This window comes from Haliaeetus leucocephalus, unplaced genomic scaffold (genome assembly GCF_000737465.1).
Source record: "Haliaeetus leucocephalus isolate CR32 unplaced genomic scaffold, Haliaeetus_leucocephalus-4.0 Scaffold656, whole genome shotgun sequence".
Taxonomy (NCBI): Eukaryota; Metazoa; Chordata; class Aves; order Accipitriformes; family Accipitridae; genus Haliaeetus; species Haliaeetus leucocephalus.
In genome coordinates this window covers 5960604-6032692 of record NW_010973092.1, presented here as the reverse complement: position 1 = coordinate 6032692, position 72089 = coordinate 5960604, and the positions used below count along the sequence as shown (strand labels likewise).

At 42.1% G+C, this 72089-nt stretch overlaps 2 protein-coding genes across 3 annotated transcripts in view; one reads left to right on the top strand and one right to left on the bottom strand.

Moving 5' to 3' along the window:
- Nucleotides 1–8511, top strand: part of ADAMTS2 (ADAM metallopeptidase with thrombospondin type 1 motif, 2) — a 184417-nt gene extending 175906 nt beyond the window's left edge. The window contains exons 19-22 of the mRNA XM_010579205.1: nucleotides 1393–1600; nucleotides 2445–2574; nucleotides 3613–3702; nucleotides 8048–8511. Coding sequence (XP_010577507.1) covers nucleotides 1393–1600; nucleotides 2445–2574; nucleotides 3613–3702; nucleotides 8048–8511 — 892 coding nt within the window. The remainder of the gene's footprint in view (nucleotides 1–1392; nucleotides 1601–2444; nucleotides 2575–3612; nucleotides 3703–8047) is intronic.
- Nucleotides 8512–42958: 34447 nt separating this feature from the next.
- CNOT6 (CCR4-NOT transcription complex, subunit 6) lies at nucleotides 42959–71587 on the bottom strand. Of its 2 annotated transcripts, none has more exons than XM_010578899.1 (12): nucleotides 71282–71587; nucleotides 58260–58373; nucleotides 55578–55764; nucleotides 52123–52208; nucleotides 51017–51121; nucleotides 50857–50925; nucleotides 49239–49396; nucleotides 48573–48727; nucleotides 47444–47598; nucleotides 46214–46444; nucleotides 44653–44855; nucleotides 42959–43965 (listed from the first exon to the last, which is right to left on the bottom strand). In XM_010578899.1, exons 2-12 carry the CDS (start codon nucleotides 58369–58371, stop codon nucleotides 43753–43755), a joined length of 1674 nt encoding a protein of 557 aa, XP_010577201.1. In that variant the 5' UTR covers nucleotides 58372–58373; nucleotides 71282–71587; the 3' UTR covers nucleotides 42959–43752. The 2 variants fall into 2 exon arrangements, with proteins under 2 accessions (XP_010577201.1, XP_010577202.1); XM_010578900.1 differs by having other exon boundaries at nucleotides 51032–51121.
- Between the last annotated feature and the right edge of the window lie 502 nt (nucleotides 71588–72089).

Here is a 72089-nt window from a genome sequence, read left to right as displayed (position 1 = left end):
TTGGACCCAGGTACCACAAAAACTCAATAGGATCCTAAATTGTACTTGGATTCCTGAATGTTTCAGTCACCTCTGTTTCCATAGAGTGGTGTCGGAGCATTTTGCACTTGTATATAGGAGAGGCAATTATTTAAAGATTTTATGAAGCTCTGTGACACCCACTACACTAATATGCTGCTGCTTCACTGCTGGGAAAAAATCATCTTTGTCTCAGAAATCACCTTAGGATTCATGGCTGTGTGCTCCACAGCGCTCGCCTTCCTCCACAGCTGTGTAATTTCAATAGGCTACAAAGAGAAGTTGGGTGAAATTACCACTTTACTTTTTAACTCAAGTGTTTTCTTGACTATTTCTAAACCCAGGATTTTATGAGTACTTTAGGACAATTGCTTCAAACTCGGGATATTTCTTCAAACTATATATATTTTTTGGTTAAGTTTGTCCCATGAATACTGTTTACATTGAAAAATACTTCCTTCTTGCAGATCTCTGCATTCTGTAAATATTTATAGACTGCTGTATTATCTTCACTTACTTGATTATAACTGAGCTTTCAGTAGTTTACATAAATTTCCTCTGGTCCTGTCTGTCCTTGTCGCTCTTCTCTAAGTTCCTTACAATTTGTAGCTGTAATTCTAGAGCCAGTTTGGCTGATCAGCAAAGTTTTCAACTACGCCACATTACAAACCGTAGGTTTCATTTTTCAGTGGCCAAACTGATTTATGCATTATGAACTCAGACCTTCTGATTTTCAGTGGAGTGTTGCCTTCCCCAAAACCAAACATTTATGATGCTGAGGACCCCAATTTGCCCAAGCTTAGCACACACAGCACTGACGGTGTAGGTGGGTTTTCTGGTGCTTCAGCAGATGGTGTCTAGCACGGCCAGGGATGTGGTCCATGGAGTATCCAGATATGGGCTGCATTTCTAACCCAGATGTTTTGGATTCACTCCTGTGGGAACCAGCTGTGGGGACGGCTGGTGCATGCTACATGATGAGACAAGGCACAGCTCATGCACCAAGACCTGGGAAGCTCAGCAGCACCCTTGAGTGACTGCTTTTGACATAAAAACAACCATATTTTTATGTGCAGTCTTGGAATGGCCAGCTTAAAAGCAAATGAAGCAAAGTAAGAATAACGCTTATCTCAGAGATAATGAGAAAGAGTAATTTTAAAGATCTGGGTCTTATTACTGATTTTTCAGGGGCATTTCAAATTACCCTTGCCGTAGCTGCTTATGGTTTTTCATATCTTCTTTTTCTGTATCAGAGCTAGTGTTAACATCCTGTTAAACCTATGTTTAAGAGTTACAGTTCAACAGACAGTTTGAACTCACCTAATTTAGGAGAGAGACAATTTTACTCAACTTACTCTCTTTTCACTAACCCAGATGGGTTACAGGACAATGGGAGCCTTGCAGCAAAAGTTGTGGGAAAACAGGATATCAAGTACGATCTGTCCGATGTATCCAACCCCTACACGATAATACAAATCGGTCTGTTCATACCAAGTACTGCAACAACGACCGTCCAGAAGGCAGGAGGCCTTGCAACCGGGAGCTTTGCCCAGCGCAGTGGAGAATAGGACCCTGGTCACAGGTCAGTCTCGTTCTGGAGGTCTCAAGCAACTAATTTCTTATAATGCAGGGGAGAAAAAATCTTGGCATTTGTTCCATGCTGTCTATTCGAATGCATTGACACAATAAACTAATACCTACACAGAGGGTGTATTGCTTCCACTGCTACTAATGCCACAGAAAGTGAGTTAGATGGAGAGGTGATGGTAGTGAAACATGGATGATCCAGACCCCATGAGCCACCCATATAAGATGGCAGCATTAGGAAAGCTGACTTCTACCTGCTCTTTATTCTGCTCGCAGTCATTTACCTGTTGACTTAAGCTGAGAGAAGGGCAATTAGTTCTTTTATCACTGCTTTATTTTCTTTCAAGTAAAGAAGACTAAAGTCATCAGACACTGTGAAGGAAGTTAGGTACCAACACTCATGGAGATGCAAAGGTGCGAGCATCTTCAACGTAAAGGCCTTCAGCAGATTTAGCTGCTCAGTCTCGTAAGGTTCTGTCACCAAGCTAAAGGACAGAGTTTTTCACCTAGTTTCCTAAGGAAACTTAGTGCACCTATTCATGGAGCAACTTCTATTCTACCTTTTCTGTTTGCCATTGCTATGGGCAAAATAGGATTCGGTGACTCCCATAAGAAGTGTCAAGAGCTCAGACCATAAGCTCTTTCTTGGAGCGTTTCACAGTTGCGGGTATACCATAAAAAGCAGCGGTTCTCCCTCTTGCTTAGTTACTGTAGGTACTGCGGTGGTTCAAATAATGTACTCTGTCGGCTCAAATCAAGGGCAGTGGTTTAAAATTTAAAAAACTAATCCATTGTTTCCAAAGGGTGACTTGGCGTCTAACTGGTGCATCTCCTTTCAGTGCTCTGTCAGCTGTGGCAACGGCACACAGGATCGCCCGGTCCTGTGCCGGACCAGGGACAACGCTATCGGCCTTTGTAAAGAAAATAAACCAGAGACTGTAAGGATTTGCAGACTACCTCCATGTCCAAGTAAGTGCTTGTCTTCTCTAGCATATATTACTTGCTGAAAAAATTATATTGATTGCATTTATTTGAAAAGCCTTCATCAAATTTATACTTGTGTGCTATGTCTGCCTGGGGTGGCAGTTCTCCATAGCCCTGCTTTTGAGCAGACTTGCCAAATGCAGAGCTGTTGTGTGGCCGATGGCCTTCTTGGGCACATGGCTATTCTCTTCTCACCGTGGGGACCGCCACTTGCCCCAGTACAGCATGAGAGGCTGGGGCAGACCTCAGCACGGTGGTGATGGCTGGATCCGGCCAGCGGACAGCAGCTGCCCTGGGTGAGAAGCACTGCCCGAGGCCGGCTCTGCGCCCCTGAGACGTGCTGGGCTTGGCAGGGGGCTGCTGGGTTGTGGCTAATCAAGGGCAGCATGTACAAATGCCTCTTTGCTTTCCCCATCTCCAGCGACAGTTCCAGGCTTCTTTTCCATTCTGTCAAGCACAAGTTATATTCAGGGGTTATCTAACTCAATTTTATTAAGCTATAATGAATTTACTCCTACTTAATCCACGACACTAATGCCTTTATCCATGTTAGCTTTTCAGCCGTTTGCAAATGATATTTGTGAGATCACTTTACATATTCCTATTATTAAGTAATTCATATTTTTCTTTTATTCCTGATGTATTTCTCAGGGTAGCTTTTGATTCCTAATTAATTAGAACCAAGCTGTCAATTATGGTCTCCAATACAAAGATTTTAAAGAGGCAGTATAACTAAACTAGACTGGATGAATCCTAGGACATACTTATTGCTGCTGTGAGAAGTACTGCTAGAGAACTGGCCTTCAGGCTGTCTTCAGTGTTGGTTGTCAAGTGCTGGGCACAAGTTGTAGCAAAGTGGCAAAACAGGACCCTCTGCCCAAAACTAGACAGCCTGGTCATAATCCTTCCCCAGGCTCCATCACCATCGGAGCCCACTCACTCTCTTAGTTTACCCACTTCTGACAGGTCAACTATTTAATGCTAACATATGTTGTGTTACATCTTTTTTCTCCTCTATTCAAGGAAACGTTTCTGATCCTTCAAAGAAAACCTACATGATACAATGGCTGTCAAGACCTGATCCAGACTACCCCATCCAGAAAATATCTTCAAGTAAAAGACCCATTTATAACTCTGCCTTTGCCCTTAAATGCATGCCACATCGAATGTGGACTTTGCCTTTTGCTCTCTTCTTCTCTCTATGCGGAAAGTTCCCTTGACTTTGCCAAGTTTAAATCTTGGGCTGAATCTTTTTTTCACACCAGGCACTTGGTGCTCGGTGTCTTTCTTCTCTGGAGCTTGCGTAGCACTGGTGGTGGAGGTCTTGAAGTGTTGGATGTGTGAAGTTGGATCTCCACAGTATGTTGCAGTCCTCTGAAAGGGAGCTGGGATCGGTTTGCTTGTTGCTTGGTGATGGTGAAAAAAGGCTCTTACTGGTTCATGATGTTCAGTTTGATAGCAAAACTGAGAACTTATTGTGAATGTGATCACATCACAATAATGACACCTTGTAGTGCTGAAGTTCTCCTTTATCTAAAAACCCTAAATCTCATTACTCTCTAGTTTCAGTTCGCTGACAGGGTAGTCTGATGAGTGAAAGAATTTTTTCATTCCATTTTCCTTTGCGGTGCCATTGCTTTACTCACCCTTGCTGCTCATTTTTTATTCCTGACCCTCACATTCATGTTTGTAACCCGTGGAGGGCTCACTGGGAAGCAGAAGCTCAGTTTCTGTCGGTATTTTCAATGCTGCTATGATGCTGTCTGCTCTTGCCAAACTCCTGGTGGTGGTTTGAAATATTTTTCCTTGAGAAAAGCTGCATTCATTTTTCCCGTCGCACAATTTTTGCCAGTTTTGCGTACTTTCACTTTAGAAACAAAACCGAAGCAGAACAGGCATGGTCCATGTTGAAGGTTGCGTGGTGGTGTTTTTCTTAACCTGGCGGAGGCAATATGATGTTTTCATTGACTACGATGTCTCCAGCTGCTCAGCACGGAGCTGTTTATAGTCATTACATCTTTGGTCTTTTTTCACCATGTGCATGTCTGACTTGACTGGTACGGTTGTATGTGTGCGTGTGTGTGTGTGCTCTATAGATGTGTCAACTGGCAAACATAACAGTGTGAACTACTACAGAATTACCTCAATTTTTATTGCTTTTTTTGCTTAGAAGAAGAATTTTAGAAAAATGCCTTAATGTTGAAATGTAAATGGCATTAATTTACCAGATCCAGCTTTAAATATAAACAGTACACTGGTACCTTGAGTTAATCTTCATATGGAGTGTTTTTACTTGAATGATAACTATTAGAAGGCAGTAAATTTAATCCGAGGTTAATTTGCACAGTGCATATCCATATCTTCATCAAGACAGGATTGTGACCTGATTTACTGAAATTTAACTGGCATTCTTGCTTCACCTTCCGTGTTTGTGTGGAAGATTTGGAATTCACAAGTCATAAACCTGTTTGTGACAGTCAGTACCAATAGTAGAAGCTTATCAACTTTAAAACCGCAGTCTTGGAGCAAATTACTACCTTATTGCATTGATCATATTCTTTGGAAAAGTGGCATTTTTGAATCTTTGGGTCGTCAACAGTGTAGCACTTCAAACTTGTCATTATCATGTGATCACATATTTAAATTTTGCTGTTAATATGATAATTTCCTGAAACATGTTAACAATTTACATGACAAGGTGAAAAAGCAAAGACACGTATCTGGCACTGAATACTGTTATGTAAAATAATTGGTGTTTAACTGTATAAATATATTCATGACTGTTACCTTTAAATAGACAATGTTTAGTGATGTTTCAAGAGATGGGTGGCTATAGAGAATGGTGCAATAAGGTATCTGGGCATTGTGCACTATGTCTATATGCACTTTGGTTTATCAGGGATATTTTATTAGTGTTTTGTATGTATTTAACATAATATTAAAGATGTGCCAATTCAGTTTGCTTTTCAATATTTTTTTATGAGACTAATGTGTACCAAAGTGACTGTGAAACTGATTTATTTTTTTCTTACTGATGTTTTGAAGATATACTTCCAGTCTGTCATGCATACTGCAAGTAAAAATAAATAAAAGTTCAGCAAATCTGGATATTTTGGTTTGGATAGAGGATAAAAATTTCATTCTGACATTCATAAGTTACAGAGTTTATTTATATAACTTATCAGATGTCACGAAATATACTACATAATGCGTTTTTATTTTCATGTATTTTTAAGCTTGACATTACATATTTTTGATAGGAAAAAAAGGCATTTTTCTAAAGGTGCTTTTAGTGATTCTTACAAAGCCAAGGACCAGATCCGCCTTGTTGAAACTACATTTAAATGTTCTATCTGTTGGCTTTTATTTTGCAAGCCATTTGGAGAAGCTTGCTTTAAGGTCATGCAACACAAGGCAAAATGTTCAAAGGGGACTCTACGTGGTATGTAAAAATACATATAAAGCTGTATGGGCACATGCAGTCCTTTGTATAGAGTTATGCATGCAGATATGAACAGGTCCAGCTCTTAAAGACTGGTTTGAAAATGTCTCCAAAACCAAGGTACTATTCTTAGGTTCCTAAGGAAGGAGTTGTTCTTTATTTCCAGCAGTATCTCAGTTTAGCATTTGAAAAATATGAAAATGAATTGACACATTTGAAAATAGGAACAAGAATTTTGCTTTTCTGCAACAAATGCAACAGTCGGGGCATAAATACAACGCAAGGAAGGTGTTTCCACTTCCTCAGCCAGTACTAGCATTTTAAAGCAGCAGCAAAAGTTATTAGTTTATTTTAGACTGATATGTTTGCCAATTAAACACCTATAATGCCCTATTTTGTTAACTGAGGATGAGTGAAGAGGCGACACCTACACTTTCTGAGTTCACTTGATATCTCTGAATCTGCTCTGGTTCTCTACTTTGCTGTAAGGCTGCTGACAGAGTAAGTCAGTGTTCATAGCAGGATGGTGAAATAGGAGCTCCAGTAACACGCTGACTTGAGCACGCTGTCTGCTATCGGGTACGCTCTAAATAAAGGCGAGTAATTGGCGTTACTCATCCTTTACTGTAAGAGTAGGTGGAAATGTAGTAAGAGCAGGGAGAGAGGCAGAAGTGATTTCATCTCTGTCTCGGCACGCTGGTCACAGAAAATGTTTTGTTACCGATTATGCCAAGTATTGGTCAGTCTGCCTTTCTCCTCAGCCCTCGCTTTTCTTACAAGCCCTCTGACTCCTCTTTCTTTCAGCATGGGCTGCGTGTTGGGATTTTTCCTGGTAGTTCCTGGCTCCATCACTTCAGCCTGGAGGCACAGGAGCTGTAGAGCGTGTATGTAGGACAGAGGACAGGTAGCTTTCTCTCCAAGGAGCCTGCTAACTCCTCACCAGCCATCTGCCGCCAATTCATACGGTCCTCTACCTCCTCTGAGCAGAAATCACAAGGGCCTGAGTAATCTCTGAGTAGCCTTCTGTTTATGTTTCTCAGACAGTAATACCATTTGACTAGTTCACCTTTAATGCCTTAGCCTGCATTTTTCCACCTGTATTTCAGCAAGATCAGGATCTGCTGTAACACCTTTGTTATAGTGCAGAGTGTCACAACAGCTATCATCGGCAGCTTGAAACCTACCAATTATCGTTCTTTCTCTTCCGTTGCAGTTTTCCAGTCAGTGACACAAAAATCAGGACTTGTTACTGAGACTCCCAGTCATTAATGGACTGGCTTGACTCCATCACACTGGAGTTTGTCGTTCTGAAAATATCAGCTCCCTTCTAGGAGGAGGAGAAAAGCCTTATGCTAAATGCACCACTTCTCTCTCAAGCAAGGGACATGCTCAGGCAGTGCTGGTGTTTTCAGACTAGAGGTACCTGGCAAAAATACCATTCCAACGGGTGGACTCAGATTAATTCTGAGAGTTACACGGTACACATCGAAATCAGAGTTGACTTTCTTGAGACAGTCCAGATAAATATAAATTACTCCTGACTGTGGTTAGTCACTGTTGGATTGCAGAAAAGCATTAAAAGGAGTGAAGAGGGGAGAAAGAGATTTCTCAGTATAAACCTTGATGACTTTCTGGGGGTTTAATGTAGCTTTAGCAACAACACAGTACTATCAGCGTGGTTTGAACTCTAAGCCAAGGCAGGAATGCAATTCATCGTGGCTGCGTGGTCCTCAGGGTAGCACTTCCAGAATGTGAAGCCAAAAATTAGAGTGTTATGGTCTATAGCGTGGATGGGGCTGGTACAAACGGTTCAGATCAGCTTTTGCATCCCTTGAAGTGAGTTGAATTTTAGGTTTAATATTAAGCCTGCTTCTGCTTATAGAAGGCTCATTTGCCAGTTTTCCATCCCACTTTAAATACCAAACCCTCTGCCCACTGCCAAAGCTTCAGCTGCGTTTCTTTTTCTGATTAATGTGAAGATGCTCTTTATTTATCTGTTCCCTTTTTCTCTTTCAGAAGATCATTGTCAAGGAGACAAGTCAATGTTTTGTCGCATGGAAGTTCTCTCTCGTTACTGCTCGATTCCCGGTTACAATAAGCTGTGTTGCAAGTCCTGTAATATGTACAGCAACATAACAGAGGACGACAATGTAACTGATTCTAACGTAAATAAGAATAATGTCATTGAGGAGGAGCTCCTGACAACCCTCAGCCCTCCCGTAGGAGCGTCCACCACACAGTCTGCCACCAGCCCTCCTCTTGTTTCCAAAACACGTGCACCTCCTTCCAATGCAACTGAGGAGCACCCAGAAATCAATGCAGTGGATGTTCCCTATAAAATCGATGGGCTGGATAATGAAGTATCACAGCACAACATCATTACGCGGAGGAGGATACCTTATGAAAGGACAAGGAATCAAAGAATTCAGGAGCTGATTGCTGAGAAAAGGAAAAAAGAGACTCTTAGGAAAATAAACTAAAATGGAAATATGGCACAAACAACATTTTTCTCTTATAGAGATGTTACCAACACCATAGTATTGCCCATATCGTAGAGACTAAAAATGGGGAAAAAATCAAAGTGGTGCTATGGCAGAGATGCCAAATTCTAAAGCCTACTATAAATGGAAATGACAGATTGTTTCATAAGTGCTAATCTGAACACTTTGACGGCTAGGTTTACAGGGTATGGTAGAGTATTAGTGCAATATCATTACAGCATTTCACGGAATCCAAACAAACTGTAATACCTAGGCCAGGTTAGCAGGTTTCTTGTTTATGGGCTCGTTTAACTCTTCTATGCCTGTGTAAAACTGCTTGGGAATAGTAATGGGAGTTACACTTGGGATGGAGGAAAACAGTCATGAGACATAACAAATCCCTTTAACACTGACAAGCAGGTGGTCAGGAATCCTGTGATGCTTCTGTGCATTGCATAAACCCGGGCACTAACTCAGCCCCCGGTTCAGGAAGGTACTTAGGGACATGCCAGGCGAAGCTCAGCTGACTTTGGTAGAGCTGCTCCTGTGGTTACAGCTAGGCATGTGCTTACATAGCTTTCTTAACCGGGACTGCATAAGAAAATATATAGAAAATTCTCTAGCCATGTATTTATGTGTAAATTAAAAACTGGCAAACAGTAGCTTACATATTTCCATAAGTGATTTCAAAGGATTCTCCTAAATTTTTGAATACGTGCAAGACATTTAGTAGGGTAGATCCGGCCAGCTTGGACTGACAACATCCTAGTCTTTCTGTTTACAATTATCCATGGTTTTGGTAGTCTTAAAGTTCCTATAATGCAACAGCCTCAGTGATCTTTTTTTGGTTGGTGCTTTTTTTATTGGTCTGATTTTTTTTCTACCCACATATTGTTTAACTTAAAGAGGACTGGATTCTTGTTGCCTTTTCTTTGGTGCTTTGTTAAGAAAACATTTTTTTTTCTCCCATAGGCTGAGGTTATTTTGGAGGAAATAATTTTGTATTATCTTCCTTTCCTTAGGACAGCTTTATTGGTGCAGAAGTGAACAAGTGAATTGTTTGCTGTGCCCTTACATATACACGTACATACACACACACACGTGTACTCACAGTACCAGGTCTGCTAGAAACTTTAAGATGTGTAACCTGACAACCCTTTGAGTACTTCCTTTCCCCTCAGGGTCATCATGGTTTTCATAGGTCATTTTGAATTCCTGGTTGGAGAGCAGAAGATGAATCCAGCTTGGCTCTAACACCGCAGGGACGGGGAATGTGCACTGGCTCCTGCTGCGGGTGGCATCTGAGCAGTTTTTCTCCTGTCTCCTGGCTTGGACTCTTCCATTTGTTTCCTCTTTGCTGGTAAACCCCCTGCAGAGCCCAGGACTTCCCTGAAATCCTCCTTTTACCACTAGGTAGGTCTGATGGCTCCTAGCTCAGATTTTCCAGTCTGAGAGTAAGACCTCATCGTCCAGCCTGAACTGGTCTTAGTTTGAAGCAGTGCCGGTAATACGCCTGTCTATACAGCCACATAGTTATTGGAAATGTGCTGAGTTTCCAGCAATGTGTAAGCTCTTCTGTGGCCCAGCTGCTGGCAAAGAGCTTCAGAAGCACTGCAAGGTGAACAACATGTGGCTTCCTGCAACCCTGCCTTCTGCCCCGACCACCACGGCTGGATGAGCTGCCCAGTCTCCTCTTCCAAACAAGCCAGTCCTCCTGGAAAGGATCCGAGAGCCCGCAGGAACAGCAGTCCTTGCAGCACCGAGATGTTGAACTGTTCTCGCCTGAACTGTGTCCAGAAAACTGTGAAGGACAGGACCTGGTTTAAGAAAAATACTTCCTGGAGATACTAGCGAAGGCACAGGAGGAATGTTTTCAGCTGATGGCATCAAGCGTCCCTTCTTACAGAGGACTGGGGTGATACACTTGGGTGAGTGTTTAGGAGCAGCTCAGTACAGGGACAGGAGTTACACTGAAGACCCTGAAGCCCAGGGAGCAGAACGGGCCTGGTAAAAGTCCAGAGCACTAGGGAACATCTGGGCCAAGCAGATGTGGCTGCAGATGTGAAAGCAGCAGCCAGCGCAAGCAACAAAATAATCTGTTCTGGTTTTGAAAAGTAAAGCCAAAGCTCCACAGTTTGGCAGCATTGAGCAGTGGTTGGCTGGGGCAGTGGCAGGAGTCTCACCTCAGACTTAAACTCGTGAGACGCTAAGCACTTTCCTGCAGTTGAAGGTTGCTTATCTTTAGTTGCCTGCGTGGTAGCCTTCGCTCGTCCCAGCCCTGCTCCATGGTCTACCTGCCATTACAGAGCAACGATGCACGGACAAGCCCGGCACTGGCCCCAGGAGCCTTGTGCCAAGGGATTTGTGGTTGCCTACAGACAGGACAAGTTTTAGTAACAGCGTAGGGTCAGGTCACATCTGTGCAGAACAGAGCAATGTAGTAATGGGCACTGAAAGGAAAAAAAAAAACCACCATGCTATTTATAAGCAAGGAAGACGTGTCTACAACATCATTCCAGCTGCTGTGCCATGCGAGAGACAAGCTGTAGCTGGGCTCCCAGCCTGTAGACATAGTGAGTATTTCTTGCCTTCCACATTTCCTTTACACAGATGTGGTTAGTGTAGAACTCATCTTTTCCCCTTCAAGTTACTATCCTGCTTTTAGCTATGTGGACAGTAAAAATAAACCACAACCCCCAGCTTTTTCATAGCCTAGAAGCACATCCAAGCATACGATAAACTTAGGAAAAACCCTCACAAACCCAAGGGTAGAGAGGGGTTGGGGCTTGAAGTTACACAGGTGGGGAGGCAGAAATTTGCTACCTGGATGGTACCAGCCTTGTTCTCTGAGACTTTGTGGAGACCCATTTCTCTGACCTCCAGAAGCCTGAGATAACCCATCTAATAGCTTCTGTTCTTCCTTAGCTTCTGGAATAGGCTTAGTCAACCAGATAATGTGAAGAAATGCCACAGGAGGAGGTGCCCACAGCTCAAAGGCTGTCCTACAAATAGCTTCTTCTGTCCAAAGGACTTCTAAGTTGTGTCCCAATAGCAAGTGGGGCAGGAATTCATTTGGTGCAACTTCAGGTGACCTTTCTGCAAACGGCACGAGGAAAGGCCCGTTCCTGTGGGGTGACCCGTGGTTTAAAATGGACCAGGCAGTTCTGTGCTGAGCATTTCCAGCTGTGTCTTCCAGCAGCCAGCACTGCTGTAGGCTGGGCAAGGTCAATTCGCGGGGGTTCGCTCGCTCACACGCAGCATGGACACCCTGGCTGAACTTGGAAGGCTGGTTTGAAGTTCAGAAACTTGACCTCTTTGTTCTTTCTCTAGAGTGAGTCAGTTTGCAATCAGACAAACCAAAAGCACTCTTCCAGATAAGGTGGAAACTTCTGCTGCATCTTGGAGCGTGAGCAGCCTCCCAGAAGGCTGGTGTGGTGCTACACTAGGTCTGGTGTTCATTAGGGACCAGATGCAATGCCTGGTGGCATCTGCATTTAGGAAGGGCTTGCTCCCTTCTCAGTCTCACCTTTTTGGAGACTTAATTTGATTTATTTCTCACTGGCTTTAATTCAACTGAATATTTCTCTAGCGGTTATTTGGGGAACACTGAAATGATATTTGAAGGAGCAGCTTCAGTCTAGATTGCTCAAGACAGTGGGACGCTGATGGATGCAGCCTGGTCCATCTACTTATGGAGCACAGCCACCAGCTGCCTTCTCTTTACAGTCTTGCTGTATGAGAGAAAAAAAAAAAGTCTCTTCAGACCAGGGAAGATGGCTTCTTTTCAAGCTGGCATGAATTTTTCAGAAGGTGGTTTTTTTCAGCAGTTCCCTTTAAGGTCGTTTCCTAAGAATATGTACCTCACTTCTACTGGAAAACACAGAGCGGAGCTCTATTGATAAAGAAAAAAGCAGCCCAAGGCAATAGGTGGGGTTTTGCTCTCAGCTGATCTTTGTTCCATGTCATGCAGTGGAAATTTTGGTCATTTTTTGGTTCGTTGACTTCTGACAACTGTTTCCTCTTTTCTACAATGCTGTAATTGGGCAAGAGCATCACTGTAGTGTGTCTTCTGTAACCGTTTTGCTGTTGCCCAGGTATTGCATTTTGAGATGTAATGAGCAGAGTGGTATTTTAATGTAACCTAATCCCCAGAAACTAAAGCAGATTTATAAGAAAATATATTCCTGCAGAGACCATCTCAGAGATCTGAGAGCTAAAGCAATGTGCTCCCATTAATCAATGCATTTTATGATTTAACCATGCAAGTACACAGCTTTCTAAATTGCCATTTTTCTGTTGGTCTAAACTTAAAATCCAAGTGACAGCCCCTCATGAAAAAAAAAAAAAAGATCCCAAACCAATTCTGGTTCCTTTGGCTCCAATCTACTGCCATTTTTTTCACCAACATTCCTTTAAAAATTTCTGTAATGTATTATGAATGCATCACTTTTTATATTCATATATCCATTCAGTATTTAGAGTCTCACAACATCTCCATAGAATGCTTTCAGATATTTTGAGAATTCTAGAAATGGTGCTTTACCAGTACTCAAAGGGTTTTATGTTTTATTTTATTACGTAATGCATTTAATGTCTTATTTACTCACCTACAATGCACAGTATTAGCTATGTTCATCTGAATATCTATATGCAACTTCCATTCACTTACATATGCCTTAACAGAAATTGCAATAAATAGCCATTTCTTGTATATTAAAAATGTATATACAAATTAGAATCTTTAATTTTATAATTTATTAAATTCAAATGTCTGTGTTCTTTTGCAAAGTGTTTGACTTTTCCCTGTGCTTTTTTCACTGAAGTAACGCTATGCAGAGATGCTGGGGGAGGAAGAACCAGCATCTTCAGACTCAAAACCAATTCAACTTCTAAAACTTTATCTTAATGAAGTGGGATTGGGAGACACTTGCTGCCAAAGTCCTACATCCTTGTTACAACGTCCGTTATCCAAGGCCAAATACCATGAAGTCACTGACCAAAACCTCAGCTGATAACTGCACAGAAATTAATCAAACTCACTTAAACCTGCTTGAGGCCCTCAGCCTTTACATTCAGCTGAAATCCATCCTGGTCCATGTATCATCACCTCCTTGAAAGGCTCAGTTATTTGGGCTTCTGTTCAGGGCTGATGAGCGAATTTCACTTTGCATGTCCTAGTGATAAAATAATTGCTCCTTTCCATGAAATTCTTTGCATACATTTTCCTGCCAGATCCTGCATGCTCATAGCCAGGTTCCCTTTAAAGCATAATTGAATGTCTCCCATCTAATTGAAGTTTGTTGCTTGAGGATTTGAAAGATCCCTGCTTACCTTGATTATTCAGTTAGCACCATCAGTGCATTCAATGTTCTTTAATCAGGTAATGAACTACCTCAGCACTTTCAATATGGAAAAGACATTTACTTACTTAAATGCCCTGATAAAACAGCAGACCAGCCAAAACCTGGGTTTCATTTACTGTGACAATTCATATAGTATTTAATTTACAGCTGTGACGAGGGTTATATTTAAATGGCTTTTGCTTTCGCAACCCAAAGCTTTTGAGATTTTTACAGTGGCCACGGGGCAGGGTCTCACGTCCAACATGAGAAACACCCATGGTGGGGTCAAACGCATCCAACACCCCTCCCTCCCTCCCCCCCCTCCAGTCTTCCTCTCTCTCTCTGAAATGCCTGAAGACGACAATTACAGGAGGCCATCTCTTCCTCTCCTGGCTTACATCAGCTTTTTAGCCCCTTTGCATCTATTCTTCAGACTTGGGCGATAACCGGTGCCCATGCGGGAGCCCGGACAGACGTACGCACACGTACACACGGCCCCGCGGGGGCGGCTCTGGCCCCTCCAGGTCTCAGAGCTCCTGAATATCATTTCCTTGGCCCGGGGGTGATGCCGAATGCAAAGGGAAGCAGCAGAATTTTAAAAACTACCTCATCTCTAAGGAGAAATACCATGATCGTCCCCTGGACCCTGCTGGGGGACTGTCCCTGTTTCAGAAAGCCCATGAAAGCTTAAAACCTCTTTCTCCAAGCCTATTTGAAGGTACCTGCCGTGGGGCTGGATGAGCCTGGGAAGCCGTGCTTTGGGAACAGCCCCATGAGTGTTTGTTCCAGGAGCCTCCTCCAGTTGAAGGCGTTATGCTCATGCCCCCAAAATCGAGCAGCCCAGCTCGGGTCTCATTGCAGATTCCTTCGAGGAAGCCTGGTGTTGCAGGGAGGGCAGGATCACGGCAGGTTAAACAGCACTGAGTACATCACCGGCCGGGATTCATTTACCCACCTCAATGCAGTGCGTGCATTAAAGCAGCAGCTCTCGGGCAGTGGAAGGAAAGGAAAAGTTATCCCAGAAGAGAGAAGCTGCAAGGAGAATGTTCTAGCTCGTTCACATCGATGATGTCCGTACAGTATCCTACTCCCATGGCATCCACAAACACCAAATACCGGTGTTTTGCCTGTTCCTGAACACGAAGCCATGCCTGGCTCCCTGCATCCCCACAAAAGCAAACTCACCAGGTGTGATAGATTGGCAGCAAGCCATAAGCTAAATGCCAAAACCACGCATTGCACTGCAAAATGGGTCTCGGCATTTGCAACCTCTGTCTTCTGTGCCTGAGGACCTCATCCTGAAGAGGTGCTGAGAGGAGACCCCCACCATCTTCATGGGAACCACCGCTCTGGCCTTGGAAGAAATAAAATAGAAATAAAATTGGCCTGTGCGTTGCTGAGACTGTGAGGGGGCTGGTGCTGGGCATTATCAGGGGGATCAGCTTTTTGATACACAGCATGAGTTAATTAATGGTGTGTGCATACACTCTCCTTCCTCATGTGCAAGGGGATCTCTTGCTCGTGCACAGGCAGTCACAGGCACTGCAGGATTGCCCGCAGGGCAGCTGGTTCAACAAAGACGAGAGGAATGGGCTAGGGATGGAGTTTCCCAGCAGAGATCCTCCCAAATCCACTTGCAATCCCACTAACACCAGTGAGAAGTAGCATGGGCAGAGCAAGGAGCCTGTGCTGGTAAACCAGAGCCTCCCTGGGCAAATATTCCTGTCTTGGGAGAAGGACTTAGAGCTTGGTGGTGCAGCAGGTTGGCTCTGCTGAGCGCTCTCTGAAAAAGAAAAAAAAAAAAAAAAAAGGCAAAGCAGTTCAAGGAGCAATTCCAAGCCAGGGAAGTGGTTATTCAGGTTATTCTCAATGACACCAGGCAGAATGTAGCTCCTCCAAAGCGCCGTGCAAATCTGAGTGTCCCTTCACACAGCGGGATGGGGGGTACGGGGTGATTTCCAGCCGCCCACCCAGGGGCTGCTGGCTCAACGCTTGGCTTTGCTCCCAGGGGTCAAAAAATGGTGCAGAGCCCTTCTGGGGACTGAATACCTGCAAACCCTGCTGGAGCTGCTGGGGGGGGTGCGTGCATGCATCGCTCTCCTGTGCTCTCACCCGCCATCCCTCCCCACCACCCTTCCACGATCCCTCCCTCAGCAGCAGCTTTCCAAAACCGAGCAGGGTCCGAAGCGAAGGAGCCACAGAACCATATCGAGTGCAAGCGCACTTCTAAAAACTCATTACAGCGAGAAGCAGAGCAGGATGACATATGTGGGAGAAACCTCATCATAGTTAATCTGCTGGGTTTTACGCTTCATCAGCAGAGTGTTCCCACCAGCCTTAGGCGATGAAATTGCACTTTGCATCCGTGCTACCCCGAGCAGCACTTGGGTTCCCGGCAGGCTGGCGATGGAGGACCCGCTCGGGCTGCTTCACCTCTCCAGATGCAGAATTACTACTTGAGTTACCACTAGATGGTGGCACGGTACAAGAAGTACGATTATGAAACAGCCGCTGGACTTACTTTGATACCAGGGTAAAAAAATCCCTCAATCTGGTGCGAAGGGCTCTCTGCATCCCGGGGTTGCAGGGAGGACCAGATAAAGTAAAACCCGCTCGGCTCGGTCCCCACCGCAGCGTGGATGTATGCGAAGATGCTGTTGTACTGCTGTCCGTGCCTTACCAGCAGCTGGGGGCTGAAGGACAAACACGAAGCCTGCAGGAGAGAAACACAGAGAGCAGCAGCAGTGGCGAAATAGAGCCGTGATCAGCCCCACCACCCAAACCACAGAAATGGTTCACGAATTAAGTTATTTTCTAGGAGTGCTGTTTCTTAGGGCATGTAAACACAGCCCAGCTCCAGCTGATAACAGAAAGTTTAGAGGATAGTAACATTTGCAGGGTTTTCCACTGATGGTTATCATTAACTGGTCTTGCAAATTTTTTAATCAGGCAAAGCTGTTTCATTAAAGAAATGCAACAGCTGTGGGAAGACAAACCTGTCTCAGGTGAGCCCGCAGCTTGGATTAGCAGCCAAATACTGGGCAGTTTGTAACAAATCATTTATTGAGCAAAATGGGGTCCGTTTTCTGTTTGCAGGTGACTGGGATGTTCTTGCTGTTTCTGATTGAAGAATCTCTTGTGCAACAGAAGTCATTTATGGCAGGTTTACTCAGATTGTTTGAGTCCTTTGTGACCTGGGGGGGAAGAGTCTGTGGGACTGACGGGACAGCTTCTGAAATAAAATTGATATTTAAAGGATGGAGATCCCAGGGCCTGAAAAATGAAAGCTGGTCTTCCGTGCAGTTGAGGTCTTCAGACCAAAGAGAAGCAAACGCGGCTTTCCTGGGAGCTGAGCAGCCACCCGCTCTCCTGCACAGCTCGTTACCCTCGGTCCGTCTGGGTTTATTTTCAGCACAAGGAGAGGTGGATCCGTAGCACGGCACGTTTACACCCCTTTTGCCCACCAGCGCTGCCAGAAGGGGTTTGGGAAGGAGCTATGCCGGTGAAGTGCAATTCTTCTGCAAGGCTCGACAGGCAGGAAAAGGCTTGTTGCTTGTAATACATGATGGCATTTGCGCGGCTCGCTGCTCCCCTTGGTACAGATTTCTCAGGTTTTCTGGCCACCGCCGGCGTCCCCGGGGGCCACCCTGATGGGTTTCGGCTTCAGGCACCACAGGCTGGTGTGGCACGGGGGTTTTCATGGGACCGCGGGTAGGAGAAGGCTGTCGAGCGCTGGCGGCGCGGTGTCCTCAGCGAGCCCTGCCACCATCGACAGCGCTCCGCTTCCCAGCCTCTTCGTGGGGTGCGTCCAAAAGAGGCAAAACTGCATCGGTGTTCAGGCGCTTCGGGGCACTCAGGTGTTTTGTCGGAGTCTGGATGTGCATTTCTATAATCTAAAATGATGTATGGAAAAATGCCTGCATACAAAGACACAACGTAACCTTACGCAGACCGGTAATAATATAAATAAAAAGTTATTTATGTCATTGCAAATAAATATCCTGGGCTAGATTCCCAGGGGCAGTCACCAGCGAGCAGCCACCATGGTTTGCACTTTCTGAGACATCAAAGTTCTTTAAAAAAAGTCTGCACCGGCACCGACCTCTCTGCCAGCACCAGTGGGAGCTGGGCTGACGAACCCGTGACACCAGCATGGCCTAGAAAGTCCCAGCAAAGGCTCCCTGGAGTCATTTTCTGAGCTTAATTGAAATCCCAAGGAAACCGAGTGCCTAAATCACTCCGAGCCTTTTCAAAGCCTCCTGAAAGGACTCGTCCACCCCTGTTCCCAGCTGGATGGAGAGCTGAGCTCCTGCAAACAAGCCTTGTGCGAAATGGCTATGGGCTGCAGGAACCCAGCCCTCGCAGCAACTGGTTCCTTGCTTGCGAAAGACCAAGAAATACATGGTAATTTCCAGAAAATTCGTGTGCATCAATTACAGTGTTTGTACAAGTAGCCGCCACCAGTTACTGTGTGAGCTGCAGTCAAGGCAACAGCTGTGGGTGTGACATTTCTAACCCAGCTCTGTCTTAGTTAATAGGAAAACAGCTCATTAATGTTTCACGGGAGTATCTTCACTGCGTACCATTGCGACCGCTTGCTGTAACGCACGGTAGGTTAATGGGCTGGGGAATACAATTAGGGAACACAAATCATCTGGAATCTGGCACAAATCGGGTCAAACTGTTTCCCTTTCCTGAATTTTTAATGAACAAACGTGCAAGAGAGAAGCAGCTCGCTGCAACGAGGTGTGGAGGTGCTCAGCATTGCACTAACCCCATACCCCATCCCCGGCAAGAGCCAACGCTACAGCAAAGCCCGGCATTAACGCCGCTCCCTCCCTGACACTCTCCAACATGTTTTTAGATGCCGGCTCGCAGCACAGGAGCAGGGTGACAGCATTGCCCAGCCATGCACCAGTCGCAATATTTGCCAGTTTCCCAAAAAACCCCTCATTTCTGCAGGCAGGAGCGTGGTAGGACTGTGTGCACGGGCTGATGGGTGTCCCTTTGCGATGCCTGTGCCTTCAGGTGCTGTGGCTGCTGCAGGAGGAGGAGAGGTCAGAGATGAGCGGAGGCAGAGAGATGCCAAGCAGCATAAAAACTGCTTAATAAAAAGAAGAAAAAAAGTAAAAAAACCACAGTGAATTTACAGTTTTACCGATTACAGCCTCTCACTGGGTGAACTCAAAAACTGGGATTTCTTTTAAACTGGGCTTTTGCTACCACAGCCCAGGGCAGTGACGCCTGCGTCCCAGTGCCCAGGGCTCAGCTGTGTCACCGCAGGCGCGAGCAGAGCAGCGATGTGGCATCATTGAGCTGTCGCATTGGTGCCACCCGCTCCGACCTGCATCCAGCCACTCCGCTCATCACAGCTGCCCAGCTCCCCCAGCACCCGCTGTACAGATTCATTACTTTGGAAAGCATAAGGTGATTTCCCCCCCCCCCCCCCCCAAATAAATATTCCTTGCAATATTCCAAAGCAAAAGTTATTTATGAAGCAGCTTTGGCAGCACTGATGCCCCATCAGGTGGACGTTGGCTTCAGCCAGCAGCGCCGGCGCCGTCCCAGAGCCCCCATTTGGCATTAAGAGTATTTTTCCTGAGAGTACCCAAAATGGGAATTGACTTTGGTATCCATTTAGGGCTCCCAAAGATTAATTGGTTTGTTTAGCCGAACATCAACAAGCTTCAAAAATGCCCAAAGGAGAGCTGCCTGTTACCCTTGTGCAATGCTGCTAAACTGTTTGAACACAAGGCTTTCCCCCAAAACTGGAAGCATTAAAAAAAAAAAAAAAAAAAAGCTAACAAACAGAAAACCAACCAAAAAAAAAAAGTCTACAACATTTAGATCTCAGACATTCAACTAAGCCTTGCAGAACTAATAACTTGTGTTTTCCTTGGCAGCTTGGGCACCACTGCTGTTGCTGTTCTCTTTTGCTATTAATCCCATTTGGTCACGGTTTTCATGCACTCAGGAATGCTGATTCACTGCACTCTCTCAGGAGAGCGTAAGTACAGGCGACCGGGATGGTTTAACCAAAGCCTCTTCAGAAGTGCTTGGAAGACACCTACAGCAGTTTTGTGAAGAGACAAACAAGCGTTCAAAGGTGCATCTTTTTTTTTTAATTAACATTTTTTGGCAACCACTCAATGAAAGAGAAAACCAAACGGCTGTGGTTGAAGTAAAAAAAAAAGAGGTATTGCTGTAAATTATATTTGGTTAATGATAGCTACTTTTTAAGCTGTATCTGGTATTTTTAAATTTATATTTTAATCTTCATATCAAGAATGTAAAAGAGATGATAGATAACAAATCATTTATACTGTGGTTATCTGAGTAATTCCAGTAACAGTGATTTGAATAAAAGTGATTTTCCTACAGTAACACCAGACGTCTGGAAGAAAGTAATTTCGATAGATAGATGGGATTTTTATTGCAAACTCATATTTTTAGCGTAGCTTCATAAAGAAACACCTTACCAAACCACTTTTTGGGAGGACCTTGATCAGTTTAGAGGCTCTTAGGCAGCTTCTCCGTGAGGAGTGTGAGGTGTCCCCAGTCCCATCCTCCCCGGGGAGGCTGCCACGTCCCACCGCACACCACCAAAACCACGCAGAGGGTCAACAATATGGAAAAGCTTTAGGAGGGACCCTGACCCTGTTAGACGCCCGATAACCCAACCCTGAGCCTAATTCAGCTGCTCTCCCGGGTGGGGTGGCCATGGCCAGCCCGGACCCTTGCACCCTCCCAACTTGCTCCACCAAACCATGTGGCCTTTGAGAAGATGGCTCCAGCTGGGAGGAGGGACTTTCCAGGAGAGGAGAATGATCTTGAAGAGTTTTATAAAGATAAAGTATCCATGCACATCTGCACATGTGGAATTTTTTTTCCAGATCAGTGATTTTCCTCATAAAATGGCTTTCCCAAGCTTTATACTACAGCTGCCTAGAGTAGCTAGAGTCTGTTTTGTTTTGGTTTGGTTTTTCCCCCTTTTGATGGTAATTATGGTGCCTGCAAGCAAGAAGGAGAAATCTAAGCTCTAAGTTGTTACTACAGCACGGCCCCAGCTGATCATTGCTGTTAGCAAATTTAATGCATGAAGGTTGAGGGTCGTTTCAGCAAACTTCAGCTGTTTGGCATCAGAAGTCCAGACAAACGGCTTAAGCTTGCACACCTTTGATATTTAAATGCTAAGCAATGGCTATTTCCAGAAAGCAAATAATCTCTGCTTTGAACGGTATCCTGAAGGGATGCACAAGTTTTATGAGCTGCTTCTTTCTTTCCACTGGAGATAAGGAAAGAACCTGTGTGATGAGTGTGGGCTTGGGCAGCCAAATCAGCAGTCTAAGCCAATTCCAGCCTGAATGCTGGTAACACTGAGGGTATTTGCATTAAAACTAAAGCAGTGATTTTTTTAACCTAGGATTTCTGCTTTTCTCTCCATCCCTCCCAGCAGCTCAGGACAGGTGGTGTGGGGAGCAGCAAGGTTCAGAAATGCACTCACGCTCTCTGGCCGTGGTCACACAGGGATGTTGTGCTGTTCCCCAGTAAGGAATAGCAGCTATCGAGGCTCCCTCTGAGGGCAGTATTTGGAAATAAAAGCAGAAGGAAGATTCAGCTGCAAAATAACTAGTCACCTCCCCACCCAACGCGATGCCGCAAGAGAGGCCATGAGAGGGCTACTGGAGTTAGAGCAGAATTGCAATCAGTTTGCAGCATGTTAATAAGCCAGAAAACAAAGACTAATCCCCGCTGCCCAGAGACCTGCAAGGTCGGACGCTGCCGGTCCTCCTGCCGAAGCGATTTGCCATAATGCACTTGTGTGGGCTCGCTCGGTGGGCGCCAGCTCGGTGGAAGACAAAGAGGGCTGACGCTGCCCTTCTTGGGGGGGGGGGCAGAGGAGGGACGAGGCTGCCGGTGCTGCGGCTGCACCTCTGCAGCGGGTGCATGGCTCAAGCAGCCGGGCCCCTGCGGCTGCTGGGGCACAACTGGGAGCGGGGAGGGAGGGGGACAGTGACACCGATGCCGCAAGCATCTCTCGCTCTCTTGGGCAGACCTGGCGAAGTGGCATGGGTTTGCTCGCGAAATAAGGCAGAGAAGGGGTGGAAGCAATCCAAAACCTAAGGACCCTCCGTTCAGCAACAAAATACGACGGTACTACGGCTCCTCTTTTCACACCCCCCCCCCCGTTGGGGGACAGGCAGCCTCTCCTGCAGCAAAACCACAGCACCGCACTCACGTTTCAGGTGGAGAAAATACAATAAGGGAGTCGAGCGGCAGGGATTTGTCGTGGACCATCCCCCATTGGGGCTGGGATGCTCTCGCCCCCCTGATGCCCGTTTGCTGTCCCGATGCTACACGGCATCTGTCAGATGCGGGCTCTCCGGCAGGGCAGGCAGCCAGCGAGGCTATATTTAGCAACAGCAACAAAACAGGCAGCCGAATCAGCTGACTGGAGGCAGGGAAGCCTGATGCACGGTTTAGTTTTAGACAGCACATATTCCGTGCCGAAAACAGGGAGGGAGAGAGACGCGGGCAGCCAGGGGAGCTGAAAGCCGCCCGTCCCTCCGCACCAGGCAGCAGCGCAGGTAAGGGGAGGATGTCCCAAAAGGTGGGATCCGGACAGGGGCTGTGTCCTGGGTGTTGCTGGGAAGGAGCCAGGACGGCCGCAGCCGAGGATGATGCTCCAGGCGCGGCTGGGAGGGGAAGGCGCGGGGCTGGGGGGTTGTTTTTTTTTTTGCTCTCCGGGGGCTGCTGGGTGGTGATGGTGGGTGGGAAGGTGACCTCGGCGCGGAGGGGGGCCGTGCCGGCGCGGTGCCCGGGGGTAAAGGGAATGGCATCCGGGCTGGAACCGATCCATCTTATCAGAAGAGTTTGACTGTAAATAGGTAATTTAATTTCCTTCCGGAGGAAGGGCGCGTTAACAGGAATTAGTTAATGATTGGCGCTATCGTAAGTTAACGCGGCGTGCCGGTGCCCATTAACTGATGTATCTGGCTGCTCTCCTTGACACCAGGGTTGGAGCAGGCCCAGATCCCGAAAAAGCCAAGCTTGGCCAAGGGGGTGGGAGGAAAGGTGGAGGAGCAAGCCGCCTTCTTAATGCTTAAAGAAATGAGAAGAAAGGAGCAGACGGAATAAAGAAAGAGAAATAAAAAGGCCATAAGGTTTAAAACAAGCATCTCCTGCTCTCAGTTCAGCAAATCCCGGCTTGGCTGACTTTACCAGTAGCACCTGAGATGAAAACCAGTAAAAGCCAGTAGCAGCTCAGGGAGGGATGGGCACCCCGTGAGCTCCACCCTGGGCTCGGGGTGAGCTGCTCACTTGCACTCCATATGTGATCCGCAGCTTCGCAGGGAGGTTCAACAAAGCCAGATTTATTTCCAGCAATGACAAGCAAGGCATTAAAATAGCTAGCAAAGCACTTTTGTGTTCAATCACACAAGAAAGCTATATTGTGTCATTAGATTATTCACATACAAATTCCATGCTGGGGAGATAGTTAAAAAAAAGGGGGGGTGTTGAGGATCCAGGCTATGTGGTCATTTCTGCCAGAAGGGGAGTTAAGCAAAGCACAGGGGAGAGTATTTTGAGAAAAAAAAATAAAAATCTGTACAGTTAGCAAACACTGCAACACAAATTATTTGTAAAAAAGGTTTACCTGACTAGTGGGAGCAGTTTGATGGAAATCCATCCTAAAAAGAGTTGAAGATAACTACTTGAATATAAGGGACATGAATTAAATCCCTTTGACTCTATGTAAGCATTCAGGGAAGGCTCTACCACTCCATAATTACATTTATGAACCACTGGCAGAGGCAAAAATGAACATGTTTGTACATTATCACCTAGTGCTTCTAGACGAGATCAACTGTAATGTCACTTCATTTACGTGATGCTCCCCACAGGGGTAGGTCAGCTCCTCTCCTGTTGAGATCAACTCTTGCCTGTTTGGACACACTGTGAAGTCAGAGCCCTGTTACAGTGAACACACCAGCAGAGTATTAAACAAGGAGAGTAGTAATTTGTGCCTTGCTGCTACAACCCGGACAGTGAGACGAGCTCGTGCATCTGTCCCACCTGCTTCAGCTGCTGACCCCTTGCATTGCTTCAGAAGGGAGCATGATTGCTGATCTCTTTAATGAACCTTTTATTTTCTACTGCACTTAATCATAGAATCACAGAATGATTTGGGTTGGAAGAGACCTTAAAGCTCATCCAGTTCCAACCCCCTGCCATGGGCAGGGACACCTTCCACCAGACCAGGTTGCTCAAAGCCCCATCCAACCTGGCCTTGAACACTGCCAGGGATGGGGCATCCACAGCCTCTCTGGGCAACCTGTCCCAGTGCCTCACCACCCTCACAGTGAAGAACTTCTTCCTTACATCTAATCTAAATCGACCCTCTTTCAGTTTAAAGCCACTACCCCTTGTCCCATCACTACAAAGTCCCTCCCCATCTTTCCTGTAGGTCCCCTTTAGGTACTGGAAGGCTGCCATAAGGTCTGCCCAGAGCCTTCTCTCCTCCAGGGTGAACAACCTCAACTCTCTCAGCCTCACTTCATAGGAGAGGTGCTCCAGCCCTCTGATCATCTTCCTGAGCGGAGAATCGCCTCCCTTGACCTGCTGGTCACAGTTCTTTTGATGCAGCCCAGGATACGGTTGGCTTTCTGGTCTGCAAACGCACATTGGTGGGTCACATTGAGCTTTTCATCAACCAACACCCCCAAGTCTTTCTCCTCAGGGCTGCTCTCAATCCACTCATCACCCAGCCTGTATTTGTGCCTGGGATTGCCTCAACCCATGTGCAGGACCTTGCACTTGGCCTTGTTGAACTTCATGAGGTTCACATGGGCTCACCTCTCCAGCCTGTCCAGGTCCTTCTGGATGGCATCCCTTCCCTCCAGCCTGTCGACCGCACCACACAGCTTGGTGTCATCGGCAAACTTGATAAGGGCGCGCTCGATCCCACTGTCCATGTCACTGACAAAGATGTTAAACAGTGCTGGTCCCAATACCGACCCCTGAGGAATGCCACTCGTCACTTGTCTCCACTTGGACATTGAGCCATTTACCGCAACTCTTTGAGTACGACCATCCAGCCAATTCCTTATCCACCGAGTGGTCCATCCATCAAATCCATGTCTCTCCAATTTAGAGACAAGGATGTCATGCAGGACAGTGTCAAATGCTTTGTACAAGGCTAGGCAGATGACATCAGTTGCTCTTCCTTTATCCACCAGTGCTGTAACCCCATTGTAGAAGGCCACCAAAATTGCCAGGCACAATTTGCCCTTAGTGAAACCATGCTGGCTGTCACCAATCACCTCCTTATTTTCCATGTGCCTTAGCGTAGTCCCCAGGAGGATCTGCTCCGTGATCTTGCCAGGCACAGAGGTGAGACTGACTGGCAGGTAGTTCCCTGGGTCTTCCTTTTTTTCCTTTTTAAAAATGGGGGTTATGTTTCCCCTTTTCCAGTCAGTGGGAACTTCCCCAGACTGTCACGACTTTTCAAATATGATGGATAGTGGCTTAGCCACTTTGTCCACGAGTTCCCTCAGGATCCACGGGTGCATCTCATCAGGTCCCATGGACTTGTGCACTTTCAGATTCCTTAGATGGTCTCAAACCCGATCTTCTCCTACAGTGGGCAGTTCTTCATTCTCCCAGTCCCTGGACTGCCAGTGAAGACTGAGGCAAAAAAGTCATGGAGTACCTCAGCCTTCTCCATGTCCTGGGTAATCAGGTCTCCTGTTTCCTTCTGGAGAGGGCCCACATTTTCCATAGTCTTCCTTTTACCACTGATGTACCTATAGAAGCTTTTCCTGTTGCCCTTGATGTCCCTGGCCAGATTTAATTCTATCAGGGCTTTAGCTTTCCTAACCTGATCCCTCACTGCTCAGACAATTTCTCTGTTTTCCTCCCAGGCTACGTGTCCTTGCTTCCACCCTCTGTAGGCTTCCCTTTTGTGTCTGAGTTTGTCCAGGAGCTCCTTGTTCATCCATGCAGGCCTCTTGGCGTTTTTGCCTGATTTCCTCTTTGTTGGGATACATCACTCCTGAGCTTGGAGGAGGTGATCCCTGAACGTTAACCAGCTTTCTTGGGCCCCTCTTCCCTCCAGGGCTTTATCCCATGGTACTCTACCAAGCAGGTCCCCGAAGAGGCCAAAGTCTGCTCCCCTGAAGTCCAGGGTAGCGAGCTTGCTGTGTGCCCTTCTCGCTGCCCTCCCTAAGGATCTTGAACTCCACCATTTTGTGGTCACCGCAGCCAAGGCTGCCCTTGAGCTTCACTTGGCTTCTTTTCTATATATGGGGTCTTTATGAAGCCATGGATATAAAAGTACTGCCAGCAAACTTTTATAATGCAGTTTCTGTAAGCACCACTGTTTGCCACAAGAAAACATCGGGTGGCTCAGGTAGCGTGGACTTTACAGAAACAAGCCCAGAATTTCTTTACCGCAGCTGGCTTTCACAGGCTGATCATGTCTGGTCTGTTCTTTGCAGCCATGGCACCCCGGATAAGATTGAGTCTTTCAAAGCCTCTCCCAACCATATGCGAAACCCACGAGGAAGTGATGGAAGATTCAACCAGCAACCTGAAGTGCACTGGAAGCACTGCAGCCAGCCCAGACTCATACTCCAGCGACGATTACATTCAATCCATCTGCCACCTCGCCAGACCCACCTTCCCGGGCCTTCCTGAAAGCAGCTGTAAGGTTCAGGACAGAAAGACCCTGAAGACCCTTGAAGACGTGTCATGGTCTCCATCCCTTGGAGGGACACAGCAGGAAACATCAAAATATAAATTGACCAATCTCATCTCAAATGTGGTGCCGCTGGGAAAAGTCATGCCTGCAGAAACCGACTTCTGGTCCAGAGAGGACCCCCTGGCACAGATTTACACGCGTGCAGGAAAGCTCTGCTCCTCCAAGGCTTCTTCATACGGTAAAAGCTCCAGCACTGGTTACTCATGGTGCAATTCTTCTGCCCTAAACGGTGAATTTCATCCCCCAACTGTGAAAGAAAAAGCCAGAGGGAAACCTAATTTTCCACGAGTATTCAGTTTTCCAAGGCTCCCCTCCCCAAGACCAGTGCAGAAAGAAGCGGTCTGCTCAGAGCTGAAGTATCTCAGAAGAGATGAGGGAACAGTTTTAGGGAGTAACCACAGTCAGAAAGAAAATGGCCCCGTGTTCATTAATGGGGAAGAGCTATTGCCATCCTCAGCCAGAGGGAAGCTGGTAGGAAACCCAGCCTTGCGCTGCTCTGAAAGAAGGCAGAGTTGTTTGTTCAATAGAGCAGGCACTGATGAAAAAGAAGGGAGAGAAACTTCTCACTGTGACAAAAATGTAACAGGTGATGTCCCCACCAAGCAGAGATACTCCGAGTGTTTCCAGGTACCTAAAAATGCCATGATCCATAACTGGATTTCAGAGCACAGATGCATCTGGAAAGAAGCAAAGGTAAAAGCTTGTTTGCTCCCAGCTATTGCTGAAGTGTGAAGAAGTAGCTGCTCAGAATAATGTTATTCACAAGATACAACCACCCTGTGCTCTAGATGCTCTCCCTGGAGTCCTTACACAGAAAACATGGCTTAAATGTGCATGCAAGTCAGGCAGACTTTTGTGACCCATCATATCCCTCATCAGTGGGCAAAGGGACAATTCAGAGTCTCATCCACTAAGGAAACAGCAATTAGTTCTCATTTCGGAAAGGCAACAGTTCATAAAGCATCTCCCCCCGCCTATTGCCTAGAACTGCCCTGAGCACGAAGAAAAGCTGGAGAGAGTACAAACCCCATCTGTTCTGCGGGAACATCAAACTACTGGTGTTTTCCAGCAAATGCCAAAGAGCCAGACGTTGCTCACACCTAGGTACGGTTATTCTGCAAGGAACATTCTGACCGATGCTTGGACAGTACTAAACGTGCTCTCTCTGACATATACATTTATGAGGAGACCCATTATAGATCCCTGCGCCAACACCAGAATACCACTGGATAGGTCATCTGTTAGTGCAGTACCATAAAAAAATGTTTTTTAAAAATCGCAAGAAGTCTTTTATGAGGATTTGCTAGAGGGCAACATGGAGAATATTACAACTCCTCTGGGTGGGGATTTTCCTGTTTCTTTCCCCAGCACAACCCTGTTACCTTTACTCCTTGATTTACCCTTGGCAGGAGGAGCGCTAGGAGCCCTGGGTGGGCATTGCCATCATGGAGCTGTAACAACCTGCGACGCCAGCTGGAAAAAACCCAGATGTCATGCTGGTCTCTGCACTGTCACAGGACCTGAATGTAAAATAATAATTTCTGGGTTTCCCTTCACATCTGTGCTTCTGTATTCTCACCTACCTGACCATGCTAACGATGCTGACTGTGCTTCGCCTGGTGCTGTGAGACCGAAACATGAAAAAACACCGTGTAAGCGCGTGGTACGACCATCTAGCACATAACGTATGTAAAACAGTCCAGCGGATGTTAGTGCTACATGGGATGTCTGCCAGAAGAAGAGGATTCCCGCGCTGCTGTGAGATCCCGGCGTGGTGTGGTAAGTGGATGGCCAGCTCATCCCTCGCGGCTCTGCAGAGACTTCTCCGTCCAGAGAAACCGTCTCTCATCGGCGCTTTCTCCTGCAGTCAGAGCAACCTCACGTACCTGCGTTTGGTACCGCACTCTCCAAAGCCAGCCAAGAGAAGTAGGTGAGAAAACTGCAAAGCAATACTAGCCTAATTATTATTACTACTACCAGGAATAAATCTTTTGGCACAGAGGCGAGCGCAGGGACCAGGCTGCTTGTTCAACAGCAGCTAAGATGGGAAATACCATTGGAAAGCTGCAATTATAAAAACGCTCACAAACGATTTCTAAACCATCCTTGAGCAGATTAAATCAGAAGGCAACTTCTGCTCGGTACCAACATGAGTGTAAATACGCTTGAGGATCAAAAGGTGAGCATATTTGAGCTTCTCATTCTCACATCTCTTACCTCAAATATTTTTTCTCCTGTTGAAACTCATTAGCACTATGGAGCTGATGCTTTTCATCTTTGTTTTTGAACTAACCACACAGCAAGAACAAAAGTGAAGGTGGCTCCAGCATTTATTAGAGCTGATGGAGAGAGTTGAATCAGGGAGGTGCCGGCCCACTCTGCCTCCTCTACATCTTTCCCTTCCTTCTCAGGTTAATGCTGGGATTTAATGATGCTTGTCCTTATTGCCCTGCTGACATTTTAATTTCTCTCCATGTGAATACTTATGACACTAGTGCCTAGCAAGTCTTGTGCCAACTGCATGTATCACTGCTTTTGACAGAGGAAACAAATAAAATCGTTACACCAAGCTGCTGTTTCCATTACTGCAGAACCACGGGTGATTATTTTCAGTGCAGGGCTGGTCCACAGCACATGGGCTTGTGATTCTCCACCCAAACACCTTTTCACCCCACCAGGTCACCAACAGAGCCAACTCCCAGGCTCTCTCCCCACACATTCAATGCCTTGCAGAGCTCTTCTGCCTTGTCAGGGTCAGGCCCTCCGTGCCCAGGACCCAGGCAATTGCTTCCCTTACAACCAGCCAAGCTGTGCATCAGCAGGTTTCCCCGGGACAAGCGCTGTAGCTAAAATATTCATCCTCATGGCAGAGGCACAAAAGGGCCTTCACACCTCACCCCTTCGGCAGCTGATGCCCAACACCGTGAATCCTTCGCAGCTGCCACATGATCCCGCGAGTCTCTAAAACCCTGAAACCCATCAACTTTTCCAGCACGAGCTCCCCAGAGATCTAAAACCTGCGAGCAGGGACTGGAGCAGCGATGTGCCGCGTCTAGAGGACAGCCCAGCCATGGGGCTCACAGCTCAGCCCTTTCTGCTGCTCCTGGCTCTGCAAATATTGCAATACCCAGAGCAAAGAGGTGCAGGAGCAGGTTAGAGCTGCAACTCAGGACACCTTGGGAAAAGCCCCCAGCTCCTTTTACCGAGGACGGGGAGCAGTGCCGTGGTCTGCGGAGCTGGGGCGAACAGCAGGGCTGGGCTCAGTGCTGGGGGGTATTTGTAATCACGGCGGCAGTTCCAGGTTTGCTCAGCAGCAGGTTGCTACGTGCCCGTGGAGCACTAGGTATTTGGTGTTACGTGCAGCAAGGCTTGGAGGAATGAAGCTTTGGAGCGAATCGGCTTTTTCCGGAGCATACTTTTTTCTTTAGTGAAAACTGAGCTACCATTTGAGCAACTGCGAGAGGAGCCGAAGCTGCTGGGATGCAGCAAAGATGGGGACAAACAGAGGCACGGGCAAATCGGGGTCACAGGAGTGACAAGGCAGCAGGGCGAGAGGAGGGAAACACGGGGCCGATGGTCCCTGCGAGCCGGCAGCTCCGCAGGATGGGAATGCCGGGGGGCCGGGGGGCAGGAGCCCCGGGCTGAGGGGATTCCAGCTGTGCAGTAAAGGCTGTGACAGGGGTGAGAAAAGGAAACGTGGCTTACATAGGACAGAGACAGCAGATAGGGAGGGTTATTAGCTTCAGCCACCCTTCAGGTTCAGATAGATCCTGTTTTGAAAAGCACAGCCCTCACCTTCTTCACCATCGCCTCTTGGAAACGAACACATCGGCCCCCGTGAAACCACTGGGCAATTAAATACTGCAACGCTTCCCTGGATAAGGCAGTTTTGCAGCCGTACAACATCATCCACCTCCCACGGACGCGTTCAGCAAGGAGCCGGGGTGGGGGGCAGCCCCTTCACCCCACTGCTGCCAGCAGCGGCTGCGGTGAGAGCCCCGCGGCTCCCCGGCACCAAGGGCAATCCCGAAGGTGACCGAGAGCTGCCGAGGGTGCTGCAGTCCTGCCAGGGGAAAAGAAATGGGATGCATTTGCACGGGCTGACATGGGTATACAGCACTTTTCTGCCTGTTCTGGCCTTTCGCAACCGTACTGCCCCATGGACGTACACCTGGCGCCGTTGGGAAACGCTCTCCCTCTTTTTCTCTATACAGAACAGTCAGGGTAAACCTGCAGAAGTCGCAGCCTGTTCAGAAGTGCTCCCAGACGAGAAAGAAAACCTTATCTAGGAATTTAGGTCACGGAGTGAGATAAAAGCCGTGCTGCTTCCACGGCCCATCTCATGGCGGACTCTGCATTTGAAGTCGCTGGCAGAAAAATCTCATTTATTGAGATCATCAGAACTGCCAAAGGGATTTGGATTAATTTGAATGGGGAATTGGTATCCAAATCCCACCGGCAGCTTTCAGTCTCAGCCTTCGCAACCAGTTCACAAGCAATCCACGGGCTAACGTGCAATTTTGCTTGCGTGATCATGCAGCCTTTTACTACTGCAAACAGTAAATGCATTTGGACACAGAAAATCACGACCAGAATTTGCAAACCAGAAACAGCGAGGTAGAACCAAAACTGTCCCACTCTTTCCTCAAATGCTTGTCTTTCAAATGACAAAGATACCGATCAGATCAAACCAAAGGTAAGGAAGCAAGGGCTCTGCGAGCCTCGCTAATGGGATCTGGTGATTAGGTTTGTGCAATGCAGAAGCAGCTCAGAAACTCCGACAGCAGCCACAGCACACGGGGACCCTCATCCACTGCAGGAGAGGCCTTTCTGTGCCAACACGGACAGCCAGGAAGGCAGATGTTGATCAGAAATTAAAATACGAGCCAGTGCAACGTGTTACAGACAGGAATAGGTCACAAACGGGTCTCTCTCAGGGAGGGATCGTAATGCCCGGAGACAAGCTGGAGCAGATTTAAGGGCTGCACAACAAACAGGGAGATGCAGGAGGTGTGTGAGTGAGGTTAGCAAAACCAGTTTCTAAAAAGGCCTTTAACTCTGAAGTTAGGATAAAAGCAGCTATTTTTGTTTGAAGAAAAAAATCCAAATCTTAAAGCTCCAAGAGAAAACACAGGGCCTAATTTTAGGGGGTCAGACCTGAGCCCGAGGCAGAACACAGGGTCCTTCTGCTGAAAGCAGGGCCTTTGTGGATAGTACATCAGGTTTCCCTGTGCCCCGAGTGCCTGCAATTGGGCCTAACTGCTCACTGAGCGCATATTTTAATTAACTTTGAGCCTTCCTAAGTGGAGAGTAATGATAAATGGCGTACAAGGAAGTTAAACTGCATTTAGTGACTAAGCAGGAATCCCTTAGCTTTGAATGAAATGCTCGTACGTCCCATCAGCAACATGATTAATGGCAAAGTGTTTTGCATTTGCAGCTGTAACCGTGGGCAGAGGAGAGATCCGAAAGGATGGCTGAAAGCTTTTCTGCTCGTGTTTGAAGAGTCAGATCATTCACGCACAGCACTCTGCCTTGCCCACCAGAGCCCACAGGTGGTTTTTGGGGCTGGCACCACTTATGTGGGGCACAGCTGACACCAGTGGTGACCCGTGAAGCACCACATCTTGGGGTCCTGGCCTTTTCCCATGCTCTGGGATTCGCAAGTATAATGTAACTTGCCTGGCACGATGCAAAATACACGTTGTGTAAATACAGATGTAATGTTCCTGGCAATCGCAGCCTTCCTGGAATTAATGCTCCTGGAGGCAACGCTTCCGAGGACTGTTGCGAGGAGCTGTAGAAAAACTGGGCATTTTTGGAATACCATCTACTTGCTACATAATGTTTGACCAAATACCATTTAGAATCAAAGGGAGCCTGTAAGTGCTTTGGAATGGACTTGTAATGGGAATAACTATCTGCTGCATTTAAAGCACAGATTTCTAATAGCAGCTGATGAGGGAAATCAAATTATTAGTTTATTTATTTGCATGTATTAGCATTTTGCCAACCATTTCTTGTCTTTATTTTAAATTAATCTAGCTGAAAGCACATCAGCCTGCCGTGAGCTTAGCAAAACCTGTGTGTTAACCACAACATTTTAGCTGCCTGCACTTCACACAACTTGCAGCCGCTTTTCCTCTCTGCGATCAGCAAGTCTCTGTTCTGCAAAGCAGGGTCGTCACGCAAGCTGAAAACAGAACTAGCCAGCAGGAAGACTGCCACATCTCATCTGCTGGTGGAGTATGACATCTACAAGTCAGCTGAGTTTAGCTGAATGTTTTGTTATTTTACCCTTAGTCACAAGTATGTAGGAAAGAAAATGGCTTCTGGTTTATACCAGAGGTGTTGGGCTGCAAGTTTTATATCTTTCTAACTCACTTGATGGAGCATTGAGTGGAGCTAACCTGGCTCGTGGATCAGCTTCAGAAAAGGGAGATGCCACGTCTCAAGTGTCCAGGCTCCAGAGCAATTACACGAGAAATACCAACTTTGCTCGAGGTGCTCTTCAAGTTCCCCCTCAGCTCACGCAATAGAAGCATCAAACTGCACAGAAAAAAGTTGTGATGTTGCTCACAGATGGCCTTCATGGGTTAGTAATGCCAGCTACCCATCGGGTGCTGTTCGGCTGGGTGCTGTACAAATGCACGGAGAGTGGCCATCTCCGACTCGCTGAGCCTATGAGCCATTCAAACCTCATTAGCGAGATTAGCTGGGTGCTTCAGATTAAGGTTGATTTGCACAAAGAGCAAAGGAACCTGTGCATGGTCCTTGCTCACAGCAGAGCCAGTGCTGTTAGTCAAAAATATTCCTGGTCTTTAGGGCAAGCAAATATAAGCACAGGCTTGATCATGCCCGGTTTTGAATCCATAAACAAGGGTACACAGACAGAAAATGAGAAGTAGACGATTCAGAGAGAAAGCTCCAGGCCTTCTTGCTGTGCAGGGTCAGCTCCAGGAATTAATTGCTGCAGGATGTCAAGAAGATAAAATTTAGCAGGATTCAAGAGAGGATTAGACAGTCCTGTGATCAGGAACATTTGTGCAATGCTAACTGGGTCAAAGAATACAAGAGAAATTAAGCACTGTGCTTCCCTGAAGGGCTGAGCTGGTACCAGCTGGATTTAAAACAGATTCCTCCCTACCTCCTCTTCCCAATCTTGTTATAGCAACAAGCATATAGCAGGATCTATTGCAAAGTGTCTTCTCTTTCTTTAGAATAATAAAGCATCACCTGCTCTAGCAAGTCCTCGAGAGCCAGTGATGACTGGTCCATGCTACGGCGTGTGGCGAAATCCTCCTCTTGCAATTTTAAAGATAGGGAATGGGAGTTTTACCCTCTCTGCTGCCTCTAAGCTTCAGATCAAATAATTTCTCAAGAAGAGAATAAGGTGCACAATAAACTGGCTGCAGATGAGCCTGTTGGGTCTCCACCCTGAAACCCTTTTCTAAGAATAATTAACCGAATTATTTAACTGTATGATAACGTCAACCAGAAAAACATGCAGGAGTAGCAGCTGAATCCAACAGCCAACACTAGTGGTATCGTAGGGAAGTGTCAGGGGGCTAATGGGAACAATGGTTTCTACCACCAAAGAGAGGAGAAGAAATCGGCTCTTGCTGCGAGTAAGCAAAGAAGCAAAATCCTCAGTGAAAACACAGACTTCACTCTTCAGGTGGGCAGATACGCACTAGCTGCTCCATGGAGGTAGCTACCATGGAGGTAGTAGCTGCTGGCTGAGGCACCCAGTATAATCTTTTCCAAAATTTTCTTTTTCATTAGAAAGGTGCTGACAAAAGATCTATAGTCTTTGCACATTTTTCTGACACCGTAAAAACGCTCCTGGCACAATTGGCCAGAAGGCACGGCACACTGCGTGTGACAGCAAGGGTAGTACAAGCCGCTCCAAGCTCATCAGTTCACTTCATTAAATTTCACTGTCTTCAACAAAAGGATTCTAAGAGAAATGTCTCGCTAAGGCTAATGCTGGCAACAGAAAATTACCTGGTAATCTCAGACAGGCAGGAGAAATCTTTGGATTCTGTGCCCAAAGACAAAACCTTCTTCCTACAGTCCATTGCAAACAATACAGGATAGAAAAAAAACCATGTCAACATTTAAATATCATCCCATTAGGCTTGGCAGAAATTTGGGATGCCCACTACCTTTGAAATTTTGGTATTTGAAAATAAGGATGAAAACAACTGCTGCCAAAATTGCCAAGGAAACAAACCCTCCCCAGCAAATTCTGTTGTATCAAATGCTGTTTAGCATCTAGCAATTTCCTTTCAAAATGAAGTTCAAAATGTTTTGCAAAATTGTATTGTGTTTTCTGTTTTCCTTACTGCCTGCTTTTCCAGGAATAGCAACACTTAATACGATCTGTCACAACTTTGTCAGACTCTGAGACACAGTGGGGCAGCGAGGACCCAGCTATCTGACAGAACTCTGTAATAAGGATTTATTAGAATTCTTTCCTTTCTCATTAATAGCATTGAGGGCTACATTTACATGGCAGTTTGTCCCATGTATTTTTTTTTTTTTTTTTTTCCTAGAGAAGCGTTTCTTGCTTGGATCATAAACCAGTTGGACTATAAGATTTTACTGCTTCTGGTACAAGCACTCGCATCCCGATCCACATTAGCTCCCAAGCTACTTCAATAGACGACACAGACTTGCCTACCTTTATGGATAAAGGCCTTTGCAGACATATTTAAGGAGCCACTGCTTTCAGAACCTCATACAAAGTGCTCCATGTCAGCAGTAGACTATTTTTAAAATCACTATGAAAACAAAGCACTGCACTGCATGCATTTCTTTTACTGGGGACAGAAGAAGGAACCAACCCACCCGACAGACCAAAGGCACATTGCTCAACGTGCTGTGGAGAGGTACTCCAGGCAGGACACGGCCACGGCTCTGTACTCCTCCTGTACCATTGAATCTACCTGACTGTAGAGCAATGGCACCCTCGGTACGCTCCCTCCACACGCTTCGGCTCCCGGGAGGTGATGCTCACCTGCAGGACACGAGGGAGCAGAAACAACTGAGGAGTCTGAGCTGGGGACGGACGGACAGACGGACCGACCGCAGGCGTGATCTGATCCGCAGTCCTGACACCCAGGACTTTCGGCAAGCTGCTGGCTTTTGGAGTTATTTTGGCTTTGTGTAGAACGGGAATAATTCTTACTTAGGGGAAGAGGGAGGATTTGTAAGATCAGGCAAACCTATAATAAAAAATAATTATACAGAAACAGATTTTTCATAGGCAGCAAGGAATTGCAGTGGTGAAAGAGGAGCAGGTGCTGCAGCGCTGGGTGGGTTTGTTCTCTATTCATTTCAATAGTTCCTACAGGACATGAGTAATACAGACAAATGTAACAAAACCGCTGGCTGTCTACTGAAGATGATGTAACTAGATGAAACTGCAGTTTTCACACCATCAAATGTGAAAGCTTAATTAAATTGTACAGCCATACCAAAACCTCAGGACTGTACCCAGCAAAAAATGTAAACCCAGTTCAGTGGAATGTGAATTCCCGTGTTTGGTGCTGCAGGTCAGGCGCTCGCCCTGCTCCGCCTGTGATGGTTCAGTGAGTTAGGACAGATCTCAGGGAAGACAGTCTGTTCTCCATGCACACGTGGTAACTTCGTTTTTTGTGCTTCTGCACACCTGCTCTCCCAGTGAAAGCCCAATGGAGTTAATGGAAAATTTCCTGTTGGCCGTCTTGGGCCGAGACCCAAATTTCTACCTTTTGTTCGTCTCCCTCCTCCCTCACTGGTCCCTGGATGAAGGATCCCACCTAAGGGAGAAATTGTTACCTAAAGTAATCCCAGCCCTTCCTGTAGTCTGTTACTTAAATTTACAGCAGAAGTATTCCTAGTTTAACACGTGCAAGCATTCGCAGGAATAGCCCACACTTATACAGAGGTACAGCCTCTTGGAGAGCAGCTAAGGTAGTATAAACCTTCAGCTGCTTTGCATGCTGTCTTAAAACACAGCAAAGGGAATAAAAATACATAAATTCATGAAGTAAGAAGCTGAAAATCAAACTGCCGTTTGAAGGATAAGCATGTTTGACTTGCTCTTCTCTCACTGGGCGATGCACGCAGACTTTTTACTGAATGTAATTGCTACTATTCCCTGGAAAACTCGTGATCACGCTGAGAGACAAAGGAAGCTCAGTCTTCAGAGGTGTTAACCGAGACAACTATGAAATATCTCCACTCGCTTCCTTTGCACAGTAAGCTGTACCTCGTATTTCTGAGATTTCCACAGCAGCTCTTCCACGGGTGGACGGCAGCAGACGTGCCCCAGGACCCACGCGAGTGCTCGAGTCTAACAAGAACTGGGTTCGCAGCGTCGCAACCACGCCGACTGGTGAAGCACTCTCGCGTGCCACTGGAGCCTGGCTCGTGTCCCCGCAGAGCCCATAAAACCGCAGAGAACAACTAAATGAGAAAAGTAAAGGTCTTGCCTTGTCAAGAGACTGACGTGTCAGAAGCTCCAGCCCGGTCACGGGGAATACCGCAGTGGCAGACACGATGTCAGGCGGGATGCTTCCCTTCACCCCAGCTGCTCAAGAGAGCAACTTGTAGGCAATTCCTAACGCTCCTCTCTCCCACTGCTTTATCTAGGAGCGGAGGAGATGGTTAAAAGAAATCCTTGCACATCTCTAGGCTTTCCCCCATCTAATCTGTGTCTTGCTGCCAGGGTCAGCAAAACCAGCACGTAGCTTGGTTCAGGTCTTTAGATACAACAGGTCTCAGACCTCTTGGCCAAAAAGCAGACTGTTAACTGGGACACCATTTTTTGAAAAGGAAGAAGGGAACTAAAAAAATCAATAAATCCAGTCTCTGAAGAGCTATCAATACCGTTAGCCACAGTGGAGAAACTATCATTAATTCACTATTGGCACCCAAAGGGAGCAGTCTGTGCCTTGAACTAGAAAAAACTAGGAAAAAAACCCAGAAAAAACTAGAAAAACTAAACTAACTAACTAGGGGGAAAAAAAAGTGTGCTATGAACAATCAGCTGAAGCTTAAATCTTTGTGGTCACTAAAACTCAGCAGGAGTGTATCTATGCTTTTGTTTTCTGTAATGTGTGTTTTTTTACAACAAACATCTAGCATTTTTAGAAGAAATGAATACTGTCCACTAACACACCGTGAAGATTTAACCTGAATGTACCTTCCTATCTTTTAAAAACCGTTAACCTGTGAGAATACCAGGCTTATTTTGGGGTAACAAAATGTTCAAATGCACCAAAGGTCCCCATAGCTTAATTAGCTTTACTGCTTTCCATACAAACAGAGTAAGTGAACATTTAGAGCGAACAATTAGTGCCTCTGGGTTAGGACGGGAAGATGCAAAGCAAGAAAATAACCAGAACACTCACCATTAATGAAGTACGGTTTCTCCCAAAAGGTCACCCAATGCACCTTGCATATTCTTGTCCTTTCCACTTACCTTTTTCTCAGTTTCTCCTCCTTCCCTCTCTCTCTTTGGGCTCAATTCCAGATGTTTTAAGGCTCCTCTGCTCTACCCATGTCAGTAGAAAAGAAATGCCACACAGTCACCTGCACTGCTTTGGGAAATTCCCACCCTATAAGGCACAAACCCAACTTTGTACCATCACTGAAGAGCCAGTGGACATGGGGTATGAAGGACCAGTAACTAGGAGTCTGGCCAGAGTGATTTTGTATTCAATTATATTAAAATACCTGTGGTTATTTTACTGCAAGTTAAAGAAAGACAAATTTTCTCTTACCTGGCTTCAGACTACAGGACACAAACTCAACTCAATCCTTTCAGTGACAGATGCTGTTTTCCATATACGCTCTCTGGACAGGACACCAGGCTCTCCATTAATTTTGGCACAGAGTTTCCCTACAGATAGATGTCCCTATACTTACATGCCAGCTTAGCAGATATTATTTAAGAGCTCATCAACTCCAATTTGGAACCATGTAACAACTGTACTCATCTTAAAACATAGCATTAAGTAGATTAAACGAAGCAAGCAAAGGCCCTAGAATGATTTTACCATTGAGAACTAAGTAGGTCCTTTTTTATTCCCATCACGACAGCTGGATTTATAAAGCCAGTATTTAATTGGCACAGACATTACCAAACTGACTGCTGCCACTGGAAAAGGTTTATTCCTGGGCCTGAATTCCCACAAATACTGATAATTCTACAAGCCACCCTTTCTGGATGGCACTCAAATACATTCACACTCTGTGCACATGAAGCCTGTGTTACACACACCATCTAGTGGCAAGACCGCAAATGTGATGGTGGGAATTAAAATCTCACCCACGAGACAGAACCAAAGAGAAATCATTGCTGAAATCTGGACTGGACTCATCACTCTGTTGGGGACTTACAGCTGCTTCAAGACAGCAAACTTTAGAACTACAAGCAAGCCGAATGCTCTGGGGCATGTGGTATTCACGGAAACACTGAACTAGATCCTTTATTTCAAAGCAAAACAGCGCCAACATACTGAATGCGAGTTCTGAAGACATGCAGGCGTGCCAGCGAGATGTCTTGTGTGCTTCAGTGCTTTATACAGCAACTGCGCTCATGTGTTATGTTTCCTGCTACTAGTGATGGGAACATCATATAAGAGTCTGCACTGTTACGCATACACTCCGATACAGAAGAACCCCCCTGAAAGAATGTGATATTAAAATAAACTAAGGACAAGAGTTAGGCTGATCTTATGCCTGAAAAGAAAGATGCAAGAAATCTTCACTCTGCTCCCCTTCCATGGTAAATGAATGGAATCTTTGAATCCCTTCTCGCTGCCAGACCCCAAGACTACTTTGGGCTTTCTGGGGTGGGGAAGGGAGAGGAAGGAAAGAGTGGGGTCTACAGGATGCAGACAAAACCTGTGGACTGCACAACTGACCTTACTGACTGACTTGGGAAGGGCAGAAGACAGCCAGATATGAAGACACGGGGTTGAGATCTGAGTAGGTTTGGGTACGGGTTTTCCACAAACTCTGGAGGCATTACTAATCAGGTCTTCACTTTGCAATCCAAACCCAATTGATTCAAGCAGCTTTCTGCTCTGCAGATCTAGAAAGTAACAGAAAGTACAGGAAGGTCTTTCTGGGATTATCAAGTTTCTTACATCCTTCCATTTTACCCTTAACACACTTCACTCACTCTGGCTCTATGTGCAACTCTTCAGGAAAAGCTTTAGGAATTAAGTTAAAATATGAATTAGACTTCAAGAAGGTTTGAAACAGATATTGGATTTATTGGTCAGCTATGAGTAGGAAAATACATTGGTAAAGAAAAAGAAGACCCTGTATATAAATATAATACTAACTAGTTAAAATTTGACCAAGAAGGAAGTTCCACTGAAGAGAACAGTAAAAGCCCTTGTTTACCATCAGACCATATTCAGTTTCCCATTTATCTTATTGAAGAGCTGCCTATAGACAAATGCAACATTCTTTGAGCTTAGTGCAGATAATGTGCTGGTTTTTGTTACATGAATGGTAAACAAGAGTTAGTCCAGTGCATTACACATTATACAGAAGTACTGTGAATAAAGACTAAGATATTCTATTTTAGACACTACTTAAACATACCAAGACACTTAAGTGTTACAAATTTATGCAACCAAAAGAAAAGAATAGCAGTTAACATACTAAAAAATACTGTGTCCGTCTGGATGAAAAAGGCTTGCTACTTAAGCGGTTAACTGAATTTTTTAAAGTTTTACAGTGTAATTAGGCCCCGCCCCCCCCCCCAATAGTGTTGTAATTATTTTGTCTTTCATACACGTTTTGTGTGGTTGAAAAAGCAAACCATAAGCTATTTTCTAAGTCCGCTCTGAAAAAAAAAACAACTTGAGAGATTTGCCAGTTACATCAAAGATGCATACATGCAATGTCCTTAAAGTCAGTTTTGTCAAATGCTAGCCAATTTACCTTTTTTATTTTTTTTCAAAGCTGCTAAAAGGACAAAATAATTACAACACACACCAACTTATATGCTCTTCCCCTCCCACCTTGTGTTATGTTAAAAGCAGTAACTTGTGGTATTAGTCTTGTACTCCCATCAATTCTTTTAGTTAAAGGTATATTTCAATTTACACTTTGACACCCAGAATTCTTGGTAAAGGTAAATAAAACTAGACAAGATATGGCTGACTGTACTTTAAGTGGAAAAAAGCCTGGTCTAACCTAAATAAATCCTTTCAACCCCAAGGATGTTCTGTGACTTTCGCTGTATGTGCTTTTACAACAAGAACACTGAAGGTACATTATGGCAACACCCAAAACCACCTCGAATAAAAATATTGCAAATAACCATTTTATGTTAAAAACTATGAAGCAAACATTTTGATTTTGTGAAGACACAGTTTATTGCCTTATTCTATGTTATAGCTGGAAATTGAGACTTTTGAGTTAGGTTTGTTTGACACAAGAATATATTTTCTTCGAAAGATTGTTTGACAAAGTTTATCTCAGCTCTGTTTTGGTGCCATCTGGTCTTTCCCTATATTCAAAATATTTCTCCTTCCTTCAGCCCCCGAGTCATAGCTGCAGTCCTGTTAAAACCCAGTGAAGTCAAAGGAGTGTCTTCAATGTATTCAGTGGGTTTTCGATTGGGACCTGGTGGACTAGTATAAAAGCTGGAGGAAACGGTCATTTAAATGGACCCTTAGACTGTAAGGTGACTAAGCAGGAACAGTTGTGTCTCCAAAAGCACAAGGGGCCATATTTTAATGTGCTGTCATAAATTCAAATATTTTTTAAGACTAAGCAATACAGGAGAACACATACTGGATAAAGCTTAAACCTTTAGAATCTAACAAGTGCACTCAAGCTCCAGCATCTATTAAAGTAAATTATCCCCCTCTAAGAAATACAAAATGAGTAAGTGCTTCCCTTCCCCTTCTGTAAAGCTTTCTGGACTCATTACACAATCCAGATAATCAGAAAAGAAAAATAGTTTGCTCAGTTTGACAAGCTAAATTGGCTCATCATCACTGGAAATTGTCATGATGTACATTACCAAGACATCATTAAGGAAACATGAGTAAAACACCTTTTATTCACACTTTACAAAAAAACCCCAAAAAACAAACAGAAAAAAAATAACACTACGCATTAAGTCTACTACAGCAATACTACCAGCATTTCAATGTACTGATTATAAACTGGACATGTTTGGTGTTTCCACAACTAAAACCAAAACAAAACAACCCCAAGAGATCAGGTCCCAGACAAGGATTCAAGATCAAAATTTCTCCTATTGAAATTTTAAAATGTACATTTTACATATCCGAACTGTTTGTAATTTTTACTTTCAGCTTAAAACAGAACGGTTTGAGCACATTTATGTGCTGACTACTTTTCAATAAAATTTTGAATCATTATTACCAATCCACTCTCTTATATATAAAAATTAACAAATATTTAGAAAGTTTTCTCTTAATGCTCAGTGTCCTTTTGCTTCCCTGCCCGCAGCTGAAACAAAAGCTGTTTAAGACCAAGCTCTCTATCTCAATTTTTATTTTTACATTGATTATTCAAGTTGTATTAGTTTAAGGAGACAATAAATTCTCCCTTTCAGGATACAAATAGACAAGTTAAATTTGTAAGCTGTTATATACTTGGCTTCATGACACAAATGGCACTGAGGGTACACTATAACTTTAGTCTTGCTTGACACTTTAAAATAAGACTTGGTTGGTCACTTTAAAAAAAAAAATGATCTGAAGAATTGTCTTTGGGACCTGTATTGAAAATGCATTTATTTTACACTGCTTCATCAATAGAAAACATAGGGTTGGGGTTTTTTTCTTCAAGGAATTATACTTTCTGAAACTGAGGAACACACTTAAACGAAAGAGAATTCACATGATAGTAATTCTTAGTGGGAAAAACGGCACTGTGCAATGACACTGAAAGAAGCAGTGCATGGGTATTAGAAGCTAGAAACTGTGTACCCATAACCTGAACATGTTCAAAAAGTGTGATATTCAATGCTTCACAAAGGAAAAAAAGATGCCACAGCTTATACAAAAGTATCTTCATAAAATTTTCACAAGTGTTAACATTATTTAAAAAAATAAAAGAGGATGCACAGGATCTCTCTGCATGCACAGGCAGTGCTAGTTGAGAACAAATTTAAGCAGGCACAGTGGAGATAGGACAAGTATTTAAAACAGAAATGAAGAAGCTGTACACAAGTATCCCTAAATTTTACTTCAAAAGTTAGAGATGAGAAAAATATCTGACTGTATACACATCAGCAATAACTTTCAATCCATACAGGTCTACTTATATTCACTGCTTAGCTTATCTGTTCTGCGAGAACTCTATGCTTTTCTCTTTTTTTTTTAAAAAATCAGAAATAGACAGAATGTATTCAGTTATCTCTGTAAGATATTAAGATTTTATAAGTTTGGATTTTAAAAGCAACGTTCTCAATTGAACATAAAAAGTAGTACAAAAGGGCTAACGAAACCCTAACAGTGCAAATCATTAGCAGAGAAAACCTGTGACAACCTCTTTTACAAGCTGGCCTTTATAACACATGAAAACAGATAAAAATTTAGCCTTAGTTTACAATACAATCATTTTCCAAATCTGATTTTTTCTTTTTTTAAAGTACAAAATCTCATAAATCAGGTTTTCTGTTGTTCATATACAATCAATAAAGGCTAAATTCAAATTCTATATTTTACAAACAAGTCTGAAAAAGGAGGGAGTGAAGTACGGAAGAATGTTCTGTGGATGTTCCTACTGGCCTCAAAAAAGTAGTGCTACAGATAACTGTGCAAAGAGAATATACTGTATAACAATTCCCTATTTCAAGGCATGAAAACGTCACGTTGGATAAAAGAAACAGGAAGGTTAATTGTAACATATTAAAGAAAGGTGCAAACGCACCAATCGCTGTCGAACAGTATACAAAGTATATTGGGCTCAGAATTGTGTCTGTTGATAGCACCTGGCTTTTACTATGTCTTTAGCAAATAATTAGATTTAAGATTAAGATTATTAAGAAAAAAAATCCCTGTTGGCCATACCTCACTCCTCTATATTCAGATTTTACAATTGTACAAGTTAGACTGAGGTTACCCTCTAAAATGTACTTGACTACCTCCTGCCAGGGAGATGGATTCCATTTACAGGAGGCAGGAAAGGCAGCAAAAGCTCCAGTTGTGCAAAAAGTGAGAAGTGGTCAGAAGGGATGAGTGGATGTGGACAACCACTTATATTGTTCTCTATTAACCAATGATGATCCAAAGGTCCAAGAATGCCAAGTATGTTTAGCTGAGGTTTAGAGTAGAAGATGTAGTCAATAATACCCTAAAACAACAGAAGAAATAAAATCGATTATTAGTATATATTCTTGACTCAAGTTATTCTTCCAAACAAAAGAGCTTAATATTACAAGTAAGTGAAATGCTACCGTTCCTTTTCTACAGCACATCATCAACTTAGCAGACTTCTACTTCCTATATCCCATGCGTTGCTCAATATTGATTAGGAAAACAAAAGAAAAGTCCACCCTGTATCGCTTCTGCTATGCTTTTGTGGGTTGTAATTTCCAACCTCCTACATAGCTTCAAATCATATTTATCTGATTTTTGAAGAGGACAAGAGCCATCTTTGTTTCCCCTATGCAACTGAGCACTGTGAGTTTTCCAGTAGCAACATGAATTATTTCCTTGCAGCTGGCAGCTTAAGTGCCCCTGTTGTACTATTTCGTTTAGCTTGGAGTATTAAAACACAAAATATTCCTATTTGCAGGGAAGATTAACAGCACCCCAACTCTTGCAAATCCATTACAAGTTACTAACAAGAAAAAGGAACATTTGGTTTCTAGGAGACTGAAGTGTTGGGCACTCATTTGCTGTTTTAAATATAATCTTGGTGAATTTACTGTTAGCTACCCAAACAGATTAACTTCTTTGTTAAACAATTCCATACAGCAAATCACACAGTTAAGCTTCAAAATGGAAAACTTTTTCAAAATATCAGCCAAGTCCTTACCTTGAAGTCAAATGTGTAATTTGTATAAGGCATTAGACCATTCTCATAGGCACTCTTCAACTTGAAACCATGTGTAATTCTTCCATTTGTTGTTCCATTTTTTCCATTACAGCTGAAGTTAGTAAGACTTTCATTGTATCTCAGTTCCTTAAAATCCTTGTGGTTTGTTTCCACTCCACCAGTGCTCAAGTACTCAACAACACCTATTAGGAGAGACGCATGCACACAAGAAGGTATCAACAAGCATTCAGCAAATAAGAGTGCGTGGGTACTTCCAGTCATACATGCAACTTTATGCTTTATATAAGCAAAACCTTAACATATATACAATACAATCAGCAGTAGTTCTTCTAAAATATTGCAAGACAATGTATATATATGTCAAGAGCAAATGTCACCTAGAACAAAGAGACATACTTCGATTAGAAAAACCAAGAAGGTTAATAAGGAACAGACTGGGGGTGGGGGAAGATGAAAAAATGAAGAAAGTGGAAGTAAAATGTTACAGAGGCTACATAGTCAGCTTCTTCCTCTCCTCATCTCTATGCTCAAGTCCTGGCTTTCAACGTTCTTCAGCTAAAATGTTGCAAAAAAGCCGGTTTTGTAACACTACTTCAAATAAAGATAACTTTAAAGAGGCCGCAAAGCCAAATTGACAAGATTTGTGTCTTGGAAACCTAAGACCATGCCTCAATTTCAGAATAGCTGTGTTAAGGTTCTGGAAGGTAAAAGAGGCAATTAGTTGTTCTGAAGACACAATCAGACACATGAACTGGCTATTGCAATAGCCACTAGGGATACGTGCCTTGCTGAGATCAAGAAGAATCAGATTTCCAGTACTGCTGAGCAGTAACTGCTCCTATCAACCCTAACAGATGTTAAGAGTTGCCAAGCAGAAGCCAGAAGGACAGGGGACCAGGAATGAAGATTATTATATTGAACAACTAGCAGTAAGAAGGAAGGATGGCTCTTGAGTTCAGCACTTCAGCTGGGTGCCTGAGCAAGCCAAGGCGGCAATCACTGAATCTGTTCTTTTCTTGCACTTTAAAAAGTCGCCACCAAGTAAAAAGAAAAAGTTGTATGTTAGTAAAGAGCTCTGAAGAATCCCTTTATGGCAGGAGATGTATTGTATTTTAGAAGTCCTAAAACATTTGAGCTAAAGAAAATTATTGTATGGTGGCAACTTTAAAGAGAAGAACCCATCTTCTCACACTTAAAACTAAGAAAACCCCATTATCAGCAACATACTCATGTTTCCAGTTATTTTTGGACGATATTTTCTTCATTTCCATTCCTGTATTGTAAGATAACAATGAAAATGCTTCTGAAAGACCAGACATAGCTATACTACTGCATAGGCAATAAGGTCACTCACAAAAGAAACAGCTCTATCTTTTCTTTCTTCCTTCTATTTTCTTAGCACCTTCAGAGCTTATGATACCAAACAATGTATTCTCTAAGTTGAAAACTCCTTTAAAAAAGTGAGACCTTAAAATTTAAATTGTTATACACTTGAAACAGTCTTTAAAAAAAACCACCAAAAAAGAAATAGAACTCTTACCAGAGTCTGGTAGAGAATTGAGATCTGCACACAGTACAAGTGGAATGGTTCCAAGTTCTCCCGAAACACCAGGTTTGAGACTACGAGAAGCTTTATCAATAATGTTCTTTACCTCGGACAGGAACATCATAGTCTGAACCAGCTTCACATCAGAATAATCTGGGTCCCAATGCATATGTGCATTAGCTACAAGAACTAGCTGTTTTTCCATCCCAAGATGTGGCTTTCCAGCTAAAATTTAAATTCAATTATTTACCTTACATGGTCAGCAACAGAAAACATTATTATTGAATTTTAAATAAATGTTTGAGGAGAGGAAAAAATAAAATAAAATACCAGTATAACTTGAAGAGAGTTAATACCATTCAATTTAAGAGGGTCATACAACTCCTCTTACAACTACTAAGTGTTTTAGTTGACATAAAGCACTAGGAATAATTGTGTTTCACATTCAAGACCATTAACAGACAGACTATCCTGTTACAGGTAATGCCTATGTATCTAAGAATACTGTGAATTAACATAAATAACAGATAATCCTAATTACAGGCAAATCGTGTTGTTCTAACAAATTACAACAGTTTTCCTCAGGTTGTGATAGTAAACAGGCACTGCTCGTATCTTATTAGGCAATGAGCTCTGAATTTTAAGTTATCCACATAATAAGCTACTTCTCTTGCTAGAAGTGCTTCTTAAAAGGCTTGTTTGTTAGAATCTGAATCAATAAAATTTCATTTGGATAAATACAACCCAGGTTGAGTAGGTACCCACTGCAATACTTATAAACCCAATTTACATTTCCTAAATTAAGAATGACAGGGCAGAACAAACAGGTTGTGTAAGCATGACAGTGAAGAAAATAACAAGCTAAGATGATGCAGACACGACCCAGAAACACACAACCAACACCAACTGATTCTTTGATACCTGTATATAACTGCAAGGAAAAAAAAAAAAAAAAAAAAAAAAAAAAAAACACAAAAAAACACTCAAACTCAAGTCTTTCTATTTTTTAAGCAAAAAGGTATAAGTGGGGAAAAAAAACCACCTTAATCATTTAAGCCATATGACTTTTTCCCCAAATCCTCTTTGGAAATAAATTTGTCAGAGCATACAATGTGCAAAGTTATATTTGTCTGTAGAATAGTTTCTCTGGTTTACTGTAACAAAAGGCAATTTCTTCATCTACAAAACAGAATCTATTAAAAAAATAAACTAAATGGGACTTACATGACATTTCTATCAATTCCTTTCGCAGTTCTAACAATACAGCAACTCCAATGTTATCTTTTGTCATCACCCTGTTCAGCATAGCTTCTGAACCTTCTGAGTTTGCCATAGCTAGTTGATTGAACTCAACAGTATGTTTTTGAACCAAAGTAAATCTGAAAGAGAAACATCATATATTTTTTTTCAGCAGCCAGACACAAAAGGAAACGTTATAGACAATTCTCCTTTTAATTAAAGCTCAAACACATTTATGATGTGAAAATCTCAGCCAATCACATAATTTCATAAAATCCTAAACTGAAATCAAAGGATACAGTTTTCCTAGCAATTTTTGTATATTTTATACTACCTTAGTTTCAATTAAAAGATTAGAGAGAGAGAGAATGCTTGAGAAACTATAGAAAAGGAATGCTTGTTTCTAATTCTGCACCAGTTTCTAGTTCAAAGATGGAGGTTTAATAGAGAGGGACTAAATAATTTTTCTAAGCCAAAAGGTATCAAACCTGGCACCTACATTTACTTGTGGACACAAAGGAATGGAAACAGGAGGAGGAAGGGAATTTATCGCCCTTATATCCAAACAGTTGTACAAGTACAATGTGACACAATGAGTAAGTGCTGCAGCTCTTAAATAATGGCTTTTTTCAGAAGCAAGCAGTGATATTGTGCCTTGTCTTTTGCTTTATCAGAAGGCTAATGTATCAAAAAGTCAATGTCATCTGAGGTCTTATTTCTGCAATTTTGGGGATTATCAATTCCTTTACTCAAAAAAGAAAAAAGCTAGAAAAGACACTTACTTCATTTTTTCATTATTAACACCTAATGGTTGGTACACACCCGCTCAACAACTGAAGTATAATTTAGTGAACTCCTAACCTTCATTGCTCTAACAGAATGAAATTTCATCTTAAATAAAACTTCAAGGTAAAATTTTCTATTGCTAGTTACACACAGAATGATTTCTCTCTTACAGACCACTCTTTCTAGCAATAGGAATCCTCTATAAGAAACACTGAATGGCTACAAAAAGGGCGACTAATGCCAAACTGTTGGAGCTATAGACTGACCTGAGAAATTATGTGAAAGAGAGCAAGGCACAATAGAAGGCTCTGCAAAACACATCACTTACTTTTCTGTTTTGAAAAATATTGCACAACCATCAACATGTTTTCTTTCCTGTTCTGACATTGTCCTAGCTCTAGACTTTGGACTGAAGAATCCATTGTAGCCACGTTCTTTCAATTCTACCAGGAAAAAACTGTAGTACTGTTCCGTTTCAACCTCCTATAAAGTTGTAAGACAGCACAGCATGAATGTACTATTACCAAAATACAGAAGACTGATATTATTTAGACTCTTCAGAAGTGTAAATCACTTTCAAATTAGATTTATGGGGAAAAAAATTCTAAGAATTAAGTACATCAGAGAATGCAAATTTGAGAGCAATATCCCTATTTTAAGAAAATATAAATGAATTTCTGTAATCCCCAGAGTTATGATTATCTCAAGCCTTTTATTTGAAAATGTGTCAATTATAGCCCCACATACACAGGCAGGCACAAAGACACCCCCACGTACATGGCTTTGATCAGCAGCTGCTGGTTCACATTCCAACTGTGTGGGCTGAAAAGCATTCTTTTGATGTCAAGCAACAAATAACGTTCTAAACACCACTTCTTTTTTCTTTTGTTTTCAGAAGGTTTTGAAAACAGACCGTTTACTGTAAATACACTTAATGTGTAGAAACCAGCACATGGGAATAGAAGAGGAAAAGAAATAATGGTATATCTTTTACCTGAAGACTTATGATGTCAGCATTGCAGCTCAGGATTTCCTGCATAATGGCTTTTTTTCTGTATTCCCAGTTCAATGCCCAAGATGGACAATAGCCATACAGCTGCCGGGTAGCATATTTATCACAAAGTACGTTGTAACACATGACAGAGAACAAGGCTGCAGAACAATAATTTTACTTACACACTGATACATTTAACAACAACAACAACAACAAAATACATATACACAATTATGTTCTTCACTTTTGTCTTCTGCAAATTTATCAATTCATGCTTCATTTCCTTCAACCAAAACACAGCACATGTATCTGTACTAAAATAAAATTTGTTAGTCCTTCTAGGAAGATAAATTACAAGTTTGGACTTATGGCAGCTGTCTTCTACCATTAAATTTGAAAACAAAACCCAACCCCCCCCTTTATATGGTTAATGCAGTAAATAGCAGACAAACATACTTTATGCTACATAGTACTCTACTGCGAAAAGCCTAAAACAAGGAAAGTGTATTTGAACACTTACATTTGCTAGCTATACAAAGGTCTGCATACTCTTCTAATAGATTATTTAAAGTCTACCTTAATTACTACCACCACGAACTGTAACAGAACCACAGGCAGGGTAAGGATCCCTTCACACAATGAAAAAGTATAGACAAAATAAAACCCCAAATGTTTCCACCTCAAAAAGCTTACAATTCAGGCATAAAGACAAGAAACACCAACTCTCTGTATTAATTTGGAACAGGAGTGATAATGAGACAGTTTGGGGCTACTTGACAGGTAATCCAGCAGCATGCATTTGGGGTTTTGTTTTGTTGGGGTTTTTTTGTTTGTTTTTAAAAAGCACTAAGGAACTTGCAGTACAATGAGATACTTGGAAGCTTATTGGGAGCTCCTCTCAAACGTGGAGTACAACTCAGGAAAAAGAAACAAGACAACTGTTTGAAGATTTAGCAAATTGAGGCAACAATCTTGGCCTGATTGGGGGATCAAAGCCCAGCATTTTGAAAACAAATAGGTGACAGCAAAAGACAAGCTGCATTAACATCATGATCTCTGAAGCAACTGCCTTAATGAAATCAATAGGGGAAAGTAATGTACATCAGTCCTGAAAGAGAGGACACTGCAATAATTGAGAAATACACTAAGATTTTTGGTGTGCAGGTAAATAGAAAAGGCTATATTTTAGACAATTCATGCAGAAAAATTAGTAAACAATTAAACATGACCTGAAACCCAACAGCAAGACAAGTGCTGAGTCAAAGATGCTACATTGGTTACTTAAAAGAAAATTCTACATTTTTGGGAAATTATGCTCATGTTCTTCCATTTTCTTATTCTTCAATAAATGTTCAATTAAGCCCGTTATAATTCAACTACTTAACTAATTGTGGACAGCAGTTTCAATTCCTGCGAGGAGGATGTTAATTAAAAAGAAATTACTTTATAGTAAGAGAAGGGTAAATCTAAACCAGGTCTTCCAATTGAGGTAGAACTACTTGAGCTGGCTGGTCAGCACTGCACAGATGATTGGTTAATATAAGCATCAAAAATTTTTCAACAGATAGTAAAGATTCACAGCTTTTACAACGGGGCAGGGGGGAAAGTGTTACAGTACCTGTTGGTCTTGTACGGTCTGGTTCTTGCAACATAATCCAAGATCTTGGAGGTGGTTGTTCCGTTGAAACTATGGGAACATTTTAAAGTAGAGATACAACAAATGATAATCACATTTATTTTACACAGCAGAAATAAATGTTTTAAGAATGATCACTTACTTCTTTTTGCAGTACCTGCCAAATTATCAAGCAAGTAGTTCAGTAGCCTTCGCGTCCCGTCTGGTTCCTGATAAAGGTTCAGAATATCCTGTGTAAGTGGATTTCCTGCAAACAGATTTACAGAAATATCGAATAAAATACACAGAACCATTACGAACTTACGTATCAGTGTTTAAAGCTGGCATCTCTGAGAAAAGATACTGCATCTACTATGAACTACTTAGTGGTTTCAGATCTCAGGTCTTCAATCCCACAAAACACTAGACGTGTGAATAGCTCTCATGAAGTTAACCACATTCTCTCCCGTGTCTGCCTTCTAACAGACAGCCCAAGGGTGGTCATTGGATCTAACAGTATTGAAGAACTGGTGTGGTACAACATGCAGGCAGAGCTGATGAGGCCACACACAGGAGCCATCTCTGCTCACTTTGCTCGACGTGAGTGAAACATCCACTATCAGTTTATTTGCCAGCCATATCTTGAGTAGAGAGTCTACCATTTGCCAAACGTGTAAGAAGACTATAGAAGTTTTCACGGACAATGCACGTTGCAATTATCCAGTTTTAAGGAGGAGAAAAACAGACCTTTGAGATTTAACAGTGTTAAGAGGTATTGTATCACTCAGTGCTCCTGGTTTTATGATACAAGTTCCCCTGAGGTCAGCAGTTTTGTAGCTAGAATCCATACAGTTCAGAGAAAAAAAAACATTGGAGAGAGATTTAAATTGCTGCTTGCATAAACAGCACAGTACCCTACAGCAGTACAAAGCAAGTTCCCTTTTTGGTTGGAGTTGAATACCTACAGTTAACTGCAGACTACTACTTAGTTAAAGCAGTACTGTATTCAACTCCTGTGCAGTCAACAGCAAGCTTCCGCTCACTCTGCAGAAAGAGAAGCAAACCTCTTTATATGAGGAGTGCTTTGCCAAACTTGTTCTTTTTCCTTTTTTAAATAATCCCTCAATAACAATATTTATAAAGGCGGAGTAAGTAGCTACATCTGGGATTGCTATTCAGTAATGTTTTATGAACTAGCAGTCTACAGCCATTATATCTCAGAAGTGATATCATTAAACAAGCACGGATACCAAGAAAAAGTAGCAATACCTTTCAGACCCAAAGTCTGTAACTGGAACAGTTTTCCCAGCTCAAAAGGTAAAACTCGTAACAGGTTGTTATTTAAATGTAGTTCCCTGTAGACAGAGCAAGAATCACATAGGGCTGAAAACAGACCAACGTTTGTCTTCAGCAGTATAGTACAAGAAGTTTAACGAACAGACAAACAATATACTAGCAAACCACAATATTGAAAAACTCAAAGACTAAACAGCAATAGTTAGGGAAATCCTGCTGTACTGAAACACACACATACAGACAAAATACACATTACGTTGAAGTACAGAGGAACGTAGCTGTTTGATGAGTTCATCTTAAAAAGTCAGAAGTTTTGTAAACATTACCAATAATTACTTTAATAACTACAAGTGATGAAGCAGCAACAGCTCTGACAAACGACACCATGAAATAGTTCAGCTATGATTAAAGGTGAAATAAAGGGAAATGATATCCCAGAAAACAAATAAGCAAAAAATCCAGGATCATGGCAGTATGATTAGACCTATGACATTACCATGTAATAGTAATTTACAATAGTAATTTTCTGTTGGTTTTGGTTTTGTTGGGTTTTTTTGTGTTTGGTTGGGTTTTTTTTCATAATTTCAGTGTTAAGACAAAATATGTGCTTTTTAACTTACAAAACCAATATGCAGACAGGAACAGAATTCATGTCCTGAATTCCGATATCCTAACAAACTGGGCAGAGAAAATGGACTTGTCAGGAGCTTTTCACTTAAATGCAGTCCCACCTAAGCAGTGAAGACTTTCCTCACCATACTCAATATAAAGTTGCTACTTTAAAGTGTTTACAACTTGGAGCCTGGAGACTTGAAAAGTATTTTGGGGCAACATAAAAGGGAAAAAAAAAATTTAATATAAAACCCCACAGACAAAAGCACATATTTTAGAGAGAAACTGAGAAGCCCACTGTGTCTGTCATTGTAGGGTTTCTAAGTATGAAGGAAGCACATGACAGGTAGAAAAGAGGATGGGGGTGTTAAAAAAAAAAAAATCAACATCTCCACTAATTCTCAGCACTTCCATAGACATCTGAGATTTAAATTGCTACTATTTTTAAGGATGATATTCTATATGACATTATAAAGCTACTAGTTTATTCTTTTGGAAGCTACTTTTTCCTCTAAGAGTTTTTCAAAGCACTGCTGAAGTCTAAAAAAACGTTATGTAGAATTACAAAAAAAAAATATACTAAATTCTTCTAGAAGAAAAACACCAAGCTGGAAGAATGGCACAGTAGTAGGTATCATTACACTTTCTCTCTTGGATGAAAGAATTATTTTCTCTAATGATCCTTGACTCCGTGGAACCTGCCCCTCTATACAGCAAAGGGGATCACAGCAAATCCCACTAGTTCTTTCAAGCGTATCAAGAGTATCTGTTTTACAGCTGAGCTTTCCAAGATAACATGTTAGAGTGTTTATTTTTTCTCTTCTTTCCACAAAGATCAGAAATCTTACTGCTTTGATACCTCTTTCTTCAAGTACCTGCAGTAAAAAGGGAGATGCAAGGAGCCTTCGGTGAGCTTTGCTGTACAGACCAAACCCAGAGCTCCAGACGTGGGAGCTGGAAGACCTGTTATCAGTTCTCAAGTGGGAGAGCACAAATGATTTCTCTGGCTCAGGATATCAGCAATGCCCAGTGTTGAATCACTGTTTGTTTGAACAACTTCCCAGAAGCTGCTGAGCAGTATCACACAGGATGCACTTATGGGTTTTTCTTCACTTTCACCCCAGTGAAAAGAAATCATGGATCAGCTGCAATTACTGAGGACAGAGAGAGTGCAGTGGATTAACGCACTAGCTTTTCACATCTAGAGATCTGGATTCAAGTGTTATCAGGAGAGACTTGGGACTTGGAAGAGCTGAAGCTTCATAGAATCAGCCAGAATAAACTGGGAAAAGTGTTGGGAAGAAGGCATAAGGTCTTTTGACACTACTGATGACTATACACTGCTAAGCTAACTCCACGCCATGAGTATTACATTTACAACAATATTTTAAAAGGAAAAAGACTGATAAAAATAAAAGGTTGCTAATGAAGTACAAAGATGAATTTGAGAATATTCCAGTAAATTTAAGGTTGCTACCTCAAAATACCCAAGGAGTGAATAAAGGAGGGAAGAAACCTGTTAATAGTAACTGCTTTTAATTAAAATAGTAATGCAAAGCTTTCTTGAGAACAGACTACTTCACAGCTGAAAACAACTATACAACACACTGCAAAACAGAACTGCCAATTATGCTCTAAAAAGCAAGGTCCCTTTGCTCAGCCTCCAAGGTTGAGACTTTAACTCCTTTGGAATTTGAGTTTTTAGTACCAATTTGATCAGCTAGTTGAATCCTCCCCAACAGAGAGGAATTTTCTAAAGTAGAAGAAAATGCAATGACTGATACTTCTATGTGCAGACTTGCTTTGCTTCCAGTTTCATTAGAACTGTGCTGGCAGTCCATTTCTCTATTGTCTTCTTCTTTACTTCTAATAACATTCTAGTTACTTCTAGACTCAGTTTTTTCTGGATTTGAGAAAGCTGTCCATAAATGTCTTCAAAATTAAAAGCAATGAAGGCAATTACCAGTAACTGTCCAATAAACCTAAGATAAGGCTCTTCCTTTGGGTCAAGGACAAAAGAATGTTGCCTGTAAATATCTACTCTTATATAAGTAATTTATACATTTACATAAAAGTGTTTTTACAAAGTGAAATGCTGCAGCCTTAATTATAATCTAAATAGGCATCACTATTCATGCTTCACTTCCATAAGGCGGTATCATTCCAGGTAAACTTTGCTCATCTTGGCACTGTAAAATTAAGGGGAAAAAACCCATGCGTTCAGAACATTTTTTTTCCCTCCTCCCAGTTTGCACAGGAATGCAGTTACATGATAGCAAAGGTGGGAAGGAGATGATATTAGACAAGTTGCAGTTGTTATAAAATAAACAGAATAAGAACTATTGCTAAGAATAATTACTAAAGATGAGTAAAGAGAAAAAAACCTGTAGTTAGCATGATTATGAATGTTTAATCTGACCTTTTTCCTACCTTACTATGAGTTCAAAGCAATTTTTTTTGTGCATCAGTATTTCTTAGAGAAAAACGCCACATAAAGATTTGTAAAAGAGTCTGGAAAGAGATGCATAAGAGAGGAAACCTGACTTGGATAAAATGGGTGACTGCCATCAAACTAAGCACTTCTGAAGCTCACTCCATACTGTCATACATCGGAACAGGAGATCACAGAAAAGCCAGCATTGCTACAGCTGCACAGACCATACCAAGTATTCAGGGAGACAGATTAAAAGAAGTGAGGAAGGGGGGAATTTATTCATGCTTTTCATTTACTAGAATGTAAAAATTACACTGAAATTTAAACTGTTGCTACAAAGATAATCAGAGAACAATTTTAACTCCTGTTAAAATTTACATACCTGAGTGACACCATGTTTCCGAGCTCTGCTGGTAAACTGCGAATTTTATTAGAGGACAGGTCCAGATATACCAGATTGTGAAGCTTGGCAATGTCTGAAGGAATACGGGATAAGGAATTGTCACTGAGATGCAAAGCTGTCAAATGGGTCAGAGTCCACAATGACGAACTTAAGCTTCTCACTTTCCCTGTAGAAGGAAGGTACAAAAGAAAATAGAACATTTAAAATATATAGGTTTAGCAATAATCACACATTTTCTAAGTACGTATGGGGCGGGGAGTGGAGGGGCTTGAGGGGGAGTTTTGTTTGGGTTGCGTTTTTCATCATTATTATTATTTCATTCAATGAAAATTCCATTAATCACCGATTCCATAGACCAAAAAAATTCAGCAATACGTAAGAGAATATAAGGCGTTGCCAGGGATGCTTAGATTGTTTTTTTCCAATCCATACTTAAGGTTTAAACATCTGTCTTTCTCAAGTTCCATACAAAACAAGACTTATTTACAAACTGACCATGAATTCAATAATTAACAGAGGTGTAAGGAACAGATTTTTTCAATAATAGTTTATGTTTGAGATGAAAAATGCTTCTTCAGTTTGCCCCTTATTCCTGCACAACATCTTTCAAACCAAAAATCTTTACTCTATGGCATTAATCCAGCCAAGAACAGATAGAAGCACTATATTTAGGGTGACTAAGATGCTTAGTTGAGAACATGGATTTCCATCTGGCATTCAACTAAAAGCTGCATAAACTATTGCCAGATATTTTAAAAAACGGTATGATTTTTGTATAAACTGAGGGGTGGAAACATGGATTTGTGTGACAGAATCAAGGTTTTTACACTGCTACATGCAAGGAATGTGAGATATCATCAGAAGGTCTCAAAACATTTCTTCTCTCCAAGATTTTTTTTTTCCCCCAGGAGTGGATTCGTTTTCATTTACGGAAGTCATCTTGCTGTACCAAAAGCATTAGAAGGAGTACCAACGCCAGTTTGTCCAAGGCAAAAACAGTTACTCGCAACAGCCTTTAAAATCCCCACCATGACTCACCAATATTAAGAACGGTCTGGTTAATATTATACCAACATACATGCTTTATAATTCATTTCCTTAAATGATTTTCTTCAAAGTAAAAGAAGGCATATTTAGTGCCTGGGGAAAGCTACACTGATACACTGGGACTCAGCCCATGGTAACAAAAGGTTTAATATAGGTATCATTTCCAGTGAGCTATAAGAAAGTGAGTGGCATTAAAAAGCCTGCAGTGAAAAAGCTCAGTGATTTAAATGAGAGCAGTTAAAACATTTGTGGCTTTCTGTATTAGATGACCAAGTATTTTGCAAGGAAATGGCAGTGTGAACATTAATAAAACAAAAACATTGTCACATTTTATTTTGCAAGGCAAATGCATACAGTTCTTAAAGGATTCATGCTACTGTAGTGCTCATTGAGAAATCTTTTGAAAGGTTTTAAATACAAATCAGTTGTTCTTTGCATTGTTTAAATTGAATTAACACCTCTTCCCCCTCACCAATGCAAACAGGTGACTGTGATCAGAGAAACCCTTGTAGCTGAAAGGATTTCCAATCAACATCACTGATCCATCCTCTTCACTACCTGCACCTCTCTTGGCTAGCATCAGTCTATAGCAAAATTACCAGGCATGAAAGGAAAGAGCCATCACTTAATGCATTTCCTATGCAGAGGCAGTAGATGTCCCAGTGGATATCCAAGCCTAATGCTGATTCCTGAAGCGGCAATTAACTAGGTTTCTGCACCTGTAACCTTCAAGTAAAGAGTGCTATTCACATGTTAAGGCACATGGCACTCGAAGCAAGACACAGATTCAATGATCTGCCTGAAAAGACTCTTCACAATTCAAAGAACTCTGTTTGTATTTGTCCTTCCATCAATTTCTCTACTAGACAGTCATTTAGAAATAACACATGGCAATTTTTGCAGTCTCTTAAAGAACCTGCATATTTAAGCAAAATTTCAGCCTAAATTTACATCACAAAATAATTTTTAAATTCTTAAAATATTTGCTTGAATTTCCTTGTAAACACACTTTATGTAGCAAAATTGGAATTTACTCTACAAATCAAGAGAGACTGGTGTCCCACACAAGTTGGAATTCATGTTTATGAGTTCCGAGTGTTATCTTATTTTCAAGACAAGACTCAAAAGTCAAACAGCAGCTCAAAGCTAGCACAGTTCTTGGAGGTTTCTTTAATCTTTTTTTTTCCCTTTTTTTTGTTAAATGTCAGGAACAGAGCAAAGATTTACAACTGCTTTTAAAATGAAAACTACGTCTATGTTATCAACCCCAACTTCACCCACTTCTCTTTGACAAGTTAGATCTTAAATCCATGCTCTCACCTACCCCCATCTTCTTAAAACACAAAGAGCTCACATCCATATCCTCATCTTCCCAACTCTCCTACACATTAGGATTCCCCACCTGCCTCAACTTACCTACAGCTCCCTACGTTATCCCAACCCAACCTCTTCCCTCAACACACCCAGAGCCTGGCAGCTGCTACGTTGGTGTGCTGGCTCACTTCAGGGTAGGTAACTCCACTCCAGACTTCTTGTCCAAGCCTGTATGTACTACATAGGATACTCTTAACTTGCAATGAGTTCATAACTCAGGACTGTTCCTCAGTCTCTTACCACTTATTTCCAACTCTGCCCAGTGTGATTTCTTTCCGTTGGCTGCTTCCTCTGAGGACATAATTGTGTACATCCTCCGTGGATCAGGTGGATCGTACTTTTCCTTGGGCATTCCTGTTGAGACAAAAAGACAAATAATTAAGATACTACATAATGAGACTTCTTTAAAAGGTAATTTCCATTTCAGTTAAATTTTATATTGGACATTCACTCCAAATACTTTTCAAAACTTCAGATAAAGATAACCCATGCCCATTTACAAACTTCACTGAGTGGGAAAGACTGCTATAAAACAGAAGAACACAGATTCCTGATGCTCCTAGAATGGCAGACAACAGCCTAAACCCCCACGCAATTATTTAACAAAATCTGTAAAGCAACATAAACATTGTGTCCTGCCACCTTTCATGGGTATATCACTGTGTCCTTCAAAATCAATCCATCCTACTGCAGGCTCTTGGTTCTTCAACAATGAAACTTCAAGAGGTGATGATCACCACCACCAGATTCTCCCTCATACAAACTATGCAGAAAACATTTGCTAATAACCTCGACTATCTATCAGTTCCAGGTTTACTGCAATTCTCAACTTTTCACACAATTCAGCATCCAAGAAAAGAATTAAGGTTTCAAAAAGATCCTCAATTCTTTAAGTCTGCAAAGTGATAGCTTTTGATTCAACCCTTATCTTACTCTTGTCAACCTGAAAATATTCTACCTGAGGTAGACCTTTCTGTCACTTTCTTCAGCCAGGTGTTTAACACTGAAATTTAACTCCATTTCTCTCACTCTCTTTCACATGATTCCTGGTAACTTTACAAAAAACATTTTTTAATTTCTGATCTCTTTTTACCACACCAAACCATGGACCGTGAGAGAAGTAGCAAAAATATGTCTCTAAAAAAAACCTCCTCCTTCCAGCTTTCCTGTACATTAACATACTCGCACAGTTTCACTGCAAAGATGGGGAGGGGAAAGGCATTCCTGGCTCCATAATAAAACCCTGTACCATACTCCTCCCTGCACCATGAGCTAGCTCTCCTCTGTCCCAGGAGAAATACAGCTGGGTTTTAGGCAGTTTAAGAGGAAAACCAGCTTACATAGATGTTAACTAACTAAATAAATAAATATAAATATTATATTAATTTACAAATTAGTTCCGTGTTTCCAAGTTTCATAGGACTTCCAATATAAATCGTGTTTATCAGAAGTAAGAGTCATGCCTTTGCGTTACCCTACATATATCTAAGAGCTTTTATGGCAAAGATTTCACCATCTTAAGCTGCCACATGCAAATACATACAGAAAGGCACAAGCAACAAGCTATAAAATTATTTATATGACATAGAGAAATTAAACAATACTGGCTCAAATCACATTTACAAACACATTACAAGCAATATTATGCAATTATTAAGCAAAATACATTACAGAAATATTATAGTACCACCCAAAACCACTCAATAAAGAAGCAGCTATACTGGTCAAAATCATGAGCACACCTACCTACCAGATCTTTTAAGGCTTTCTAATTTTTTCATATCCCTGGACAAAGTGAATATATCAGAAAAGTGTTGTATAGAGAATAAACAAGGAGTAACTGTTAGTAAATTGAGACTATCAACCTTGTTATCTGTTTATTGAATTTACTGGAAAATGTTTACTCTGCATGTTAAAAAAACCAACATAACACCCCACACCCAAAACCTTTCTGTTAATTATGCATCTTAATTAAAATAAAGCTTTTAAGCACCACATGCTTACTTTAATACAACAGCTCTTTTACTAATTCACACTCCTTCCCTTTCCCACCCCCACTACTGGTCAAAAACAGATGTCTGCAGTGAAAAGAAATTCCCCTTTAAAAAGTGAATTGTGGGTAAAAGGATGAGATTATAAATAGCAGCTGGGTGGAGCTTCTTAAAGAATGAAGACACTTGAGTACCCAGGGTACTAGAATCACCAAGTGTAACACTTTCTTCTTCAAACTAAGCTAATTAAAGGAGATAAGACTGGATTATAACCACTGGAAAGGTAAAAGCGTAACTTCTCCCTGCAATAACTATGCAACTAATGCAATAACATATGGCAAAGTAATGTATTGAGCATCTCTTCTGAAATTGCTATATGTAATTATATATAACTGACAAAGACCAATACCACATAGGAATGCTCCAGTTTGACAGGAAACATTTACCTTCCTCGGTCATTTGATGCTTTCTCTTCCTGCAGCTCCCCGAATTAATAAATATGTTCCAATTTTTCAAGAAGTGAATCGGGTATACTAGAGACAGAAATCTCATTCAGTACAGAAACACGAACGTTCCCCAGAGCACACTCAATCACATGCACTAATTAACAGCCTTGCTGGTACCAGCAGCATCTCGCTCCTCGCTACCAGAAGAGGATGACATACTTTTCCAGTGGGTTTTGTTAATGTGCACTAAAACAATTAGAGATTTAAGAATTTGAGGTTTTAACACTGGATCCTGGTGACCCCATGCTCCCGGCCCATCCATGGCACTTACTCTCCCTCTCATTAAAGTTCCTGCTCTTGATGGTTTTCCTTTCTTACTGCTGCATTTCACAGTGGACAATTCCCTGCTGTTCAGGATTACCAGGAGCAAAAAAAGCAGCAAATGCTCAAGAGCCTCCTGGCTGAAGGAGCTGCTGATGACCGACAGCATCACTGGCATCAGCCACACCAGAACACCAAGGATACTGTCACACCAAGTGTTAGCGCATCTTCATCCATCACGTAGAGCTCGAGATTTCTCAGGATCTGACAGCAAGGCTACATTTGGGTCATATTTCACAGGACATAAAACACAAGCGCAATACCTTGAATTGCATTTCAAAACTTCACAGCACGGAGTAGTTCAAGAAAATCAGTCTCTTTTACAAATCACTGTCTCTCCTCCTTTCTCCACCTCCCCAAATCCAAATTTAGAGCCTGCTGAGCTGCTGCAGTTAAACGTAAAAGCTGAGGTAAACATCAGATTAAGTGGTACAGTTTTGTCAGACTAAAGCAATTTTTAGTAAGACCCATAAAATGCTGTCAAGCAACCTTGGAGCCATTGATAACTGCAGCTTTAAACTATCATGACGATCATTTTCAAAAGAGCTTACACCACCTGCAATTTTCAGTTGCACCAACACAGATGGTGGGAAGCACCGCTGAAGATCAGGCTGTTATCACGTAGAGCAAGTTAGTTCATAAAGGAGAAAATCTTCATGAACGAAGATATGACAGGGATGCCCAGAACACACCCCAGACTACACAAATTTAATGAGGAGGACATTTAAATATGTTTGAATGCAAATTAAATTGTTTACTATCTTGTACCATGTTATTAAAGCTGTTATTTAATTAGTTGTAAAAACAGAAGGGCTTGAGAGCTCAAGAGGAGCGTGGCCATTCCCACCCTGGGTCACTCAGTCCCAACGCAGAATTAACAACCCTTACCCCAAAGAAACTGAGCTAAACAAGGCCAATGAGGTCAACAGTGCAAAGGGTCTGACGTAGGGAATCGGGTCTCGAGCCTTCAGCGCAGACACGGTTTTAAGCCCTTGTTTGCCCAGAGGGTACCGAGAGAAAGGCGGTAGGACAGGGCAAGGGAGAGCAGGGGCAAAGACCCTTCAGGGAAAGGTGCAGGGCAAGGATGTTGAGGATCAGGAAGAGAAGAGGAAAAAATCTGAAGGTTGTAAAGTCAAGGGAGGGCAAGCTGTTAGAAGAAGAGCTGACAAAGCTGGCTAACACAGCAGGTGGATGACGGAGCACTGGCTCCGGCTTCCCTGGGGAACAGACCATTAGAGACAAAGCCAAACGTTCACAGGTTGAGGTGCACCTGCACCGATTGCCGGCTGTCTCTCCAGATTAAAGCAATGAGTGCACTAAGGTGATGAACAGCCAGGCTAGGTCTTGTTTCGGAGAACTGTTCTGGACAAGACGGGGTGTGATTACCAGCAGCCATGCGAGCTGGTGTGCTGCACTGGGGACCAGCCGCAGCACCAGTGCCGTTCAGGGTACGGTGTCAGGAGGAGCTGGTGGCCTCGAAAAGAAGGAGATGCCTGAAAGCCAAGCCGGTTTAGCTACACTGCTAGCTGTAGAAGAATGAAAAGAGTTCAGACCGTTGCCTGACAAGGCTTTTGAAATGGTAAGTCTCCTAGGCTATAGGTGTGTGTAAGGTGGAAGCTGGACTATGAGGTAGTTAATGCTCTAGGTGACTATATAAACTACTAATAAATAATGCCTCTAAAATGGAGAAAAGGTAGTCTGGGGAAACTGCTTTGAGTGACAGGGCAGGGAAGATGGTGACTTTTTTCCTGTCCTTCCCTTCTGCCATTTTTATAAAATTGAAGATGATGGGGAGAAGGATTTAATCAAAATAGGTAGGTGAGCAGGGGGTTTTTTTGAGAGTAAGTAGTAAGTTGTTTTTGGGAAAAAAACCCAACAAAACCATACACCCCACACAATGGAAAATACTACAGCAGCTCTTCATTTCTTGAAATGCTTTCTCTAATACCTCAGATAAACTAACTCCATCTCAAATCTGTACTGTACTGTATCTTACTGTAAGCGTAGATATCAAGTTTGCCCCAAAACTTTCCTAGAAACATCAGCTTCTTCCATATCAAAATTTAAATTAGGCAAAGAAAACGTGAATTCTAAAACTTTGTAGAAAACAAGGAACAAGTGAGAGCAGCATGGGTTAGTGTTCAGACAAAACTTTATCTGATCTAATCAACTATTCTGAAATAACTATTTCAATACTTACTAAGCAGCATCTACAAATCCCATTTACAAATATGTGAGTACCTTTAGAAATACCTCAAGATCCGCTATGCTGAAGCATTGCAACTCTGCTTCTGAAACATCTTGACACATGCTGATGACTTCTTTTGACTTCCCCCACCCTGCTCCTTACTTGATATTACTTATCACTAAAACTGACGTAAATCAGAAAATAGCCAGGAGGGGGAAGTAAACAAAGTAGCACCACACCTGATCAACTGCAGAATTACTCCAACTTCTTGCTACTTTAATTAAAAAACAGTGAATAAACTATACAAATCTAGATCTAATAAAGTTAGAAGTAACAAGATAACTGAAGTATATTTTCCACTTACTGATACAGTACAGTATTATTTACCAAATAAATTACTTTTGCACTGCTGAAAAGTAGGACAGAAAGCACTCTATAGTACTTCCTATTAATTATAAACCATTAAGCTGCTCAAAGATTTCGTAAGAAAATGATAGCACTTATGACAGGCTCGGGGTTTTTTTGTTTTGTTTTTTTTTTCTTTCTTTCGCCAAAGCCTAATACTGGAAACTCATCCCAGACCATTCATTTGTAACCTTGTGCCTTTAACCTCCTTTCCATGCAATCCAAAGTTGCATTTAAAAATGGGTTCCAGTGACTTTCCCCACAAATGTAAGTGTTTCTTAAATTGACTGATATGTCTTGAATTCAAAGTTAATTTAGGATCCTCCTGACCCCCCCACACCAGCCACTTGCACTGTGGTTTTACAACACATGAAGCAGAACTAAGCTGGTCCTGCTGCAGTTCCTTCCTCCCCAGGACTGTGTATTTCCACTTCACTCTTGCATCAGCACTGACTTCTGTCTGATAACAAAAGGAGCTGGTGAAAAGAATTAAACCTGCAAAAGCTAAAAGGGAAAAAGAAAAAAAAAAAATTGAGGGAGCCTAGCTTCCAGTATTATTATTCCTGTATAGCAGTAATGTATGTGTGGATTTGCAGCACAACTGTTTAAGGGACTGAAATCAGGACAACATAATTGTCCTTCTGGCCACACCTACCCCAAATCTCTTCTTGCACAGCAGGAAGCAAAAATCTTGCTTCCAACTACCCTCATCCATGTATTAGTTAAACAGTAACACTGAACAAAGTCTGAAATCCTAACTGAAGTCAAAGTACACTGCTTTTTAGGTGACTTAAAGCTGTAGCAGTTCTAGCAATGTATAGGCTGATCAGAAATGCTAGCCTGTATTTAAATGGTTAATCTCTGCTGTTGAGCTTTATTAGAATGAACAGAAATGACTGCCTTAAACTCCAAACAGTGACCCTCTTCAAAGGGAGAAGAAGTACATCTAAAAGATAACTACTGTACTTTGGAAAAAATTCTTTCATAGTATTGTATTTCAGTTTTTACCATAAAACTTAAGATTTGGTCATTCCCACTCAAAGACCCACTACCCATTCTTTAAATGAGTGCTTTTCTAAAATGAATCAAGCTTACTGGTTTCACCTTCCTGGCAATGGTGGCACTTTACTCAGCAAGTGACAAATTTCTGTGGGAACTTAATTCCATTTCAGCATAAAGTCCAGGCAAATGAAGCAACAACCCTGCAAAAACAGACACTGTCCCTGGCTGGGATGACAAGGTGCGACATCTGTCATCTCCTCACGGAAAAGCAAAAGAAGCTTGAACAGCCTTATGATAAAGGTCAGTCCCTACAGAATGTACACACTTGTATTGATGAGTTGAGTCAATGACTGTATTTATCCTCCATCTATACCAAGCATGGGCAACAAACTAGATAGTGATCTTAATAGTGAAAAATGATGGAAAAAATATTCAAAGGCAAGATACCCCAATGAGGAAAGGAAGCAAGCAAGTACCCAGCACATCCCAGCTAAACCTCAAGTTTCATGTGAAGTAAATTTAATGTACTTCCACTAAACTCTTATTTAAAATTATTTGGGACCACCCTGCCCCCCCAGACACATAAAACTTAAACTAGAGAATTAAATGGGTTTTTATGTATGCCTGATACTGTTCCTACAAAGCCTTTTAAATTTCATGTCAATCCTATTTCTATCTGTGTCTTGTTCAGAATACACTAAATTGAAACTTTGGTTTTTAATAAAATAAATCTTAACATACACCTACAGTTCTGAATTTCCCAACTACTAGCAGGTATACACCATATAATGGAAGAATACTCGCATTCTTCTATGAAATATAGCTTCTGGTTCTATTTTGCTACAATGCACAACTGTGCAAGTAGATAAACCAAAGTTCAGAAATGCAGGTGTAAGCCACCACCTAAAAGAAAAAAAATATTAAATAAAGCTTCCTCAGATTAGAAGAATCCATACTAAAGCACATTAGAACTAAAATTACAATTATTTTGATGCTGAATAAACAGAAATTTTACGACTTGCCTATCTATTGAAACACAATGTTACATTTAACTTTGTAGGAGTGAACAAGGTTGCTCTATTGAAATATGCACAACTAAAACATCAGTGTTGCAAGAAAACACAGATTTTTTTTTTTTTTTCCCTACTAGTATGTTACTTCTAGATAAATATCAAGTCCGTTGTGTAAACACCTATTATTTGTTGACTACTGCAAACATTCTTGGCATTTTATTTAGAAAAGGCTGTTCAAGGCTTTTTGGTTTTGTTGGTTTTTTTTACAGTAAGTATATAGTATTGTAAAAATAAGACTAGGAAAAATCCAATTGGGAAATTAGCTAAAGGGTAACACCTGAATTTTTCAGAATACATGCTGTGAATTAAAAATCTCCTTTTACCTAATGTGGGGAGGGATGGTATGTAACAGCTGTGTGCACAGGCAGAACTGGAGCAGCACAAGAATGACTCCTGAAACACTCCTCGCCCCCAAGAGACTCAACTATAATGTGTGGGAAAGTGTCAAGATCCCTTTAACCCAATTTATGGCTTAATGTTGGAATAATCTAAATTAAAAAAATAAAAATGCTGTTGAGTCAACACATAGTCAATTGATTCATTCCAAGTGCTTTTTCACTTGGTACGATCATATTTTAGTGGCTGTTAGCATATTAAGATTTAATGGCTTCATCAGGGAAGTAATGCTTCTTCATCATATTTTGAGGACTTCTAAAACTAGAATTTTACATGACTGCCAATACAAAACCACAAGTTACCCTTCCTCTTTTTCAGACTTAGATAATGCAGTAGGATGTGAACATGCATTGCAACTATGTAATAATAAATGCAAGATTCTGATTAAGTCAATACACGTTAGTTCATGTGAGTATATCTAAAATATAACTAATCAGATGAGTTATTTGATTTTGCATATATAAGTTCTACTACAGAAAACTCAGAAGTTGACAAATGCTTTAATAGTCTTTCAAAAAATCTATAAAGCTGTAAAAGTTCTGCAAAACCCTTAATCTAGCTGAAGCTGACTAAAATGAGACATAACCCTCCTGAAACTTAAGAAAAGCAAAGCATCCAGGTTTGGATCAACCAGGTCATAAATGTCAGAGGATATATTTGCTGTTTTCAAATCAGGAAGACTTGATTAGACTATAGAGTTATATAGCACCGACTAGATCAGGCTTTCAATTTTGTTAAGTCCAAAAATCAGTCAATTCATATTTTTAAGACGACTGTATCATTAAGTTTTGACCTGCAGGTATTTCAAATTTAATTAAGGTTTCTTTGTCCTTCTTCACTACTTGTTTATAGAAATGCAAACTGGCTGGTTATAAGGTGTGTGGCAGGGGTAGGGAGGTTGCCATTCTCCAAACCTCTACTTCTCCTCCTGCCCAACCTGCCACCCCTCCACTCCACTTGCAATCACAATTTCCTATCAGATGAGCAACCTGCAGCCCGGTATTTTAGTGGTGTACATGTAACCCCCTAAACCTTGGAAGGCGTGAAAAAACTTATTTACCATAGTTTCACTAGTGCAAAGAAGCAATTTTCACTTCCATGTTCAGTTGCTATGAAGACCAGTTTGGGTTTGAAAGATAACTCTAAAATGGTCAGAAAATAAAAGGCAGAATTCAGCACGGAAGTCCTTGACTGCTCCATCTTCTAGACAGACCTGCAAGATAGATCTATTTTATCTGACTCATGATAAAGAACTCAAATTCCCACCCCTTACCCTGCACGACATCTAATGAGCAGAAATACTATATCCAAATGTTCTCAGTGTAGCATAGACATAGCACAGATGATTAGAATAGTTCTTAATTATCAGCAATTGTATGTAATTATGCCTATAGTGAAAGGCTGCTGTATACAAAACAAACATTAACACAAAACCACATTGCAAAGCAAAGGCTGACCTTTAACTGGTATCCCTAGAAACACTTTGGCTAGCTACCGAGTACTATACACATTCAGATTTTTGCATGTTCTATTTTAGTGTATTCTGAAATACCAATACATTAAAAGATCAGTCAGGTTCACTAATTACTTTAAGAATTTACTTGCATTACATAATTATATACTGTACGAGTAAGATAGAACCTAAAAGATCAACTTTAACAAGAAGAGTTCTGTTGTAAAACATTTAGCTTCAAGTTTTAAAAATGCAGACAGGCAGTAAGACCAAGGCTTAAAAGCTTCACCTACAAACGTCTTCAGAAAGCTAACGACGATGGTCTTACACTCCAAAACGTTAATACATTACCAACTCTCACTCCACCGGTTGTGTCCAGACAATCATATTTAACAATTTAGTTATGATTCTTTGTGATACATGGAACATTAATTCTTGTTGAGAGTAACTTCTGCACAATTTCTTATCTTGATCCAACTCAGTAAGCTATTCTAAATATTGGCATGTACACCACAACATTCCTTACCACATTTTCCTTTATGCGTCTGCAGAACACTTACCACATTTCTGTTGTTTTGTGGGTGAAAACATGAAGTCACTGCACAAAACATTATTCTCTTTCTTAGCCTTGCAACAGAACTTAGGAGTAAGAGATAACCTAGCTATTTTAAATGAAGTTTGGACACGAGCTCATTTTCAGCATTCCTGCTATAGATCTGAACGAGTGCTTGACAAGAGATGCCAGTATCTAAATCCAAAAATCTCTGCCTTCCTAAAAAAACAATTTCTAGATATTTAAATGCTTGTTAATATTAGAGTTGCTAACCTAACTGAAGTTCAGGATATTATAGAACTTGTTCACACAGTTCGTGCTCTACCCATCTAGCCACATCCTGATAGAAGCAACCAGACTATTCATAGATTGTTTTTACTTCAAATTAAACCAACAAGCCTGAGAATGTTGTTCCACAACCATGCTCTTGTGCAGCAAAGCCAACCAGAGATTTCTTTCCTGTCCCCATGTTCTACTTCATCACCTCCCTCCGTTGTGTTGATGCAGCTGTTTGTGAGACAATGCTGAAAACCAACGATACCCAGCTAAGAAAGTGGGGTTTATTGTTGGTGGCTTTAAAAACAAACAAACAAACAAACAAAATCACCACTTGAGCCACGTCACTGGTTGGTTTTCAACATTACTCCAGCGACAATTGTACTGATGTAGATTATGTGAAGTTAATGAGCAACCAAAGTAGCAGCTTTCCAAGTTCTGCCACTGGAGAAAAGTCCTGACATACTACACCAGAAGAAACCACGGGGTGATCCCACTGCTCCCTGCCCAGAAAGCATCTATGCCATGACTGACAATTACTGTACAAGCAGTCCTCAGATCTCCAGAGGTGGATCTGTCATGATGTTCCTCAGCAAAGCAAGGATTCCTTTCTAGTTTTAATTATTCTTCACACAGATAACTTGTTCCTAAAAACTCTTGTTCTGAAAGCACTCTACTTACAGATGAATTGTGATTAAGGCAGCACTTAAACTCCTCTATCTCAATCCACAGGACCTTTGCTTTGCCAGGCAAAGCTCTTCTGTTGGGTGGACAACTGTTAAAACGTCTTTGAAAGAGTATTAAGAAGTGTTAATGCTCAGAGTTTGGCACAAAACATCTTAATACTTTTTATTACTTAGCCATTACAATGTTGTCTCCTTGTTCTGACAGGTGATACATATCAGATGGTGCACGCTCCTAGCTGTGTTTTGGTTTAGTTTTAAGCCTTCCTGTCTTTGTAGGTGTCAGTTCAATGTGGTTTGAAATGATCTGTCTCTGAAGTGAAGCTAGCGCTTAAAGTTGTTGTTTTTTTTTTCCCTGATCCCTGACTCTGCAAACTGATCTATGCAGAGAAATACTTCTGTGGAGCACCATTTAAGTCAGATCAACTTGCAGGATCCACACCTCACTCATCAATATACTCCAAAATAGCTCGGGCAGTAAAGCTGTAGAGATTATCTGTAATATGCAGTATACTAAATTATGGTATATTCATGGTCTCCTACCTATGGCAAGATGCTGTACCCTAATGACATGAGCTATCACTCACATTGCTTCAGCATGTTCTAGAAATGTCCAGTCTTCAGGCTGAAACTGCTGCCTTGCTAAGGAAAGGGGGAAGCTCAAAGAGCTGAAGGAGGCCTTGGAGATGCTGGTATTATAAAATGGTATTGAAACTTTAGGACAGTCTTAAGGTAGGAAGCTGCTTCACTTGCAGAATAAAGGTTGCATATCAGGAACGTGAACTAAGACACACAAGAGAGCTATCAAAATATCCAGGCTGAGATCACAACATCTAGATGGCAGCCTGCATGACATACCTAACGGCTTTCCCAGTCTAAAAAAAAAAAAAAAAAAAAAATCAACCTTTTCCTGCAGAGCTCCATTATAGCATAAATCAGAATACTAAGAGCAAGTATTTTAGTTCTAAAGTAAACAACTATGTATGTATTTTCTGCTCCTTGATTCCTTCACTTAAAAAAAGCCCTCTGAGGCATTAACAAAAGGATTCATGTTGCAGTCTTACAAAAGAAAAAACTGAGTTGTTGCCAGTTTTTTTAAATAAGCACCATCTTGGAAGTGTAATTAGTAGCTCAAAAGTACACGTTAAGCATTTAAACAGCTTTTTCCATGGGACCTGCCTAAGTATTTGTAAACTCTTTAAGACTTCAACTGCAGAAATCGCTCAATGTAGAAATTGTGAGTGCAGGTCCCCAAGCTTATGCCAAGCTTTCCTGTTAAGTGGACTTCTACAACCCGATTTCAATGTAGGAAGTTAATTTATGTCACTTAATACAATGCTAATAATCTTGCAGGATATTGTACAATAATCACACTTCCGAGTGTGAAGCACCAACACTGAAAAAGGAATACAAAACAGATGAAACCCTGCAGTGACTCAGTTTGAGCAACTTATGTGTAAAGCTTTCAATATTACACCATGAAGAAGACTTAATTTAGACTGGTTGCTGTAATGTCAGTATTTTGCCACCAAAAGTAGTGTAAAATCTCAATATACGGATTAAAAAAACCCAGATACATTGTAGGCAACAGGGCAAGGGTCAACCTCTGTCTCGTGCAACTAGGACTAAAATCTAGAGGTAGGGTCTGTTGAGATTATTCTTGCAGGGTTTTAAGGTCAGTGGTAGTTTTTTCAAGCTCATCATATACAATTGTAACCTTTGAATACTATATATTTCTCCTAGCAAGAAACCCTATGGAAATAAGCGACAATTCTTGTATATTCTTTCAATTCTGAAGACTAAAAGGCATCTTCATTCATAAAGATACCATCTGTGTATAATCTCTTAATGCAGCGCCATTTGGGCCAGGGAAGTAATGGTACAGACTGCATATATACACGTGTGCAGACAAAATTACATGACAAAACCAGACAATAATTTAAAACCCAAGAGTCTGTTAACAAACAGAACAAGGCCCTCTGCAGCAGGGACTGCCTGTTGTAGCAGGTGCTGCACAACTGGAAGGAGGAATTCTGGTTCACCACCTGGCCTCCAAGGCACGGTGGTAATCCAAATAAGACGACACACTGCACTACAAACAAAAAACCTTAGCTTTTTGGTGATAGATTAACAGGACCATTTTTATTTACACTGCCATGCTTTTAAAAACAGATGCTTTTGTTCATCTGTTGGGAAAGACTTTTCAGTTTGCTCAATCTTGGGAGCATTCGACCCCATTTTAAAGACAGCGGTTTCCATCATGAACACTGCACTTGCTTAGAAGAATGCCTTCCTAGTATCTAGTACAGCCTGATCTTAATGATTTTTACCTTGAAATGTAGCACGCTCATTCAATTTGTGACCCTTCGTAACACGTTTTCAAGTCTTCATATATAAAATGTCAAAAGTATTTACCTGCCCATGCAGTATTACAGTCTCATCTATCTTTATATTTCAGTTCTTCCTCTAAAATTCAAGCAAACAGCCTGAACACATCAAGACTGTATTCAGAGTTCAACTTCAAAATGCAAACAGAAAAGAGATGCATGGTAGTATCCTTTTTATAAATGGACTGCTCCAAGCGATTCAGGTGAAAAGTGAACAAAGAGTTAATCCAAACGCGAAGGGCTCCATTTCAGTAATAGCATGAATAAACCCCCACAGAAGGCTTCATTGCTAGCAGCAAACTCCACAGAGTCCAGATGAACCAGCAGGAAGAACAGAGGGTGGATAATCCTGTAAAATTACCCCAGTGGAAATGTTGATAAATTCCCAATTACGAGACCTGCTCTAGAATGAAAAAAAAATGCGAGATACAATACAATTACCAGTCAACACTTGCATATCTTTGTATTTAAGCCAGACAAATACCACAGGTATTTCTTAATCCCTTGAATTTTGAATTAGTTACCCATTATGGCGAAATCTAGATTAAGAAAATAAGCCCCAGAAATCAAACGAAAAAACAGAAGATCTGCAGCTCCAGTTACAAAGCAAACACCCGCCTGTGAGGTTGTATTTTCAGTAATACAATTTTCTGTGCTTTTGTGGAAATAGAGATATCTGTGTTTAAAACAAAACGCAACAAAACCTCTGTTTTACTGTATTTGTTCTGAATATATTTCTCATATTACGCAAAGCAAAGCAGGCTTCATATGAATTTTTAAATGTTTGTGGAAAAACTGCTGATAAGGTACACGTTCATGACACATATGTATATCAA

Excerpts from the sequence above, each read along its gene's own strand:
- CNOT6 (XM_010578899.1), bottom strand. The coding sequence starts at position 58,371 with ATGCCCAAGGAAAAGTACGATCCACCTGATCCACGGAGGATGTACACA. Across the intron at positions 52,209-55,577 it reads GGAAACATGGTGTCACTCAG|GGAACTACATTTAAATAACA; the intron begins GTATGTAAATTT and ends CTCTGTCTACAG. Across the intron at positions 43,966-44,652 it reads ATTACACATTTGACTTCAAG|GGTATTATTGACTACATCTT; the intron begins GTAAGGACTTGG and ends CTGTTGTTTTAG.